Source organism: Hibiscus syriacus, unplaced genomic scaffold (genome assembly GCF_006381635.1).
Source record: "Hibiscus syriacus cultivar Baekdansim isolate YM2019G1 unplaced genomic scaffold, ASM638163v2 tig00116984_pilon, whole genome shotgun sequence".
Classification (NCBI taxonomy): domain Eukaryota; kingdom Viridiplantae; phylum Streptophyta; class Magnoliopsida; order Malvales; family Malvaceae; genus Hibiscus; species Hibiscus syriacus.
The window spans coordinates 2,645,149-2,717,237 of NW_024063507.1; the positions used below are offsets into that span (position 1 = coordinate 2,645,149).

Here is a 72,089-nt window from a genome sequence, read left to right on the forward strand (position 1 = left end):
ATTCTGCTGAATTTTCTTAATCTGAAACAAGGTGATCGAGCAATACATGAGTATGAGGCTGAGTATAACAACCTAAGTCGTTTTGCTACTGAATTAGTTCCAAATGATAAGGCTCTATGTGATTGGTTCATCGAGGGATTGAGGTCTAAGTTGAAATAGATGATGTTGGCTTTAAACTTGCCTACCCTGCAAGAAGTCATAAAACCTAGCTAAGGACATCGAAAGAGCTCAAGATGAGACTTTATCAGTAGAGCAGGGTATGCATATGAGAAAAAGAGTTGGAACGCCTTCAACTTCCTATCATGCTAAGAGAGGAAAGGGTTCGATTTCCCGATATAATACTAGAAATGGTTCCACTTCACTTCACAGAAGAATAAACAATCACAGTCTTTTGTTGCTAGCTCGGGTAGAGCATTCGGAGAACAAACTACTCCATGTCATACGTGTGGAAAATTTCACCGTGGAGTATGTAGATTGCTAAATGGCAGTTATTTCCAATGTGGTGAGACTGGTCACTATGCTCAAAATTGTCCTAAGAGATCCGGGGATAGATCAGTGCAAACTAACAGATTAGCAGCAGCAACTCATAGAGGAAGAGGTAGATCTGGAGGACAATCTGAGTCAATCCAGCCACCAGGGACGTGGGGAGTAACTAGAATTTATAATATTAAGACTAATGAGGATTGGGATGATCCAAACATTTTAACAGGTACATTCCATCTTTTTGATGAACCTGTTTTTCTTTTGGTTTACCCTGGTTCTATGCACTCTTATATTAGTACAAAATTGATTGGAGCTAGAGAAATTCCATTAGAACCAATATGTAGTGAGATGATAGCGGTAAACCCTATGGGTCATAGTGCAAGGGTAACTCGGAAATGTAGAAAATGCCCGATAAAGATTCAAGTGGTCATGTTCCCGGCAAACTTGATGGAATTACCTTTTGATGAGTTTGAAATTATTTTAGGCATGGATTGGTTGTCTCCACATCATGGATGGGTTGATTTTTCGTAAGAAGCGGTTATTTTTAAGGATGCAGAAGGCTCAGAAATCATGTAATCGGTGAAAAATCGAAAGCACCATCGAATGTGATATCAATAATGACTGCAAAGAAAATCATGTCGAAAGGGAGTATAGTTTTTCTGGCTAACGTGATAGACACTCAAATAACAGAAGCGAGATTAGATAATATTCCAACAGTTCGGGAGTTTCCATATGTTTTTCCGGAAGAATTACCGAGTTTAACTCCAAACCGTGAGGTGGAATTCAAGATTGATGTTTACTCGGGTATTGAACATGTTTTTATGGCTCCATATCGAATGGCCCCAACTTAGTTAAGAGAATTAAAGGCCCAATTACAGGAGTTGCTTGACAGGGGATTCATCAGACCCAGTATTTCACCTTGGGGAGCACATGTGCTTTTTGTGAAAAATAATGATGGGTCTATGCGATTATGCATAGATTATAGACAGTTAAATAAGGTAACAATAAAGAATAAGTATCATCTTCCAAGGATTGATGATCTATTTGAATAACTGAAAGGCGCAGTAGTGTTCTCTAAGATAGACCTTCGATTAGAATACAACCAATTAGAGATTAAAGAGGAGGATATTCCAAAGACATCTTTTTGAACTCGGTATGGACATTATGAATTTGTGGTGATGCCCTTCAGTTTGACTAATGCTCCTACAACATTTATAGATTTGATGAACCAAGTATTCCAAACATACATGGATCAGTTTGTGGTGGTATTTATTGATGATATTTTGGTGTATTCAAAGTCAAAAGAGGAGAATGATGCTCATCTTCGTATTGTCCTCAGACTCTTTGAGAGAAGAAGTTGTATGCCAAACTGTCCAAATGTGAATTCTGGTTAGCAGAGGTTGCTTTCCTTGGCCATATAGTCTCTGCCGAAGGCATAAGAGTATATCCCAAAAAGGTTCAAGCTATAGTGGATTGGAAACCTACAAAGAATGTTTATGAGGTTTGGAGTTTTTTGGGGACTTGCTGGCTATTATCAAAGGTTTGTGAAGATATTTTCGATGTTAGCTTCATCGCTAACCAAGTTGTTGAGAAAAGATGTACCTTTTTTTTGGACGGAAAAATGCCAAGAGAGTTTTGAAATACTAAAGAGGATTTTAACAGAGGCACCAGTGCTCGTACAACTTGAGTCGGGTAAAGATTATGTGGCTTTTAGTGATGTATCTCATAACTTGTTGGGATGTGTGTTTATGCAAGAAGAGAGAGTTGTGACCTATGCCTCGAGACAGCTAAAGAATCACGAGAGGAATTACCCGACACATGAGTTAGAATTAGTAGCGGTCGTGTTTGCTTTGAAGATTTGGCGTCATTATCTGTAGGGTGAGAGATGCTATATTTATATAGATTGTAAAAGTCTAAAGTATTTTTTGACTAAAAAAAATTGAACTTGAGGCAGAGAAGATGGATCAAACTTTTAAAAGATTATGATGTGATCATAGATTATTATCCAGGGAAGGCTAATGTGGTAGCTGATGCACTTAGTCGAGAGACGTTTGCAGTTTTACAAGCTTTGGATGTACGTTTATCATTAAAGGAAGATGGCGCCCTAATTGAGCTTAAGTTAAAGTCGATGTTGTTGGATCAGATAAAAGAGCTGGAAGGAAAAGATGGAAAATGTTTGGCAAGAATTGCACTGGTAGAAAAAAGCGAGACTAAAGACTTTGAAATCAGGAATGATGGATATTTATATTATCTTGGAAGACTTTGTATTCCAGATAATGAAGAACTGAAAAAAGATATTCTTTCCAAGGCATATTATAGTCCATTGACTATGCATCCAGGCGGAATAAGATGTATCAGGATATAAAGAGTCGTTGTTGGTGGTTTGGCATCAAAAGAGTTGTTATAGAGTTTGTTGCAAAAGGCCTGACATGTCAGCAAGTGAAAGCTAAGCATCAAGTGCCTTTCGGATTGCTACAACGATATTCATTCCTAACTGAAAGTGGGAACGAGTTACTATGGATTTGTTACAGGGCTACCTTTAACACCCAGAAAAAAGACTCAATATGGGTAATTGTGGACAGATTGACCAAGGTAGCTTATTTTATTCTAGTTCAGATAGATTGCTCAAAGGATAAATATGCAAAGTTGTATATAAAAGAAATAGCTTGGTTGCATGGAGCACGATATTCATTCCTAACTGAAAGTGGGAACGAGTTACTATGGATTTGTTACAGGGCTACCTTTAACACCCAGAAAAAAGGACTCAATATGGGTAATTGTGGACAGATTGACCAAGGTAGCTTATTTATTCTAGTTCAGATAGATTGCTCAAAGGATAAATATGCAAAGTTGTATATAAAGAAATAGCTTGGTTGCATGGAGCACCTATATCGACAATATCCGATCGAGAGCCAAGGTTTACTTCAAGATTATGAAATTATTTGCACAAGGCATTGGGTACTAGATTGAATTTCAGCACGACTTTTCATCCGCAGACAAATAGTCATTCAGAGCAAACTTTTCAGATATTAAAGGATATGGTAAGAGCATACGTGATTAAATTCAAAGGATCATGGGAAAGATATTTTCATTTTGTGGAATTTACCTACAATAATAGTTATCAATCGAGTATCAAGATGGATCCATATGAAGCCTTGTATGTGAAGAAGTGTCGAACACCATTAAATTGGTTTGAGCTAAAAGATCGAGATCTAGTTGGCCCTGATTTAATGAAAGAAATGGAAGATAAATTGATTGAGTATCAAGTAGGAGATAATCTAAAGAGAAAAGGGATAGAGTATCAAGTAGGAGATAAGGTATTTCTGAAAGTATCACCTTGGAAGAAAGTATTGCGGTTTGGGTGCAAAGGAAAGCTAAGTCCTAGATTTATTGGACAGATAGATTGCTCGAAGAAATAACTTATATGCAGAGAAATACCAGTTCGATGGTATTGCATGGATCCAAGCACCAGTTTACTTCAAGATTATGGTATCTGATCGAGATCCAAGGTTTACTTCAAGATTATGAAATTATTTGCACAAGGCATTGGGTACTAGATTGAATTTCAGCATGACTTTACATCCGCAGATAGATAGTCAGTCAGAGAAAACTTTTCATATATTGGAGGATATGCTAAGAGCATACATGATTAAATTCAAAGGATCATGGGAAAGATATTTTCCTTTAGCGGAATTTACTTACAATAATAGTTATCAATCGAGTATCAAGATGGATCCGTATGAAGCCTTGTGTGGGAGGAAGTGTCGAACACCATTAAATTGGTTTGAGCTAAAAGATCGAGATCTAGTTGGCCCTGATTTAATGAAAGAAATGGAAGATAAATTGATTGAGTATCAAGTAGGAGATAATCGAAAGAGAAAAGGGATATAGTATCAAGTAGGAGATAATGTATTTCTAAAAGTATCGCCTTGGAAGAAAGTATTGCGGTTTGGGTGCAAAGGAAAGCTAAGTCCGAGATTTATTGGACCTTATGAGATTTTAAAAAGAGTCATACCAGTAGCTTATCAATTAACTTTGCCACCCAAAATGGACAAGACCCATAATGTTTTTCACATGTCGATGCTCAAAAAGTACCGATAAGGTCCTTCGAATATTATCACACCATAGGAAATAGATATCCGACCATATTTAATTTAGGAAGAAGAACCAGTACGAATGCTCGAGAAATAAGAGAAATGCATAGCAAGACGATTCTTTTAGTTAAAGTGTTTTGGTAAAATCATAAAGTCGAGGACGCTACTTGGGAAAGAGAGGAGGACATGAGGAAGCAATATCCACACCTCTTCACACCAGGTACATCTTAAAATTCGAGGATAAATTTTCTTAAGGGGAGAATTGTAATACCCAAAACATCGGGTCAGTGACTAAAAATAAGGATTTAAAATTTTATGGTGTAATTTGAAAAAAAATGAAAAGTACAAGGACTGATTTTAGAAATTGTTATTAAGACTTATTAGTATGGATAGAAGAATAGAGGGGTATTATAGTCTTTTAGTAAGAAATAAATTTAATATTCATTTCTAAAGATATTATTAAGTGATGAATAGGGGAAAAAGGATAAGACTGGAACAACATTGGTTCTCTATTCTTCTTCCTCTCATCCGCGTAACTCCATTGCTAAGGTAAGGTATGTTTCAAGGTAGTTATTTCTTTCATTTTTTGGGTTGGTTTTTGAAGCCTTGAGTGATATAGAGGCTTAAGAAAAGTTTAGGGATGAATGAAACTAAGAGATTTGTGAATTGTTAGTGAATAAGTAAAATGGGTTTTTTAGTGATTTGATCAAATTTGGTCAGTAATTGGATTTTAAAAGCATATTTGACTTGTCAAATATGTATTTAAGAAATTTGGAGCCTTAGATGTGATTGAAAACATGTTTGAATATTTGGTGTGATTTTTATTTTTAAGTGTTCTTTGGAGAATTTGGATGTTATAAGGAGATTTATGAATGTAAGTTAGTTGGGATAAGTGATAATGAGTTTGATGCCATGGTTGTAGATAAGAGTAAGAGATTTAAGTGAAATTTGGGTAAAAATTGAAGTGAAATAAGTAAAATATGGCTAAGGGTATCGGTACTGGAAGAACAATACCGATATTATAAGGTTAAAATTAAAGGAAAGAGTATGAATGCAATGAACAGTGTCAATACTGATTGAAATAGTATCGATACTGATTTCGAGGTATCGATACCAAGAGGAAAGTATCGATACTGTAATTGAAAATTGGATTTCCAGAATGCAAAAATGGTATCGATACTGAAGTGGTTATCGATACTATATGAGAGAAGTATCGATACAGTAGGAGGGGTACCGATACTATTCAATCTGAAATTGAAGTTATAATGTGAAATTAAGCCATTATGAATAAAAAGGAAAAATTAGGATGAATTTGAAAAGAATTTGAAAAGAATTCGAAAATAATAGTACTTTTGAGTATTATTATTTTGTATAAATGTTAGAAAATATACTAATATTGTATTTTATATTATATATCTGATTATGGATACTTGTATAGATTGTAATCAAATTCCTAAGACAAGCAAACAGAAAGGCAAGGATAAAGTTGCAGAATGGTCAGACTAATTAAGGCGTAATATTGAGGCATACCAGGTGAGTGCATTTATTATGTACTTATATGATATGAGGATGACTTGCGATGAGTCAACCTCGAATGTTTTTATAAAAGCATGTTTTATCTTATTTTGAAACATTTTCATAAAGTTTATGAAAATGATTTTACAACTAATTTTAGAGTATGAATGGCTCTAAAATAGATGGATGAACTTCTATATTGTTTTAATAGCTATCGATGTTTTTGAATAGGTGTTTAATATGAGAAATTGATTTAAAGGCCTATTGTATGTGCATTGAGAGTCGTAGGTGCATTTCGACATACTTTGTGTATGATGGTTATTGATCGATTTTTTTATTGTATATGTTGCATTTTCATATTAGTACTATGTGTACTTTCGAAACTATGTGTGCATCCATGGTATTCATAATGAGTTTGTGAATTACCATTTTGGCACTATGTGTGCACCCATGGTATTCATAATGAGTTTGTAAATTCCATTTTGTTACCTTAGTATAGTGTTGTTATCATCACAGAACCTATGCTTTCGTTTAGAACTTATGTGCAACTCATGCACCTTGCATTCTCATTCGACATACATTGGGAAAATAAATGGATAATTTGGAAAAATATTGGTTGATAGATATGTTGGGCATACTAAATATTGTTTCGCATGTTATGTGAAAATATTTTGGTTTACCAAGTCGATTTTATGTATTATTATTATTTATAAGATTAAAGTTGTATTTTGATATTTTATGATAAGCTTATGTTTTGGTTACGCCTCTTTTATATTATTATGCCTTACTAAGTGAAGACTTAGCATGTGATGGTTTCACACGTAGGTAAAAGCATACGAGTGGAGTAAGGAGTGTAGTTGACATCGTAAATCAAAGGTTGCCTCATCAGTAACTGTATGACATTTTAATCTATTTTTGGTATAACTAGATGGCATGTAATAGAATTATGATGATGCTCTGGAATGTATTTGACTTATGATGTGGTAGTATTTATTATGTTATAGCTTTAAAGTTATTTTACATAATATTAGTTAATGAACTTTTTTATTATTAATATATTAAAATATTTTATTTATAGAAACAAAAAATTTTACTCGTTTTCAAATACATAAAAGCTTTTAAAAGTCATGTTACATTTATTACTTGTGTACTTAGATGTATACGGTAAATGGGTGTTACGCCATGGACATCGTCTAGTTCTGCAAGAGTTTAAAAAAACTATGCCCAATAGTCTCCTTGAAGCAGCCCCACTTCATTCTCACATAAGTTACTTATATTTCTTGGCTCACCGAAGCAAACAATGGTCATTAAAAGCTTTGCTTAGCCTATACCACTTTGATCATTGTTTACATTATATGAATGGACTTTGGGATAAACAAATTACCACAGTGATCGTACACAGTTTATGTAATTAGGTTGTCCCTTTGAACCTAGATATTCGGATCTTCGGTCAACAAGGTAGAGTTTCCTTCACATAAAGCCTTTAAATTTCTTGGGATTTAGTCACATTTCTTTAGATGTTTTCATAACTTGATCTCGATTTAACCCTTTGATTAGTGGATCCACGATGTTATCCTTTGATCTTACAAAATCAACATAGATTTCTCAATTCGAGATCAGTTGTATATGGTATTATGTCGATGATGCATATGTCTCGAGTTACCATTATACTTGCTAGTCACAGTATAAACATATTGTGGGAACATGTTTAAGCCATTTAAGAATATCCTCCAATAATTTCCAAAGCAATTAAACTTATTCTCCAGACTTGTCTAGAGCTTCAAACTCAGATTTCACTATGAATCTGGTTATAACCGTTTTCTTATGAATTTCCATGTCACTTTTTCTTTCCAATGTGAAACATATTCACTTGAGACGTTGATACTTTAAATATCAAATTTCAACTAGCATTTTATCCTTCTAAGATAGTGTGATAGTAAAAGAAAATACAATCCATCGTTTAGGATTTTGTAATACCCCAAATATCATATCAGGAACTATATAGAAAAGATTTAAAAATTTAAGATTTATTTGAATAAGTGGTAAAAGATAAGAAAATGATTTGAAATATTGTTTAGACTAATTTGTATCAATAAATAAATTAAGAGGGAACACAGGTCATTTAAGGGGGGAGAATGAATTTAAAAATATATTCTTATTAGGGATTTTAAATAGGAGAAAAGAGGAAAGTAAGGCATTTTCTATGTTTATTCTTCTTCACGTGGATAGTTCTCTCCTCTATGGTATAAGATAAACTTCAAGTTGTTAGTTCTTACTTTAAATTATGGGTTGCTTTGGTAACATTAAGTGATATGTAAGCTTAACGAAGGATTAAAGAAGATTAAAACTAAGTGGTAGATGTTGTATATGAGATTTAAGGAAATGAGTTTTTGAATGATATGTTGATATATGTGTTTTTATTGAGGTTTATTAGTAGAATTGACTTGTCAAAGGATTGAATAAGAGATTAGAAACATGAGATATGTTTAAAAACATGTTTAGAAAAATGATATGATTCTTGAGTTTAAATGTTCCATGAAGATGTTAGATGTTAAAGGTGGCAAAATGAAGTAAAGTTAGTTGGGTTAAGTAAAGAAGGGTTTAATAGTATTGTTGGAGGTAAAAGTATAAGATTAGATGGAACAATTAAGTGAAAATCGAGCTGAAAAATGGTAAATCTGTGCAATGGTATCGGTACTGATAGAGCAATATCGATATTATAGGTGTCAATAGGTAGAAATTGGATGAACAGTATCAGTACCGATGCAAGTGGTATCAATACTGATGGGGTATCGATACTAACAAAGGGAAATATCGATACCATGGATCCAAAATGTTAAAATGGTATCGATATTGAAAGGGAATATCGATACCATAGTATAGTAGTATAGATACTGAGAAAATGGTATCGATACCATGCAACACAGAATATGGAAATGGTATCGATATTGAATGGGGGTATCAGTACCATAGTATAAAAGTATCGATACCATGTTAGTAGTACCGATACTAATGAACTTGAAATTTCAAGATAGGTTGAAATTGTTATAGAAATTGAAATAATGATATTTTTGAATCTTATTAGAGTATAATGTTAAGGAGTATACTAAGATTGGTATGTTATTTGTACTTAATGGATGCTTGTGTAGATCGTAACCAAGCTCCTAAATCTAGCAAGAAAAGGGGAATGATAAAGTTGCTGATTACCAGACATCTCTACATCCTGTTAGCAGGGATTACCAGGTGAGTACAATTATTGCAATTATTTAAGATAAAGAAGATTCATACTAATTCAAATTAGAATGTTTAAATTAATGTATGTTTTATAGTATTGACTATGTTATCATTAAGGCATGAAATAATGCTATAACCAAAATGCATGAATGGATGCATTAAGGCATGAAAGGATCCCATAACCAAAATGCATGAACGGATGCATTAAGGCATGAAAGGATGCCATAACTAGAATGCATGAACGGATGCATTAAGGCATGAAAGGATACCATAACTAAACTGCATGAACGGATGCATTAAGGCATGAAAGGATGCCATAACTAGAATGCATGAACGGATGCATTAAGGCATGAAAGAAAACCATAATTAGAATGTATGAACGGATGCATTAAGGCATGAACGGATGACATAACTAAAATGCATGAAATGATGCATTGAAAGGATGCCATAACCAAAATGCATGAACGGATGCATTAAGGCATGAAAGGATGCCACAACTAAAATGTACAAACGGGTGTATTAAGGATTGAAAAGAGGCCATAACTGAAACTAATGAATAATTACTAAAGAAAAATGAAAGAAAGAAAAGTATGTTGGACATACTAAAGATGTTTATGATGATAGTATGAAATAAGTTTGGTTTCAAAAAAAAAGGCCTTAGCTAATCCTTATGGATAATATGAATTAGTTTGAAATCAAATAACTTTGATATACTTATGTATACCATAATGTTCTTTAAAATACTATGTCTCACTAAGTAAATGCTTAACGTGTGTTGCTTTCACGAGTAGGTAAAGGCAGAGATTAACTGAGTAAAGAGAACAGTTGTAGCAGTGATCATCAATTCAGGTTGACTAATTAGTGACAAAGGCGCAATCTAGTTATTTTGTAAAACTTATTTGGCATGTAATTAAAGTATTAAAAGTGCTCTAAATTTTAATTAAGTAGAATTTTGTAACAATTACAATCAATGTTTTGCTTTATCTTAAAATGTTATGTTTTTAGAAATCGAAAAACAAAAATTTATGGGTTTTCAAATAAGAAATTATTTTAAAAGTGATAAAACATCTGTATCTCGTGTACGGAAAGGTATACGGGAGATAGATATTATATTTATTGGTATCAGAGCTATAGGTTTAACCAATTCTCTGCCAAAACTGGTTTTATTTTAAAAATAGAAAGTGGTTACATGCCATAAAGATTGTCAATGTTACTAGTATAGTGTCATTAGAGTGAAATTGATTACACAACTTACTAATTGTAATGTTATTATTATGTATGTCATAATAGATATTAGAATCTTTGAATTGAGAAGAGCTAGGGAACAATAGATGCAAGAAGGAACTGATAGTGGAAGTTATGAGGCTAATAGTGAACATCCTCTCCCTTCTGAAAATTCTAGTGCACCTGCACCTCAGGGGATTTTAGTGCCTGAGTTCAGAACTTTCATGCAAGCTCTTGACGCCATACTGACTCAATTTCAACCTCCCCCTGCTTCTCCAGCACTGAGAATGTTAATTCCAAAAGAGTTGAAGAGCTTGGGAGCTCCAAAGTTTCAGGAGAAGAGATGGAGGGTCCTATGGAGGCTGACTTATGGTTAAATGATGTTATAATAACACTCAAAAGTCTTCAATGCTCGGATCCGAAAAAGTTGGGAGGAGTTGTATCTTTACTTAGAGCATCAGCTCGGGTATGGTGGTTAAATACTATAATGTATGCACCACTGGAGCAAGTGCCCTAGCAATTCTTCCTGGAATAATTCAAGAAAAAGTATTTAGGGGAACAGTTCAGATGAGCAATGCTATTATAGTTCCTTAATCTGAAGTAAGGTGATCGAGCCGTACATAAGTTTGAGGCTAAGTATAACAAGTTGAGTCGTTTTGCTACTGAAGTCATTTCAAATGATAAGGTAAGATGTGATTGGTTCATAGAGGGTTTGAGGCCAAAGTTAAAAGAGATGATGTTGGCTTTGAACTTGCCAAGTTTACAAGAAGTCACAAACCGAGCCAAAACTATTGAACAAGCTCAGGAGGTGACTTTAACGGTGGAACCGAGTTTACAGATGGGAAAAGAGTGGGAATGCCTTCCACTCCCCATCATGTTAAAAGAGACAAGGGCTCGAGTTCCAGATATACTGCAAGAAATAGTTCTGTACCAACTTCACAGAAATATAGAAAATCCCAGTCTTTTGCTGCTAGCTCAGGTAGAGCATCTGGGGAGATAATTGCATGTCAAACATGTGGCAAATTGCACAGTGGAGCATGCAGACTTCTCAGTGGAGCTTGTTTTCAACATGGCGAGACTGGTCACTTTGCTCGAAATTATCCTAAGAAATATGGGGACAATTTAGTGCAATTTGAAAGATCAGTGACAACTCAAATAGAACAGAGGAATGGATAGATCCAGGGGATAATCGGATTCAATGCAGAGACAATAGAATTATAGAGTTGCTAGAATTTACAATATTAAGACTAATGAAGATCGGGATGACCCTGAAATCATAATAGGTATTTTCCATCTTTTTGATGAACATGTATTTGTTTTAGTTGAACCTGGTTCTACACACTTATACATCAGTACAAAATTAGTTAGAATTAGAGGAATTCCTTTAGAACCAATTGTGAGTGAGATGATAGCGGTAAACCCCATGGGTCATAGTGCGAGAGTAATTAGAATATTTAGAAAATGCCCTACAAAGATCCAAGAGATGGTGTTTCCAGAAAACGTGATGGAGTTGCCCTTCGATGAATTTGAAATCATTTTAGGCATGGATTAGTTCTCTTCACATTATTGATGGGTCAATTGTCGTAAGAAACGCTTGTTTCTAAAGGATACCGATATCAACCATGACTGCAAGGAAAATGTTGTCGAAAGGATGTATAGCTTTTCTAGCCAATGTGATAGATACTTGAATTCCGGAGGTTAGAGTAAATGATATTACCACGGTTAGAGAATTTTCAGACGTTTTTCCTGATGAGTTACTGGGATTGCCTCCAGATCGTGAGGTAGATTCAGGATTAAGATTTACCCTAATACCGAACCTGTTTCTATGGCTATATAGAATGACTCCAACTGAATTGAGAGAATTAAAAGCCTAATTGTAAGAGTTACTTGATAAGGGGTTTGTAAGACCCAATGTTTTTCCTTGGGGAGCACCTGTGCTGTTTGTGATAAAGAAGGACGGATCTATGGGATTATGTATTGATTATCGCCAGTTAAATAAAGTAACAATAAAGAACAAGTATCCACTTCTGAGGATTTGTGATATGTTTGATCAATTGAAAGGACAAGCGGTGTTCTCTAAGATAGATCTAAGGTTGGAGTATCATAAGCTAAAGATCAAAGAGGATGATATTTCAAAGACAGTTGTTCGGACTCGTTATAGGCACTATGAATTTGTAGTGATGCTTTTTGGTTTGACTAATGCACCTACAACATTCATGGACTTGATGAACTGAGTTTTTCAACCTTACTTGGATCAATTTGTAGTGGTATTTATAGATGATATTTTGGTATATTCCAAGTCAAGAGAGGAACATGATGCTCATCTTTGAGTAGTACTTCAGACACTTCGTGAGAAGAAGTTGTATGCCAAATTATAAAAGTGTGAGTTTTTGTTAGCTGAAATTACTTTCCTTGGTCACATAGTCTCCACAGAAGGCATAAGAGTATATCCAAGAAAGATCCAAGCTATAGTGGACTAGTAACCCCCAAAGAATGCTTATGAAGTTCAGAGTTTCTTGGGACTTACTGGTTATTATAGATAGATTATGAAGGACTTCTCAATGTTAGCGTTGATGCTAACTAAGTTGTTACGAAAGGATATGCCATTTGTCGGACGGAGAAATGTCAAGAAAGTTTTGAAAGGCTTAAGAGAATAGTAATAGAGGCCTCTGTGCTAGTACAACCTGAGTCAGGTGAAGAATATGTTGTTTTCAGTGATGCATACAATAATGGACTGGGGTGTGTACTGATGCAAGAGGAAAATGCGTTGCTTATGCCTCGAGACAGTTGAAGAATAATGATAAAAATTATCCGATGCATGATTTAGAAATGACAGCACTGGTGTTTGCATTGAAAATCTGGCGTCATTATCTGTATGGTGAGCGGTGCCATATTTATACGACTCATAAGAGTCTAAAGTACTTGTTGATTCAGAAAGAACTGAACTTGAGGCAAAGAAGATGGATTGAACTTTTAAAGGATTATGATCTAATTATCGATTATAATCCAAAAAAGTGAATGTAGTAGTGGATGCACTGAGCCAAAAGGTTTTTGCCTCTCTGTGGGCTTTGGATGCACATATGTCATTAAAGGAAGATGGTGCCTTAATTGTTGGGCTTAAGTTAAAGCCGATGTTTTTGGATCAGGTAAAAGAGCTGCAAGATCAAGATGAGAAATGCTTGTCGTAATGGCACAAGTCGAAAAGAAAGAGACCAAAGACTTTGAGATAAGAGACGATGGATGTTTATATTATCGGGGAAGACTTTGTATTCCCGATAATGATGAATTGAAGAAAGATATTCTTTATGAGGCATATTATAGCCCTTTTATGATGCATACAGGCGGGAATAAGTTGTATCAAGATTTAAAAAGTCGTTATTGGTGGCTTGGCATGAAAAGAGTTATATCGGAATTTATGACAAAATGTTTGACATGTCAGTAAGTGAAAGTTGAGCATCAAGTACCCTATGGATTTATTAAACCAATATCCATTCCTGAGTGGAAGTGGGAGCGAGTTATCATGGATTTTGTTTCAGGGCTACCTTTATCACCAGGTAAAAAGGACTCCATTTGGGTAATTGTAAATTGATTTACCAAGACAGCTCATTTTATTCCATTTCGAGTAGATTACTCGATCGATAAGTATGCGGAGTTATATGTAAAAGAAATAGTCAGACTGCATGGAGTGCCTATATCAATAGTGTTTGATCGAGACCCAAGGTTTACTTCAAGATTTTGGAATTCATTGCATGAGGCATCGGGTACTCGAATAAACTTTAGCACAACCTTTCATCCACACACAGATTGGCAGTCAAAACGAGCTATCCAGATACTCGAGGATATACTAAGGGCATGTGTGTTGAATTTAAAGGATCATGGGAAATCTATTTGCCTTTAGCGAATTTTTATAATAACAATTATCAATCGAGCATTAAGATTGCCCCGTATGAAGCTCTGTATGAGAGAAAGTGTCAAACACCATTAAATTGATTTAAATTAAAAGACCGAGACCTAGTTGGGTCAGAATTAATTAAAGAAATGGAGGAGAAAGTAAAGATTATTTAGGGTAATTTAAAGATAGCCTCCGATCATCATAAATCTTATGCTGATTTGAAAAGAAAAGAAATCAAATTTCAAGTAGGAGATAAAGTATTCCTGAAGGTGTCGCCTTGGAAGAAAGTTTTAAGATTTGGGCGCAAAGGAAAGTTGAGTCCGAGATTTATTGGACCTTATTAGATCTTGAAAAGGGTCAGACCAGTAGCATACCAATTAGCTTTTCCTCCGAATATGGATAAGATCCATAATGTTTTTCATGTATCAATGCTCAGAATGTACCGATCAGATCCGTCCCACATTATCACACCAGAGAAGATAGAGATCCGATCAGATTTAACTTATGAAGAAGAACCAATGTGGATCTTGGTTAGAGAAATCAAGGAATTGCGCAACAAAAAGATTCCTTTAGTTAAAGTATTATGGAATAATCATAAGGTTGAAGAAGCTACTTGGGAAAGAGAGGAGGACATGAGAATACAGTTTCCATACCTCTTTATTCTAGGTATTTATTTAAATTTGAAGACGAATTTTCTTAAGGGGGAGAATTATAATACCTCAAATATCAGATCATGGACTATATTGAAAAGATTTGAAAATTTAAGATTTATTTGAATAAGTGGTAAAAGATGAGAAAATGATTTGAAATAAGGTATAGACTAATTTATATCAATAGATAAATTAAGAGGGCACTTTGGTCTTTTAAGGGGGAGAATGAATTTAAAAATATATTATTATTAGGGATTTTAAATAGGAAAAAAAGGAAATTAAGGAATTTTCTATTCTTCTTCTTCTTCTTCACGTGGGTAGTGCTCTCCTTCATAGTAAAAGTAAACTTCAAGTTGTTAGTTCTTCCTTTAAATTATGGGTTGCTTTGGTAACATTAAGTGATATGTAAGCTTAAGGAATGATTAAAGAAGATTAAAACTAAGTGGTGGATGTTGTATATGAGATTTAAAAAAATGGGTTTTTGAATGATATGTTGATATATGTGTTTTTTATTGAGGTTTATTAGTAGAATTGACTTGTCAAATGATTGAATAAGAGATTAGAAGCACGAGATATGTTTAAAAACATGTTTAGAAAAATGATATGATTCTTGAGTTGAGATGTTCCATGAAGATGTTAGATGTTAAAGGTGGAAAAATGAAGTAAAGTTAGTTTGGTTAAGTAAAGAGGAGTTTTATAGTATTGTTGGAGGTAAAAGTATAAGATTAGAGGGGAAAATTAAGTGAAATTCGAGCTGAAAAATGATAAATATGGGCAATGGTATCGGTACTGATAGAACAAAATCAATACTATAGGTGTAAATAGGTAGAAATTGGACGAACAGTATCGGTACCGATGTAAGTGGTATCGATATTGATGGGGCATCGATACTAACAAAGGGAAGTATTGATACCATGGATCCAAAATATTAAAATGGTATTGATACTAAAGGGAGTATCGGTACCATAGTATAGTAGTATTGATATTGATAGAAGGGTATCGATACCATGCAACACATAATATGGAAATGGTATAGATTTTTGTAAGGGGGCATCGGTACCATAGTATAGAAGTATCGATACCATGGTAGTAATACCGATACTAATGAACTTGGAATTTCAAGATAGGCTAAAATTGTTATAGAAATTGAAATAATAATATTTTTGAATCTTATTATAGTATAATGTTAAGGAGTATACCAACATTGGTATGTTATGAGTACTTAATGGATGCTTGAGTAGATCGTAACCAAGCTCCTGAATCTAGCAAGAAAAGGTGGAAAGATAAAGTTGTTTATTACACACACATCTCTATCTTGTTAACGGGGATTACCAGGTGAGTACAATTATTGCAATTATTTGAGATAAAGAAGATTCATACTGATTCAAATTAGAATGTTTAAATTAATGTATGTTTTATAGTTTTAACTATGTTATCATTAAGGAATGAAAGGATGACATAACCAAAATGTATGAACGGATGCATTAAGGCATGAAAGGATGCCATAACAAAAATACATGAATAGATTCATTAAGGCATAAAAGGATGCCCAAACTAGAATGCATGAATGGATACATTAAGGAATGAAAGGATGCCATAACTAAAATGCATGAACGGATGTATTAAGTCATGAAAGGATGCCATAACTAGAATGCATGAACGGATGCATTAAGGCATGAAAGGATGCCATAACTAGAATGCATGAATAGATGCTTAAGGCATGAAAGGATGTCATAACTAAAATGCATGAACGTATGCATTAAGGCATGAAAGGATGCCATAACCAAAATGCATGAATGGATGCATTAAGGCATGAAAGGATGCCATAACTAAAATCTATGAACGGATGCATTAAGGCATGAAAAGATGTCATAACTGAAATTAATGAATAATTACAAAAGAAAAATGAAAGAAAGAAAAGTATGTTGGACATACTAAAAATGTTCATGATGATAGTATGAAAAATGTTTGGTTTTATAAAAAGGGACTTAGCTAATCCTTACGGATAATACCAATTAGTTTAAAATTAAATAACTATGATATACTTATGTATACCATAATGTTCTTTACAATATTATGTCTCACTAAGTAAATGCTTAACGTGTGTTTCTTCCACGCGCAGGTAAAGACAGATATTAACTGAGTAAGGAGTGCAGCTGTAGCAGCCGTGATCATCAATTCAGGTTGACTCGTCAATGACAAAGGGGCAATCTAGTTATTTTGTAAAAGCTTATTTGGCATGTAATTAAAGTATTAAAAGTGCTCTAAATTTTAATTAAGTAGAATTTTGTAACATATTACAATCAATGTTTTGCCTTATCATAAAATGTTATGTTTTCAGAAATCGAAAAACAAAATTTTATGGGTTTTCAAATAAGGAATTGTTTTAAAAGTGATGTAACATCTGTATCTCATGTACGGAAAGGTATACGGGAGATGGGTGTTACATATTTATTTCCATTTATTTTGGTAATATGACATTTACCTTCTCAAGATCCCCCACATTTTCAAGTGTTTGTATGACACATGTTTTCACATTTTCATAACTCACGTGGTGTCTTGTGCTTTTTCCTTTCCTGGGGACTTTATTTTAAAGGTAATTAGTTGACAGAACAACTTCTCTCCCCCCCCCCATGTTCTGTGACAACTCAGAACATCTTAGCATTGCGTTTATTGTTCAATTGTTCCGCTTTACTACTCCATTTATTTAGAAGAATATAGTGATGCCACTTCATGATTAATATCATGTTTGTGCACAATCACTTCTTAACATCTTAATCTTTTAAGTTGGTTTTAAACTTCATATTTATAGAAAATAATTTTCTCTATAAATTCACTTTTTCTCTTTTTGCAAATACACATAGAAATACTTTTGCTATCATTAATAGAGGTAATAAAATATTTATTCTTATCGTCTGTGCCATTATTAGGAATTTTAAGAACTTGACCACTAAAACTTCCTTAGTGTCAGCATCTTCCATTTTGTATTTATGGTCTAAAGTCATCCATAATTACTTTATCCATCTTATGGATACAATACACTTTATATTGTGTATCCGATAATCCATTTAGGATATATTTTCAATGGAGGAAGTTAGAATACTCCCAAGCTTTAACATCAATAAATATGGTAATAATGTTTAACCTCATCCTCTCTAATAATAGAAGGATCATCCGATATTTGGTCTAATTTACCAAATAAAATAACATCTTATGTTATCATATATTAAAATTCTATTCATAGAATTTTACAAGTTTCTCATTGTGGCTCATGACCACCGACAATCATGATTTTGTTTAGCACACGAAATTAGAATTAATAATAATTCCAACAATAAACCGAAAGTAAATTATGATTTATTGTTCCAACAAAATTTAGTTACAAACTAAATGAGTAACAAACTTGTTACTTTCAAATGATTTCTATTATAAATAGTAATCAAATAATTCTGTTAGACAGCAAAATTAAAACCTCAATTGATTTCCAACATGAAATCAAAGATTCTAATAAATAGAAAAGTAATTATCGTTTATTTTCTATTTTGTTATTGTACAGAATCAATGTTCTGAAACAAAATCAGTAACCAACATTATTTTCACGATAATTTCTGTTAAACAGATTTGTCCACCTGAGATTTTTGCAAACTCGTTAAAACGGCAGGATAAATCCTAAAACAAATTTATTTGCTATCTTATTTTCACCACGATATCTGAACCATTTCATATTAAATAAAGGTATAAGAAAGAGTTTTGAATCGCCTCAGATTATAGGGAAATATTAAAATTTCACATACCTGGTTAATTTTATCATTATCAATAAAAACTTGGAACTATCAAAACTCAATGTGTGCCCCCACAAAGTGCTTAACCACAAAGACCTTGCAAAGATTTTGAAACTTAATTATTTGAATTCCAACACAATAATTGGTGGAAACATGTCCCACAAAATAATTAAACACAAAATCTTTACACAAAATATTTTAGAATTCAGAATTTAAGGAAACTTATCATTTGCGCAAATTCCTCTTAATTTTGGCTCAATATTTGTTCTGTCGAATTTTTGGTAATTCCCTTGTATACAACAAGGATTAAACTAAAAAGAATCTATATCATCTCGGAAAAAATAAGAATAGAATTTGTCTTAAAATTGTTGGACAAAAGTCGTTAATCCGAGAATGATATAGAAAATAATATAATGATAATAATTATAAAATATCACTATACATAATTAATGATAAAGAATGAGTTTACTTGTCTTAGGATTGTAAGAATTATAGCAATCCTAGACCATAATCACACCTGAGAAGATAAAACGAACCAGATTAAACTTTTTAATAAATAAATAAATAAAAACTTGAAAGAAAAATACTCTTTTCTTGATTGATCTTTTGATCGGAAATAGTTGAGGCCTGTCGCTGCACAGTTTCCTTAAGACATATTTTCGGTCACTCCTTTGGTGCTTAAGATCATTGGTCGTCTGTCTCCCAGGATACACAACTATATGATCTTCAAACAGTAGCACAACTTTCAAGATCACGAACTACTTCTTGACTTTGTTTATCGCTAGAAATAAGGAGAGAAAAATATTTTTTTAAAGATTTATGAAGTTCTTGAATTCTGAGATGTGTAATATTTTGAGATATGTAAAACCTGGAAGATTACTCTCTATTTATAGGGGATTTTCAGGAGAGATTTACTCCAACTAAATATCTTTTAATATTCAAATTTAAACAGATAATATTATCTTTTAATTTGAAATATCCAAAAGATTTAAACTCCTTTTATTATTCAAATTTAAATAGATATTATTTTAATTTGAAGTATTCAAAGTACATAATTATCTTTTAATATTCAAAGATAAATAGATAATAAATACCTATTAATTTAACATATTTAAAATAATAATTATCCTACTAATATTCAAATAAAATAATATCTCTTAATTTGTAATATTTAAAAGGAATACGAATTTAATTTAAATATTAAATCCTTCAATAAATTTAATCATTTTCCAACAGACACAACGCAGGCAAAGGAAGATGCAAGAATGAAACCATCTTTGCCTCCATTTTTTGCAACTATTTCCACTACACAGTGAATCAAAACTCATCCACTAATCCTCCTGGGGTGGCAAGAACTGGAAAGCCAAATGCGGTGGCTCGGCCTCATTGAAAAGCATCTCCACAATCTCTTTCATAGTAGGTCGCTTGCTTGGTGATCTTTGGAGACAAAGCAATGCAATGGTGATGCAAAGCAATGCTTGATCCTTGTCCAGTGAATGAATACATGGATCGACAAGTTCTAAAAGCCTCTCATTGCAACCCACTTGCCTTGCCCAAGATATCAAATTCCTTCTCTCCAATTCACACATCGTCGAGCCCGTTACTTGGAGAAGTCTCCGGCGGGATATAATAACTAAAACCAATACCCCAAAGCTATATACGTCGCATTTCTCGAAAATTAAACTACCATCGCCATATTCCGGTGCGATATAACAAACTATTCCTCTCATACTCGGCGTATTACTCATGCCACAGCTCTTAGGTCCTCTGAATTCACCACTAAATCCATCAACCACCAATCAATGATGCCTCTTCTATATTTTTTCCTTTTCTTTTCTACTGTTTCTTCATCTCTTTCCCACCATAATTCTCCTCCATTGTTACTTGAACTAGACCCTCCGTAGTGTTTAATTCTCACTGATTCAGACCCTTCTCCATTATCTTGGTTCCACCACCATTCTCTTCCCGAAATACCTTTTTATCAAACCCTTCAGATAAAACACTCCATTTTTTTGGGTGACAATCCAGGCGACGCCCCGGTGATCTATCAGTGACCATCGAACTCGCCTCTTCTTCGAAACCAGTCAAAATACAATGTTTCTTCTAAAATCAATCCATTATCATCTTTTTTCCCTCAAAATGTCATCTTCTTCAAGCCCTTCAATCACAACCTCAGTTTTCAATCTAGCAAGCCCGAAATCACCAATCTTTGCTTTGAATTCTAAACCCAAGAGGATATTGCTTGGCTTAATATCACCATGAATGACCGGTGGATTACAAAAATGGTGAAAATATTCAAGCCCTTTAGCTACAAAACATAAAACACGAAATCTTCTACTCCAGCTCATTAGTTCTTCACATTTTTTATCCAATAGTGCATCTTGGACACTGCCATTTTCCATTAACTCGTAAACCAAAATGAACTCCCTTTCTCGAATCTGAAGAGAAACCAATGAGAGGAATAATGTAGGAAGAACCAAGGCGCGTGAGAGAGAGAATTCGTTGTGGAACTGGCGCTCTCCTTGCAATGCATTCATCGAGTCCATGACTTTGATTGCGAGTTGTTCAGGAAAAAAAGGAAAACTTCCTTTGTAAACAGAGCCAAACCCACCATGTCCTAAGCGATTAGAAGTGGAGAATGAGGAAGTGGTGCAACGGATAAGGGAGTACGAAAAGTTGTGGCATTGATGGTGGCTTGGAGAGTCTGATGGAGCAGTACGATTGTGAGAGAGCTCCCAATAGATAAAGATGGTTAATACTGTTAAAAGTGTAGTGGAATTCGGGTTAATTTCCACCAATAATAACAAATTCACCTTGAAAACTATTATCTAGGTGACTAGTGTGAAAACGATTGTACTAAAAATCACACCAAGGTAGATTCCCAGGAAAGAGGAAGGGTCACAATGGTCCCTCTTAAAACCCACTTTCCTTAGAAAAAACTACCAAGACAAGTAATTTTAATAGGACAATAATTAACAACAACTATATCCGACAATAGCTATTAAATAGACATAAAGAAAACACCAAAATTTAACGAGGTTAGGCCAAAATTTGCCTACCTCCTCGAACACTACTAAAATAATATTTTACTAGTAGAGGAAATATTACAAAGAGAGGAAAGAGTACAAATAGCCTTTAATAGTGAAGAAGGCTTATATTTGTGGGATGATAAACTAAGGAGGAGGAGGGCTCTATTTATAACAAAAGAATTTCCCCTCCTCCTTATACAAAACCAATGTGGGATATTTGCCAAAAACCAACAAATCTCCACCTTGGCAAATTCCACACACGTCTCTCAAAAAAATCCAATCTTCAGTAGTGTCTGCAAATTCATCTTTCAATTTATAACAATATTGACCAAGTCTAAACAATGTTTAAACTTGACCACAGTTACCACTTTTGTCAACATATCAACAGGATTCTCAGTGGTCCGAATCTTCTAAATTATGACTCCACCTTCTTCTAGAATCTTTCGTACAAAGTGATATCGAACATCGATGTGCTTCATCCTTGCATGGTAAACTTGGTTCTTTGATAAATGAATAGCACTCTGACTGTCACAGTGCACTTTGATGTGCTTTTGTTCTATTCCCAATTCACCAAACAACCCTTGAAGCCAAATTACCTCCTTCACAGCCTCTGTAACTACCATATACTCTACCTCTGTAGTAGACAAAGCCACTGTTGACTGTAAGGTGGACTTCCAACTGACTGGTGCTTTTGCAAATGTAAACACATAACCAGTAGTTGATCGACGCTTGTCCAAATCACCTGCATAGTCTGAATCACAATACCCAACTACACACTGACCATCTTGTTTATCCTGTTGAAAGACCAAACCAACATCTACGGTGTTCAGAATATACCGTAGAATCCATTTCACAGCTTCCCAATGCTCCTTTCCAGGATCATGCATATACCTGCTCACAACCCTAACTGCCTGTGAAATATCGGGTCTCGTACACACCATTGCATACATTAAGCTACCAACAGCACTTGCATACGGAACCTTTGACATGTATTCCCGTTCTGCATCATCCTTAGGTGACATGGATGCACCGAGCTTGAAATGAGGAGCAAGAGGTGTACTAACTGGTTTTGACTTCTCATTCATGCCAAAACGTTTTAGTACCTTCCTCAGATATTCTTTATGAGACAAACAAAGCCTCCCCAATTTCTTATCCCTTGATATCTCCATGCCTAGAATCTTCTTTGCTTCACCAAGATCCTTCATCTCAAACTCCTTGTTCAATTGAGTCTTTAGTTTCGCAATTTCTGTCTGACTCCTGGAAGCTATCAACATATCATCAACATAAAGAAGAATATATATATAGGATCCATCTTGTAGCTTGCGTAAATACACACAATGATCATATTTGCTTCTTGTGTACTTCTGCCCTATCATAAACTTGTCAAAATGCTTGTACCACTGCCTTAGAGATTGCTTCAATCCGTATAGCAATTTTTCTAATTTGCACACCATCTCTTCTTTTTCAGCAACTTTGAATCCATCTAGCTGAGTCATGTAGATTTCCTCATCCAAGTCTCCATGTAAAAATGCAGTTTTTACATCTATCTGAACTAGTTCCAAATCCAACTGTGCTACCAAAGCCAACAAAATTCTGATGGAGGAATGTTTTATAACTGGAGAAAATACTTCATTATAATCAACTCCCTCCGTTTGAGCGTAGCCTTTAGCCACCAATCTTGCTTTGTAGCGGATGTTATTCTTTTCAGGAAATCCATCTTTCTTTGCATATACCCACTTGGACCCAATTGCCTTCTTTCCCTTCGGAAGACTAGCTAGTTTCCACGTCTGATTCTTTTAAAAGGATTGCATTTCTTCATTCATGGCGATCCTCCACTTTTTATGTTCTGAACTTTGGACTGCTTCATCAAAAGTGGCAGGAATGTCATCAATTACAATTGGTGATGCAAAAGAGACCATATCAACATAACGAGCAGTTTGTCTAATGGTCGTCTTTCCCTTTCTGAGTACAATTGATTCATGTTGTTGTGGAGGTTCTTGGGTCTAAACATCTTCTTCATTTGACTCTTCTTCTACCATAGGAGAGTCAACATCAGTTTATTTACTGACTGGGTCAATTCTGCTTCCTTCAAACTCCACCTGTTTGGGAGTTCTATCTGTCTGCTCCAATTTTTCTGAAGTCACCTTTCTCAACATGGTAGATTCATCAAAGGTAACATCCATGTTGAAGATTATTTTCTTTGTTTCTGGACACCAAAGACGATAGCCTTTCACATCAGAGGTGATCCCCATAAAGATCGCCTTCTTTGCTCTTGGATCCAGATTTGACTCCTTAACATGGTAGTATGCAGTGGAACCAAACACATGTAAGGAATCATAATCAATAGCAGGTTCTCCAAACCATTTCTCTAATGGTGTTTTACCACCAATAGCAGCCGATGGTAAGCGGTTGACAAGGTGACAAGCATAGACCAAAGCCTCAGCCCAAAATTCTTTGCCTAACCCAGCATTAGACAACATACATCGAACCTTCTCCACTAATGTCCAGTTCATATGCTCTGCCACCCCATTATGTTGTGGTGTAGATCTGACAGTGAAATGCCTGACAATACCTTCTTCTTCACAGACTTTTAGAAATAGATCATTTTTGTACTCTCCACCATTGTATGTACGGAGACGTTTGATTTTTCTACCTGTTTGAGTCTCCACCATCTTTTTCCATTTAAGGAAAAAACCTAGCACCTCATTCTTTGTCTTCATTGTATACACCCAAACTCTCCGGGAAAAATCATCAACAAATGTGACATAATAGTGTGTTCCTCCCAATGAAGTTGTATTGGAAGGCCCCCATACATCTGAATGAACATAATCCAAAATACCTTTAGTATTATGGATTACTGTTCCAAATTTCACCCTCGTCTTCTTCATTTTGATGAAATGCTCACAAAAAGCTAATTTGCAAGCCCGAGCACCCTTCAATAATCCTTGATCTATCAGTAATTTCAAGGATTTTTCACCAACATGCCCCAAGCGCATATGCCATAACCTGGTTGCTTCTGACTCCTGTTCATCAGTAGAAGCTGCCACTGTTGTTGTCCCAACAATTGTACTACCCATAAAATAATACACATTGTTTCTTTTCCGGATTCCCTTCATTATCACCAGTGCACCAGAGATAATCCTCATAATCCCATCTTTTGCCCTCACTTCTAAACCTTTTGACTCTAAGGTTCCCACAGAGATGAGATTTCTCATTAAATCTGGTACATAATGGACACCTGTTAAGGTTTTGATTGATCCATCCTGATTCCTCAAGCAAATTGAACCAATCCCAAGTGTGTCAATAGGGGAATTATTTGTTGTGTAGACAATTTCACCTTTTAGTTCTTTAAAATCAAAGAACCATTCTCTATTGGGGGTCATATGGTGGCTACAAGTTGAATCTAACATCCATGAACTGGAATAGCTGGTTGATGGCATAGCAGTGAATGCGAAATCTGAATCTGTATCATCATACTCGACCACATTTGATTCTGAGACAGCCTTTCCCCCTTTCAGGTTTGCCTTTGTTCTTTAGCCTGGGACAATCTTTCTTCCAGTGCCCTTTTTCTCGACAAAAGGCACATTCATATTTGCTCAATCTGGACTTTGACTTCGATCTCCCTCTCTTTCCTTTATTCTGACTCTTCGAACGGCCTCTAACAACAAGAGCTTCTTCTTCGACACTTATGTTTTCTTGTTTGTCTTTCTTTCTCAATTCATAACTATACAAGGCAGCAGTTACTTCACTGAGAGACACATCAACTTTCCCATGAAGTAGAGTAGTTTCAAGATACTCAAACTCATCAGGAAGTGATCCCATCAACATCAGAGCCAGATCTTCGTCTTCAAAAGTCACGTCCATATTCATTAGATCAGTTACCAGCTGATTAAAGCTAGTAATGTGATCATTCATAGTGGTACCTGGTACATAGTTGAAGCGGAACAATCTCTTTTTCATGTAGAGCTTGTTCTGACCGCTTTTCTTCAAAAATTTCTCCTCCAGTGCCTTCCACAATTTACTTGCAGAAGTTTCCTTAGAAAATGCATACTTCTGCTCTCTAGAAAGACACGATCGAATAGTACCACTTGCCAATCTATTGATCATCTTCCATTCTTTCTCCTCAACATCATCTGGTTTCTCTCCTTCAATAGCAATGTCTAGACCATGCTGAAATAGGGCATCTAGAACCTCACTTTGCCACATGCCGAAATGACCGGTGCCATCAAAAATCTCTACTACAAATCTAACATTTGTCACAGCTGTTGACGATGATGTGGATGTTTTTGTTGCGTCTGTCATTTCTGCTACAAATTCTATTTAATAGCTGTCAATGCGGAATGCCAATTATCCCAAGGAAATTTTTTCTGATGTGGAAGATCAGCCTAAGCCGCAACCACAGAGCATACTAAAATAAACCAAGAGTTGTGATACCAATTGTTGTGGAATTCAGGTTAATTTCCACCAATAATAACAAATTCACCTTGAAAACTATTATCTATGTGACTAGTGTGAAAACGATTGTACTAAAAATCACACCAAGGTAGATTCCCAAGAAAGAGGAGGGGTCACAATGGTCCCTCTTAAAACCCACTTTTCTTAGACAGAACTACCAAGACAAGTAATTTTAATAGGACAATAATTAACAATAACTATACCCGACAATAGCTATTAAATAGACATAAAGAGAACACCAAAATTTAACGAGGTTAGGCCAAAATTATGCCTACCTCCTCGAACACTACTAAAATAATATTTTACTAGTAGAAGAAATATTACAAAGAGAGAAAGAGTACAAATAGCCTTTAATAGTGAAGAATGCTTATATTTGTGGGATGGTAAACTAAGGAGGAGGAGGGCTCTATTTATAACAAAAGAATTTCCCCTCTTCCTTATACAAAACCAATGTGGGATATTTGCCAAAAACCAACAAAAAGGATAATGGTTATAGTTATGGTTCCAGCAAGTAATGGGGGAAGGAGGTGGTAGGAGTTTATGTGGCAGTGGCACTTCAACGACGTATCATTCCCAATCTCCGGTGGTGAAAACCGTGACGACATGATTCTGAATAAAGAGATCAGAGCAGAAGTTTGAATTTCATTTGCTTCCCATACTATATTTCGAATTTTACGTTTATAAAGAGTTTGAGTTTCTTTTATGGAAAAGGTTTGAGTTTTGTGTGACCGGGAGAGAGTCATTTTATGATGCAGATGGTAAATGTTGACGTGTACAAGTGTTGTTGGAGTGTCACGAAGTTAATTGTGACAGTTGAGTTCGATTTTATTTTATTTGTAGTGACGAACCGATGAGCTGGTTAAAGAATTTGAGCAACACGCGTTATTGTCTTGAAGATGAACATGGGACGACTGAGGTTTCACGTGAGATTGAGATCAACATTAACTATAAAACTAGTTCTTTGTCTTCTTTTGTTGTGTAAGCATTGATGGCTGCTAGTGGCCGCAAGAGAAACACGCTTTGTCAGTCGCGTGAGTTGAATGGAGTCTTGTGCCTTGTTTGTCTTGCTCGTATTTGTTTATTTTTCCTCTGATTTTAACTTCTATTTTTTAAATCATCATCCAAATCTGAATGATTCCCAAGGCTTATATAGTATTAGATTAAGGTTGCCCTGTTGGTTATATATACAGTGACGGTATTGTACTTGTGTATGTTACAAATATATTACCTTAAGGGTACAGTTTGTTAATTTCTAATTCTCTATTTTTAAAATATATATTTTTAATATTCAGTTATGATCATTCAATTCAAGAATTGAATATCAATAATTATATATAAAAAAATTAATCAACTCATACGATTGAAAATTCAAATTCAAAATATAAAAAACTAACGATTATCATATTATCATAGAACAGAGATAATATAGTACATTGTCTTTTATAGACTTTTACCAGTGAAAATTTGTAAAAAGAAGTGAGAGAATAAAAAGCAAAGTGAAATAGTTGGAACTAGGAGGGGACTGAGGTCATGTGAGTCCCATTCCCACTTGCCAAACGCCATTGTTCTATTTATTTTATATCTGATCAAGTGAAATAGTTTGAACACAATTTTCTCTCATATCTCTTGAAGTATCTCTGATCAAGTGAAGCCCAAAGCCTCAGATTAAACTCCTTTAGTTTCTCTGGTTCCAGCTCAGTCAAACGAACTCTTGCAATTCCTAATCTCCCGTCTTGCCCGAGATCCTCGTCGAGAACCTGTTTGAAGACATGACAAACATTGCACGAATTAACAAAAAGAAATTCTCACTTTTGAAAAGTTAGTACAGAGATGTATCCTACACAAGTATGTCCAATTCATTTAAAAATCATATTGGATACATTCAATGGAGTTTTTCAGGGTATTTAGGTACCCATAGAGGATCGTACTTCAATATCTATATCCGAGGATGCATTGGTCAGAGATACTTCAAGAGATATAAGAGAAAATTGTGTTCAAGCCTCAAGGTTAAATCTCATTCTGTCAAGAATATCCATAAATTTAGAAATTTCCAACGTTGATATTCAATGTAAAAGGAGGAATAGAAACAGTAGTTGAGAACCTCTAGAATGAGTGACTGTCTCTCTCTGTCTTCTGCAATCAACTCAAATGTCTAGTTTAAGCTCTAATTCACAGCATGACAAAAATAAAAAATTATAAAGATTGATGTTTCTTTTCTTTTGAAATTTGCACTAAAAGCTTCAGGATTACTTTGTATCAACTTCTGTACTACCCATTGGAACAACAATTCTTTGCAACCACTGAAGCGTGTCTTAGACAATTGTCTCCACAGTATCTTACAAAACATGATAGTGGAACAATCAGCAACATTATTAATGAGTATAAATTAATGGAAGAATATTAATATATTTTATTTTCTTTGAATAGATATTAACATATTATATCTAAAATTTTAAAGAAGTAAAAACCAGCACCAAAAAACTTACATCAATTATATCTAAAATTCCATGAAGTCCAGTTAAGCTTCCACCAACTATCTCCAGAGTGTAATCAATTCTAGGTTTGGCTGATAAAGTTTAGAAAAAGAATCAGCCACTTCCACAAAAACTATAAGCTGAGTGAAAAAAAAAATTGAGGGAGCAAGAAAAAAGGAAACCCACAAAACATGCATAGGAATCATCTATATACTTACTGCTTTAAATAATCACTTCTCTTTCAGAAATTTATGAAATTGTTCTCCGGATTCTAGACAATCTTAAAACAAAGCAAGCTGCATGCATCGTCTATTGTGCAATTAAATGTTTTTATGGAACATCCTAGAAATTACTGCACAAATACAAGACATCTCCTCAGTAGGTTGGAAAATGACTCGAACAACGAAGAAAACTTGAAAATTTTTCAACTGCATCATAAAGCATAACACTAATAATAGTAAGCCAAAAAAAGATCATCTCATAAAATTTCCAAACTATGAAGATAAAAAAAATAACATGGTATGTAACAATGTTCAAAATAATAGAATATCATGTGTATGACAAGTTTGAAAGGTTGTTAATGCCCTAACCTGAATTGGTATTGCAGCAACAGGTGTATCAAAATTTATGACTATATTTGGATCCCAACCCACCGAAGATCAATATCCATCTTGACATGAGCTTTCTTAAGACTCTAAACACTAATGCATGCATTTTCGTTAGTAACCATGCTAGTAGAAATGCTGAAAAGATGGGCATATATAGATATTTGGTATACATTTACATAACATGTATAAACCAATCCTTAGGGTTTAAGAACACAAAACACACCACTAGCTGAAAGAAGGTCATAACAATTGTAAATGGATCACTTTGCTAAATGACAAAGGTACACCACTAAAACAAATTGTTGATTTATACCTTCAATTTTTGGAGCCACTGTTCCAAGAGACAATTTTCCCAACTTGAGTAGATTAACTCTCCCAGGTCGGTAATCTTCTGAGATTGGTTTAAAACATTCTTTGAGCGCAGCTGATGCGGCCTGAAAATAAACAAGTTAAAAAATATTTGGTTCAAAACTCATATTGGAAGCATTATCAAAGGTTTTTAACTCTCCCATTCGTCTTCCCAGAAAAGAAAATGACAATAAATAGGAAAGCCCAATTCCAGCTCTATTGTTGCAGATTTAATTAAATTATTAAGAGATAACACTAAACAAAAAACTATTTTTCGAGGAACGTGACATGACATGTTTTTTTTTCTGTATGCCACATTCTGAGACTTTTAATATTTAGGGTAAAATATAGTAATGGTCACTGAATTTTTTTAAAGTTTGCATTTAAGTCCCCCAACTTTTGAAACTTATAATACAGTCCTCTAACATTTAGTCTGTTTGTAATATGGTCCCCGATGTAACCGACCGTTTGATGCCGTTACACTGCCGTTAGTACGTTTGCAATATGGTCACTAAACGTTTTAGGCAGTTGCATTTAGGTCCCCAACTTTTAAAACTTGCAACATAGTTCTCAATTTCATTCTAAACCCTAAATTCTTTTTCGATCTCGAATTTTCTTTTTCGCTTCTCTCTTCTCATTTCCAGCGTAACTTTTCAGTCGGGGATGCATGAGAAATTCTAATCTAACTTTGAATTATGTGGAGGTGTTGACTTGAATAAGGGTCCATTGAGAGAAGACCCGACCAATAGGTTATCGGGACCATCAACGATTCAAGGTGTAATGTTAGATACATGTCCTCTCAGGTGAAGCATAGATGTTCGATGAAATGCTTGTGAGAAAAAAATAGGGTTAGAAATGTAGAGCTGACAAATACTACTAAGATGAACTAAGTATCATTGTTGAAAGTCACCAACAAAACTAGAATTATTTTGATAAATGACATATAATAATTTCTTTGTTTAATCCTTGCGGTTAAAGATTTTCCAACAGATGATCAAATATAATGAAATCCCAAACAACGTCTTCACCTCTCAGTCTCTTTCGCTCACATGCACTCTCGTTTCGTTTTTGTTCTTCAGTTTTCTGCCATGTAAAATTGTAAACCCAAGCAGTGCTATGTCTTTCAGCTTTTTATTTACAAAGAAAAAATGGAGGAAGAATTGCTGAAACGTAACACCGATTGCGTTTGTTTCTTAGTCTCTCCCCTCACTTGCAAGAAGGTATTTATTTTCTCTTTTTGGGCTATCCGGAAGTAAGCTTTTCCTCTTTCACATTTTCCCATTTTCAGCTCGCGTTGTGTGTTTTTTTGTTGAAATTTTTATGTTTTTGGAACTGCATATCAAGGATTTGGATATTCAGTGTTAGTTTTGAACCAAAACCATCTAATTTTCTCTCTTTCTTCTTAATCAAAACTTTTAGCACTCCTTATTAAAGAAATTCAATCCATCAGAATATAAGTGAAAAAGGGTCCTATGCTATTTTTTTATCTTCTTGTTTGGTTTTTCTTTAAATAAGGGAATTGGTTGTAAGTATCGACATAGTGAAATCGACAGGCTAAATCCGAGAGACTGTTGGTACTAGTTTACTGGGAATTGTATTGATCCGACCTATGGTTTTCGGCATCCCGTGAGATCGTATTCTTTTTAATAAGTTCATGTTGATTATGAGACTGATATATCGTGAACGAATTGGATTTTTTTTACATGTTTTGGAAAATTTACAGTTGAATCTGTATTGAATTACATCTTTGAAAGACAATTCTATATGCAAGCAACTCGAAAGGCATCATGACAGGGTAGTATATTTGGAGCAACTACTTGATATGTTGCCCGATCATTTTACATTCGCACCTTCATTTATGGCATATATATGTTTGTTGCAGTGCCCTCTATGTTTTACAATGTCTTTTATTGCTGACATCCCATGAATTTACAAGAATTATGGGGTCCTATTATTTTAGTTCTGCTATCTGCTTTAGATTCTCATCATGTTTGGCTATTGAGGAACATTAAACATGGAGCATTAGAAGTAATTATATGTTAAAAGGGTAGTCCATTAATGCATTTGCAACTGGTAATGTTGTATTTGGAATCTAATGTCTATCTTAAACAACCCATTTGACGCCTTAGCTTTTGGAGTGACAATAATCGAACCTCTTTCCCTTTATTTATTAAGTCTTATTTTTGAATGAGTTATTAATTGATATTATTGGTTTATTTTAGTTATTGCTTGGTTGTATGTTGTAGTCCTATAAACTAAAACTCTTTACTATTTTCGTAGTCGTTGGATGTGCATGCTCAAGTTCCATCCAAACCTATTGGAATGTCATACCAAAGTGTGGCAGCTACGCAACACTTCAAAATTTATTGATAGGTGCACTTTTCATGTTCAAAGTGCGACAGCTGTTGGATGTGCATGCAACAAACCTTAAATTTATATTGAAGTAAAAACTGTCAAATAGCCAATTCATGTTCAAAATTCCAAAACACTTCAATTACATTCTAAACCCTAAATTCCAAAATACTTCAATTACATTCTAAACCATAAATTAAAGTATTTTATGATTTGGGGTTTAAAATATAATTGAAGTGTTTTGGAATTTAAGGTTTAGAATGAAATTAAGGACTATGTTGTAAGTTTTAAAAGTTGGGAGACCTAAATGCAAGCGCCTATAAAGTTTAGTGATCATATTTCAAACAGACTAAATGTTGGAGGACTGCCACATCATCTTCTTCTAACGGCAGTGTAATGACGTCAAACGGCCGGTTACATCGGGGACCATAATGTAAACAGACTAAATGTTGGAGGACTGTATTGCAAGTTTTAAAAGTTTGGGACCTAAATGCAAGATTTAGAAAAGTTCAATGACCATTACTATATTTTACCCTAATATTTATTGGTTTTAAAATTAGTAACATTTAAAAGTATAATTTTTTTGGGTACATTAAAGGAAAAACAGAATACGAAACGATTGCACTTAGCTATCTACCATCTCAGTATTGCTTCACCATCTCTATCTGCCTGCAACAGAAGTAAGAGCTCCTTTGGCGGTTCTGTCTAGATGTGTGTCCCTCATTCTCTTTCAAACGCCAAATTGGCCAGCCAATCAGCATATCTGTTTTTTTCCTCAAGGTATGTAGAATTTCCGATATCCAGCCTTCTTTTATCATTTCTTCACAATCTTTAAACGTTACCACATTCTAAATGTCATCGTTTTGTTCCTTGTTTATCGTATCCATTACCCATTTCGTATCGGCTTTGATGATTAAATTCCTCGTTGCCAACAATTTCGCGATTCGCAAACTTATCTTATACCCCAAATTTCCGCAGTGGTTGATTTACCAATGTTTATCAGAAACCGTTGAATCCATTCTCCATACTCGTTTCTTATTAATCCACTCACCGTGGCGTTTGTGGTGTTCGTTTTGCATGCCCCGTCAGAGTTTATAATCCAACAATCTTCAGGTGATCTTCTCCATTTAACCTATCTTGGTTCTCTTGTAATTTTGATTTTTGAATTTATGAAAGTTGCTTGTATATTTCTTACTAAATTCATGTTGTATTGGATCACTTGATTTGTGTTTCTGTTGTTATTCTGAAAAATTGTTTCATTTTTTTCTTCCAAATATCCTATAAGGTTGTTGAGAATAGCGTTCCCCGGCTAATTCCTTCTTCTCTGGTCTTCTTAGAACGACAATTTGTAGTTAACCAACTAATGAAGTTCTTGCTATTAAACTGGTCATCGGGTTGAGTCGCATTGATCCCGTCCCATACAAATTTTGTCGTTGTGCAGTACCTTAGGGCATGCGCAAGGGTTTCCATAATTCCCTGACAGTTCCTGCGTTCCCCTTCTTGGATCATCTTCTTCTTGAGTTTGACTTCGTTAGTATTTCATTTGTTGAGGTAGCTTAGCCAGATAAACATTCTAATTTGTTCTGTGGTTTATAGCTTCCAAATCCAAGCGGATTTATTCGTGAAGCTGTCATCCTTCGATAAGCCCTAGATTATCATGTCTTGTGTCTGAGAATTTGTTGCCCAAGGAATTGAAATGCTCCTAATTTGATTATCTGTTTCGTTGACACAATGTTCTAAAGCTCTTGTATGTCCCATTGTCTTTCCTCTGATATGAATTTATCCACTCTCTCGTTGACATAGGAATCTCTTTTCGGATAATCCTTTTACTAGTATTGTTTTTCCCACCCACCAATCATGCTAGACTCTAGTTTAGCCTCCGGTAAAAATTTGATGTTTGCACCCGTTTTAACAATATCACAAGTGCTCAAAATTCCCTTCCAAGTGGACAAGTTTTTGGATCCATTTCCCACATTCATAAAGTTTGTATTTTTGAGATATTTCTCTTTGAAGATTTCAGTACCAAAGTGTGTCTTGTTCTCGAATAATTTTTCCAACCGTTCTTCGTCATAAGAGCCATATTCACTAAACTTGCTTTACATAATCCGACCCCCCCCTCCCGCAATTTTGGTTTTACAAACCACGTCCTAGCTGACCAAATGATTATGAGTATAGTTTGTACCTCCTCCCCAAAGAAAATTACGGTTTAGGTTATCTAATATATTGGTCGTCGCGACTGGGAATAAGGCAGTCTGCATCGTGTGTACAAGAATCTCATATAAAACTGATTGGATCAAAGTTCGACGGCCTGTTAAGGAGTGGACCTTCTCCTTCTAGCTCGCTAATTCCTTCTAGCCAGTGTACTAAAAGGTCTGCTGCATCCCATTCCTTCCCCTGAACACTACGAGGGGCTCACTAAGGAAGTCTCCATTGAAGAAATTAAAGAGGCAATTTTTAATCAAGGTATTGGCAAAGCTCCAAGTCCAGACGGTTATACTCCTCTTTTCTTTAAGAAATCCTGGACTGTGATTGGAAGAGATGTGACTGAAGCTATAAATTATTTCTTTCAAGAAACTTTCATCTATCCTGCATTCAATGCTACTACTATAGTTTTAGTACCCAAAATCCCCAACCCTTGCAAAGTCTCGGATTTCCGCCCCATACCTTGTTGTTCTGTTATCTACAAGTCCATTACTAAAATCATTGTCAAGAGGATCTCTCATTTACTGCATATGATTATTTCCCTAATCAAACCGCTTTTGTCAAAGGGAGGAGTATTGTTGATAACACCCTCCTTGCTCAAGAAATTGTGAAAGGTTATGGGAGGAAGAATATTTCTCCTAGGTGTGCTCTTAAAATTGACCTTCAAAAAGCTTTTGACTCCATTCACTGGGGCTTCATTCCTATCATTCTCAAGGCTTTAGAGCTTCCATGGAAACTCATTGACTGGATTTTTGTCTGCTACTCTAATGCCTCCTACTCCATTGCCTTTAATGGAAGCTTGGTTAGTTGTTTCAAAGGAGCCAAGGGTCTTAGACAAGGTGACCCTTGATCCCCTTTATTGTTTGTTCTTGTCATGAATGTTTTATCCAAACTCCTAAATAATTCTGCTGACAAAGGAATATTTAGCTTCCATCCAAAGTGCAAGAAAATAGGCCTGACTCACCTTACATTTGCTGATGATCTGTTAATATTCTGCAAAGGTAACCTTGAATCTGTCATGGGAGTTGTTTCTGTTCTTGATTATTTCTATGAGCTATCTGGCTTAAACTTAATGCTCTCAAGTGTGAGATCTTCACAGCTGGCATCTCTGTTCTCTCTACTGAAAATATCATTAACTTTTCTGGTTTCCAACATGGACTTCTGCCTGTCAGATACTTGGGAATCCCCTTGGTCACCAGAGAACTCTCTATAAAAGACTGTCAGCCTCTCATTGATAAGATTCAATCCAAACTTCACAAATGGTCTAGGATGAAATTGAGTTATGCGGGCAGGCTTGTTAAAACCGTCCTCTTCAGCGTTGCCAATTACTGGTGCAGGCAGCTTCTACTGCCTCAATTCATCATCAACAAGATTGAGCAAGTCTGTTCTAGATATTTCTGGAAAGGGTCGGATATTCCAACTACAGGAGCTCGTGTTAGCTGGGACACAATATGCACTCCTAAGTCTGAAGGAGGTTTAGGTCTTAAAGACATTAAAACCTGGAATAAAGTGTGCATGATCCACCTTATAAAAATTATTCTTGCCGAGGATGGCTCATTATGGGTCGCATGGATACATTGTTACTTAATCAAGCATTCTAACTTCTGGTTCATGGACGAACCTTCATCTTGTAGCTGGAGTTTCAGGAAAATTATGAAGCTTTGAAGTGTCGCTCATCCTCTTCTTACTTCAGGAGTCACTAGCACTAAAGATATTTGGGAGCAGGTTCGTTTACAAAGCAACAAAGTTCACTGGCAGAAACTCATCTGGTTTCCCCTTCACATACCGAAGCACAACATTATTTCTTGGATGGTAGTTCTGGATCGTCTTCCCACCAAAGAAAGGCTGCAAAGGTTCGGTTTAGTTACTAACGATCACAGCATATTCTGCTGAAGGTAGCGAAATTAAAATCCATCTTTTTGCAGAATGCAAATTGTCTTCTTCAATCTGGAATTCCATTCTACTTCTTTTAGGCATCAGAAAACCTTCTTTCACTTGGTCGAATTTAATGGTTTGGGCAACAGCGAAATGGAAAGGTAAATTTCTTATTACTGTCATTCTCGAACTTTCTTGGTGTGCATTCAACTACACCATTTGGGAGGAAAGGAATCGAAGGATTTTCAGAGGCATTAGCAGATCAGAGGACGATATTATTCTCTCAATTAAGCAGACTATAGGTTTTCATTTAAGCAATAAAAATATCAATAGATTAGATTGCACTAATTTAGATATTTGTAATCATTGGGGTATAGTTTGATTTTTGTTGTACATAGGTTCCCCTTGTTTTATTCCTTTGACTGGACTGATTTTTTGTAGCAGCTACCTGCTTCCTTTTGGATAATAAAAACTTGCTTATCCAAAAAAAATAAAAATTGGGGCATAGATGTCAGTATCTTCTCTATTATGGATGATTGGAACCCCTAAGTAAACTTCAAATTATTTGTTCGAGGAATGCTACTTAGTTGACTTCAATAGTTGGCTGTCTCACTATTTAAGTTAGGGGATATGAAGATATTGAATTTTTGTAGATTGACTTCAAGTCCGAAAGCTTGACTGAAATTCCTTAGGCATTATTTGACTCGTATAATATGCTCTTCTTTTGATTTACAGAATAATAAAAGATCGTATGCAAAGAATAATCGACTACTGTTAGTACTTCATCTCGATAAGTTTAAAGTCCTCCTCTATCCATTTTCCAGCTTTTCTAAAATCATGTTGGATAGTCTTTCTATAACTAGAATAAAAAGGAAAGGTGATAAACAATCTCCCTGTCGCAAGCCTTGTTAGGGGGTAAAACTTTCTATTTTTCCCCATTCCAGAGGGGTTTAATTGTGTTGTTCCTAATGTAGTACATGATGATATCAATGGTATCCTCAGGAAAAGTTGAATTCTTTTAACGTATTTTGTAGAAAACTCCAATTTACTTTGTTGTATGCCTTTTAGAGATCAAGTTTCATGATTGCAACCCATTTTCACCCATGCAAGTTCATGAGGGTGTGTACAGCCTCTTGAACTACCAAAATGTTGTCTGTAGCGCTTCTTCCAACAAGGAAAATGTTTTGGTATGGTCCTATCACCTTCTGCAGCATCGGTCTGAGACGTTGAACCAACGTTTTAGCAAGAATTTTATAGGAAGCGTTAAAAAGACTTATGGGATGAAATAACGGTAGTCTTTCCACTACATTAGTTTTGGGAATAAGAACAAGAAACACTTTTAAGACCCGGTTGTCCATTTCTCCTAGAGCAAACACCGAATTTACAAAATCCAGCAAGTTCTATTTAACCGTGTCCCAGTTTTTATTAAAGTTGTAATCCGTTAGGCCCTGAGGCTTTTAGTCCTTTTATAGAAAATATCGTTGTCCTGATTTCTTCTAATGAGGCATCTTTGGTTAAAATAGCCCTTTCTTCGTTGTTCATCATTGGTTTAAATTTCTCACAAGGTTCATCTAAAACTGATACCTCTTTTTGTGCAAAAAGACCCTTGTAGTAGTCAACAACGTGAGTGATCTCGGCTTGTTTGTCAGTAATCCAATTTTCGTTAATAAACAGTCTAGGAATTTTGTTCCGCTTTCGTTTGATTTTGGTCCTAAGATGGAAGAGTTTAGTGTTTATTTCCTCTTTTAGCGTCCATTCCAATCTTAACTTTTGAAGCCATAAAATCTCTTCTTGATTGAAAATAGTCTGATACTCGTTTAAACTTTTTTTGAGCTCTTGAAGGCGGTTGAAATGAAAGTAGCGTGGGTAGCGTGGGGATCATTGTATACCATTTAGGCGATTCCTAAGAATGTGTTTCTATCTGAAAATATACTCAAAAGTCGTTTCTTTCCGAACTTTAACTTCTTTTTCAGTTTCAACAATTGCTTCTACAATTAAATCCTTTTTTCTGTCCCATGATCCTTTGAAGATATTGATGAAATTTGGGTGCTTGAGGCAGATTGATTCAAATATGAACGATATATTATTTTTATCAATCACATGTGCCAAGCGGTTATCTACAGAACAGGGTGATGGTCGTAGTAATGCCTAGCCAAAATCGTAACGTAGGTTGGGGAATAAATCAAGAGTTTCAAAGTTAATGAGGGAACGATCAAGCCTTTCCTGAATAACGACCTTACCCTGCACTTTCCTGACCCAGATAAATCTATTTCCAGTCCCTCTAACATCCATAAGATTGCATTTATTCAATCTCTCATGAAACTGAATGATGCGAACTAGACAATCTGAATTGTTTCCTTCTCTTTCCTCGATCGATGCAATGTGTAACACCTCATACTCGGTCTAGAAGAAAGACCTGGATACATGAGTGTACATTAGGTTATGATCATGTCGGACAAACAAAATCTTAAATATGCATACTTTACGAAAGCATTTAAAATTTTCAAACATATACCATGCAACGAACAACGGCGAATAAACAATAGTAAGCTAATAATAATCAAACACAAAAACATTACAAGATATACGTCATTAACCAAATAGGGGTAAAATAGTCATTTCAAACAACCATGTAATTCAAAGACAAAACATCAAATTAAGATTTCCATTATTATTTGTTAATCATTAATTACTGACATGCAAATTTTTAAGTTAATCGAACACCAAACAGGGACCGAATTAAACATACATTTCTTGGGACTAAAACGTAAACAATTCAAAAGTCACATACTATCGACAATCATGCAATTGAAACTTCTAGTATGAAATTAGGTTTATTCATAGGTTATAAAGCAAGTCCCAACAAATTCCAAGTTAGGGTCTAATAATAATTAGCTTGCAAATTGCTTGACCATTTTGAACCCATACAAACATCATGTGGTCAAATTAAATCTTAAGGATACTTGGAACCTTTAATGAATGCAATTTAACCACTTTTCATCGGGTTTCGCAGTGAAGCAATCGATCCTTTTTGGAAGGAATCGATCTTTTTTCACGGGGGATCGATCCTATACAACATAGTGAGTTTGGGATCGATCATTCAAGTCAAGGGATTGATCCTTTTTTAAAAGGGAACGAGCCTTTCCCCTAATGGATTGATCCTTTTTCTGGAAAAGTGTAGAATTCTCAAGAATATGCATAAACAAGTTACCAAACTTCCACATGATCACACCTAGGGACTAGATACAAGCTTGGACACCTTCATACCACATCATACATGTCAGAATAAATTTGTAACATGCTTTATAACACAAGTCACATCATCATATAAAGATTTAGCATCAAAAGTAAAACATTGTATTCATTTTTAGCTCAAGTCACCTAGTTCAATTATGCATTTTTGGTCATCTCATGCTTCATATGAGTCTAATTGGTTTAGTACACTTATTGTCACTTGTTTAAGCACATCAAACAAATCCTTAAGACATCAATCAACATTTGGCTATTTTCATTATCCATTCTACCCATATTATACTTTCAATACTTCAAATGATCAAATCAAACCAATTAACAATCTCCAACACAAAACCAATAGTCCACATCTCAAGCCACACTTATTACAACATTATGATATCAAAATATCTAAGTCCCCATGGATTCCACATTATCGTTTTATGAAAACAACCACATACACTTTATTTATTTATACCTTGTTGATCACACCGAGTGCCCGCTCCTCGCCTTCAACACAGCTTTAATCCTATGAAAATATGTTAAACAATGAGTGTAAGCTGAAAAGCCTAGTGAACAACTAACATTCTAAGCAATGCACAATTCAAAGCTAAATTAAAGTCCTATGTGCATTCTCTCCTCACTTGTTTTTACCTCAAAATTCATACCATCATGTCATGCCTCTATGCAACATAAATGAAAACAAAATCCAGAATATGCATATTCCATTCATAATCATATATCCAACAACAAACACATACATTCATGCACAATTACCTTTTTGGAGTGTCACGCACAATGCACACATTATTTCAGTTTAAGATCAATGATCTTTTGTTTGAAACACAACTCACTAATTGGATAAATGGACTCCATACAACTCTCATTTTAATTGTGTACTCACTTAGGTCCAAAAAGATGAATTTTGGAGCAAAGCTCAATGTACCAACCATATCATGTGTTCTTCTCGGAGCATAGCTCAACGCACCAACCTTACCCCGTATAACCCGATATCATACACATATAGAAAACATACAATACTCTTTCCTACGCATGCCTTTCATATCCAAAGGTCTAATTAAGAACAAATAGTCAATTAATCCAAGTTAATGAAAAGTAGTTGTCAATGATGCATAGTTTTTCACATATACACTTCCAAACACATTTTGAAATACAATCAGAGATGGTTTTCATGATCAACCTTATATGGACAGTGAGAAGGTTAACTCGTGCATACACACATTCACATATATATACACTTTGAAATACAGTTTGAAAATCTCTATGCATCATTTGCAGCACAATACAATTCACACTTCATATTGTTTTTCATTTCAATTAAATGCATCAAAAAGGATTCATCAAAACCAAAATCTAAGATAAGGAAACACCTATACTACAACTTCTTTTACCTTGGAAGATGTTAATTCACAAAGAATAGAAGTCACTCACTTTTGCTGTCCACTAAACTAAACGACCTCTAAACACTTAGAAAAATGCCACCAAAATACAATGCACCATTCTTCCTCAACACTCAACTCGTAAAACACCTTGGAAAGAAAAATAAACATCAAGAACACATCCAAAACAAGGTAGACTTTTTTGTTTCCAAAACAGAGTGAAATTACCGAAAACATTACCAAACTGACTATCTGAACTCCCGATTCGATCAATACCACTTCCCCTTGCTAAGAACTGATCAAGAACAACTAATATCAACAGCTAAACTCAACTAAAGCCTCAAAATTAACCTTAACAAATCTTAATTCTCAATTTTTCAGGAAAAAAAAACCGAAATCAAGCTTGTTTTAATGAAATAGATATCCAAATCAAATGAGATTGAAAACTGATTTAATATGATAATAACATTATCAAAAACATCTAAATCAACAAAAAAATTAGATCATTCAATACCATCAAGAAAATTTTAAAAAACATCTTATTTTTTTAAAAAAAGGAACTTGAAAAGTCATCAAGAAAATTAACTCATTAAATACCTTCGAAAATCACTTTCAATTCACAAAATCATCTTTAAAGCGTTTCTCAATTAAAATCATTAATCACATGAGATCATTAATCATTGAAGCACAAAAAGAACCAAAGAAAAGAGAATTACCTTGCTGGAAAAGAATGAAGAAAAGAGGAAGAAGATCAACAATTGCAACACCAAGTGATCAATGAGAAAACAAGAAGAAGAAGAAAGAAGAAATAATCTTGATTGAAGAGAGAAAATAAAGATAAAAGAGATGAGATTCAACAATCATTTGAAAAGAAAACGAAAGAGAAAGGTTCATCCATTAGAGGGAAATTGAGAGAATTTGGGAAAAGATACAAAGCATTTGGAAAAGAGAAAATGAGAGATACAGTTAATGAAAATTAAGAAATGAAAATGAGAATAGATTTAGAGAATGAATCTAGATGGAAAGTTGGCAAAAATGAGATATTAAGATGCGGTTAACTTCGAGGGAACACACTAAATACAAGCCTTGGTAAAATAATCTTCATAGATTTTAGATTTCTGATATTTACAATTTAGTCATTAAAACACAAATTTAAAATCATTCAATTTAGTCACTTATAAAAATCAATTTAGAAATTCCTAAAAATGGAAATTCATAATTCAAAATCATTTAAAGTAATTTAATAATTATTTATCAAATAAAAAACCGAAATAAATATTTTTATCGAAAATCGACCCGACTATCAACACGAAACTACTGACTGTGATTTTGAAATGTTGTACAATGTCGTTAAAATCACCTACTACTATCCAAGCTTTGTCTATGGCATCTGATCAGCTACCAAGATAATTCCAAAATTCATCTTTTTTTTTATTAGTATGAGGTTGGACGTAGACGAAGCTAATAACCCAAATCTTGTTATTTTCTTTTAACTCGCAATGGATCACTTAGTCAGTGTTGTAATGAATGTTAATTGCAACTTGGCTAGAATTCCATAGAATAATCAAACCTCCTTACCTCTTCTAAGTGGGGCTTTCAAAATACTCTTCGAACTTCAATATGTTCTTTAGGTAACCCCCTGTACATGTAGCATCTTTAGTTTTTAAAAGAGCCATAATGCTCGGCTTTTCGTTTTGAATTATTTCCTTGCAATTCGTGATGAATTCGTTATTTTCCACACCCCTACAATTCCACAATATCAACTTCATCATAATTCTTTATTTTTGGAGGGTTCCTGGCAGTAAGGAATTATTCCATTTTTGAACTCGGGGTTGGTGAGGACCATCCCAAAACCTTAAACTATTTATTCCACCATTGTATTTTGGATCTCTTTTTGAACATGATATTTGGGGGTCTTGTTGATCTATGACCATGGCTTCTGTCCGTATATTATTCTTCTGCTTATCATTCTCATTAGTAGTTTCATTTGTCAATTCTCTAACCATTGCTTCCCTTTTTTAGGGCATTTTCATGTTTCCATTTTTATTACTACTTGGTTGTTTGCTCCTCTCGACAACATTGTAACACCCTATACCCGGTTACGCAGAATTACCTAAATATCTGAGTGTACATTAGAATCCAAAAGCGTTGGACAAAATGAAAACCCTAAACATGTGTACTATGCAAAAAATCAAAATTTAAATCACGTTTCATGCCACACGTGGCAATAGATGAATGGTTAACAATATAGCAACAAAAGAATAATCAGTGCAAAGCAAGTTAAACGATATTAACCAAGCGGAGATATATTGGTAATTTCACTTCAAAAAATAATTCAAAATTGTATTACTATATTAAGTCCACCATTATTCTTTATTAATCCTTAATTAGTGAAACACAAATTTCTAGGTTAATCAGACATCAAATAAGGACTTAATTGAATATGCTTACTTAGAGACTAAAACATAAACAATTCAAAAGTCACATACAGCTAGCAAACAAGCATTTGACACCTTCATATGTAATTAAATTTATTTATGGGTGGCACGTCAAGTCTCATCAAATTCCAAGTTAAGCTTTATTACTAATTAGCAAATCAATTTCTGGACCATTTTAAACCTGTGTAAATATCCAAGGGTCAAGCTAAGTCTTAGGGAAACTTAAGACTTTTAATGATTGCAATTTTACCATTTTTCATCGAGCACACAACATAGGGATTGATCTTTTTCATGGGGGATCGATCCTTTGCAAAACAATGAGGTTGGGATCGATCCATCAAAGCAAAGGACTGATCCTTTTTGGGAACGGATCAATTATTTCCTCCAAAGGATTGATCCTTTATTATGAAAAATCCAGATTTCACGAGTTCATGCATATTTAAGCTACCAAACTTTCACTTAATCAATACTAAGAACTAGATACATTCTTGGACACCCTCATACAACATCATATATGTCAGAATACACTTGTAGCATGCTTTATAACACAAGTCACAACTTCATGTAAGAATCTAGCATTAAAAGTCAAACATTGCATAAAAAGTTCACTTTTAACACAAGTCACCTAGTCCAATTATGCATTTTGGATCATTTCGTGCATCCTATGAGTCTAACATATTTAATACCCTTAGTGTCACTTTTCTAAGCTCACCAAACATGTTGTTAAGTCATGATTCATCATTTGACCAATCATACAAGCATATAAATTCAATATCTTCGACAATAACAACAAATCATCATCATACTTCAATACAAATCCAAGTCCAATTAACATGCCACATTTATTACAAGTTCAATTGTCCAAAGTTCATCTAAATTTCCCATGGTTCTCACATTGCCGATTTATAAAAACAAACCACATGCGCTTTATTTTTCAAATGCCTTTGTAATCACACTGGATGCTTGCTCCTTGCCCCAACTCAGCCTCTAATCCTCTAAAAAGTGTTAGACAATGAGTGTGAGCTAAATTCCCATTGAATAACCAACTTTCAAAGTGATGCTCACATCCAAAGCTAAAGAAAGTCTTACATGCATTCACTCATCACTTGTTTTTACCTCGTTAATCATGCCATCATGTCATGATTTTGTACTCATCTAACGCACCACAATGAACACAAAATCCATAACATACACATACGTCTATTCATCATATAAGTTGCAGCAAACCACATGCACACATGCATAATTACCTATTTAGCTATGTCACACATATTCATACAAAATTTCCATTTAAGATCAATGGCCTTCATTCAAAACACTACTCACTCATTGGATAAACGAACTCCATGCAACTCTGTTTATTTGTGGACTCACTTAGGTCTAAAGCAACGTATTTCAGAGCAAAGCTCAACACACCAACCTTACCCTGTATAATCCCTTGTTCACACATATAGAAAACCATAAAGTACACTTTTCGAGACATGCCTTTCATATCCAAATGTCCCATTAAGAACATAAGCCATTTAATCTAAGTACACAAGAGTAGTTAACAAGTGATGCATAGTTACACACATATACGCTTTAAATTTCATTTTGAAACACTTATCGAAATTGGTTGTTATGAGTAACCACATTTAATCTGAAACCATTAGCAAACAGATCAGTACAATTATTTATTGGTTAATCAAATTATGAACAAACAATATCAAAACCAAATAGGGGATCAAAAACCAAATTAGAACAAACTTATAACTTTCAATTGCAAAGACAATCAATTAATCGACTATAGGCCTGACTCTCTAAAAAAGGTCCCCAGCAGAGTCGCCAAGCTGTCAAAACGATTTTTTTCCTTACAAGTGAGATTTTGAAAACCATGCATTCTAATTATTCTCTTTATGATTGATTTTTAATTAAAAACAATGCGATTTAAAAAACCTCTTGTTTCGAAAAATTTGGGATTCTGTTAAAATAAAAATATGTATGGTTCGAGGAGTCGCCACCAATCTTTGATTAGGGTGTGTGATTGGGCACCCAAAAATGTTGTCATTTTAAATAAAAAGTCAATTTTAATTAAAACGACACATTTAGGTATGCGTTACCAAAATTCGAGTTCGAGAGTCGGTTACGCGTGGGGAAGGATTAGCACCCCCATAACACCATAAATCGGTACCTAGTCGATTAATTAATGTCTTTGCTACGAAATTTACAAATTCGAGTTTGATTTGGTTTTATGATCCCCGAAAAAACAACACATGAATTTTACAATATTCAAAAGCACCAAAATAGATTAAATTAAAATTACTCATCCTTTAGAAAGATAAAGAATATTCGATTATTTAAAAATATTGAGACTAGATCTTAAATGAGTTATAATAACATTTTCTCGATAAACTTAAATAGCTGAATATTTGTTTTTCTTCCATTCCCAAATTTTAAAGTGATGAATTAATTTTTAGGTGTAACTAATGAGATACACTTCTAATTTAAAATCGTCAAAAGCGGGTGTGTATCTAATAAGTTAAGACAACTCACTTAAAACAATTTTAAATTAAAAGGGTATTACCCTTAATCCAATTATGTAATAATGTCGAGTTATGCACATGAGGATAACATACATTTCATATAAAATGATGCCATGCAAAAATTCTTCATACAAACAAATATATTTAAATCAACCTTTTCATACACAATAAATCTTTAACTAAGAAATTTAAGACATCAATATGCCATTAATATGTATACAGATTACATTATTGTGAAAACAATAAGCATAAAGCATATAAGATATACATTATAAAGTACACATGTATGATATTAAATGGGTTTAAAAAAAATTAGCTGACCCTATTCTCATGTGTAATGGGGTAAGGGGGAGGTAGGATAGTAGGTTGTCCCTAACGCCATGTTGAGAACAACTTCCGTGGGAGACATCCGGCAGTCAGAATTATGAATTGTCCACTGTGAAACTCGATCCCACAAGATAATAGGTTTACACATCTATAAACATATAGCACGCATATATATAAGATGAATGTGAATACATAATTTGTACTCATATTTGCATAATATTAGACAACATACACGTGCAAAATAAATGCCCAGAATGATCAAGACCCATAAAATTTTCATAACGCGGATAAATTGCCTTTTCTAAAAGAATCAAAACTTAGTGGCCTCAAATCAGCCGTGCTTAAAGTTACAACATCAATAACCTCACATTGAAAGCGTGTCATCATATGATTGACAATTAAAATACAACACTTCAGAGAAAGAAATATGATTAACTCATATGGATTAGTCTCCAACATTCATTTACCTCCTTACAGTTTCTGGAAGATTGAAGAGCCAACCTTTCTCTCCAATCAACTGGGTTCGATATGTTGATAACGCCACGCGCACGGTCACTTTAAAGCGGTACAGCCACACTCTTCAACGTCACCGACTCACAGGTAATCAAAGCCTAGTGTTTAGTAAGGCGGTGGCGAATGGTACAAGTCTTGTTCGGACAAACCTTTATCCTCCCTTCTATTTTTTCTTTTTTGATCCCCCTCCTCTCACTGCCGAGACTCCAACGCTAAGCTCTCCTTATCTCGTTAATTGCAGATAGCTTCCCCCCTTCTCTCCTATTTAGAAACTAAAACCCCCTTCTCTTTTATATTGCTTGCAGGTGGTCTTCTTGGCCGATGAGCGCGAAATCCGGCGGTGATCGTGATCAATTCTGGTGTCGTCATTAGTGTAGAGTGCTCAGCGGTTCAGTCGTTGAGCGTGTTTAGTGCCGGGCAGCCACGTGGGTGTGCAGCAGAGGGGGCAGCTTTTTCTATATTTTTTTTTTTATTTTTGATATTTTTTTCTTTTTTTTTGATAATAAATAATAATAATAATTATGATAATAATAATAATAATATTTTTAAAACCCAGATAAAACGAGCATCTACAATATGATTATAATATCATCATAATCATCTAAATCAAAACAAGAAAATCTTAAAAAATGCTCAAGAAAAATACCACATTAAATACTTCCGAAAATCAAGTTTAATTCAGACACCCAATTATCAAATCATTGAACCATTAATCATTAAAGCAAAAAAAAAAAAAAACAAGGAAAAGAGAAATACGTTGCTGGAAAAGAAGATGAAAGGATGAAGATATCATCAATGGCAATACCAAAGATATCAAGGAAGAAACGACAAAAGAAGTAAGAAGAAGAAACAAACTTGATTGAAGAGAGAAAATCAAGAAAAAAAGGAATAAGAATCAACAACAATTGAATAGAAAATTAAGAATAAAAGTTTCAGCCATTGAAGAGCTTTGAGAGAGTTTTTGGAGAAAAAATACGATAGTGTTTGGGTGAAAAGAGATGAAGAGAACGGTTAATGAAAATTAAGAATGAAAATAAGAAAGGATTAAGAGAATGAATCTAGAAGGAGAATTGAAAAAAAGTAGATTAAAATACAGTTAAACTTGCAGGGAAGAACACTAAACACAAGCCTTGGTGAAATAAGCTTTACAGATTTTGGTTTATGATTCTTTCACTATTTAGTCACTAAAATCACAATTTAGAATTCATTCAATTTAGCCACTTTGTGAAAATCAATTATAAATTCCCCAAAATAGAATTTAATAAATTCAAAACTATTCAAATCATTTTAGAAAATATTTATCAATTAAAAAAAATTATATGAATAATTTTACCGAAAATCCAGATTACCAACTTGGACTTTGAGACGTTACAAACATTATTATGGAATGGAGCCGATAATTTTGGGTCTTCAAAGCTAAAACCTTGTTTGTTGGAATTTGGGTAGATCGTCATTGTTTTTTTCTTCCTTTGTCTATCTCTTCAGGCCTAATATTAGCTTGTTGGTTATTACATGTACCAACCTTTTCATGCATGTGAAGATGATCCTTCTCCATGTCCAGGTTTTTCCCAGTTGACTTTCTATTCAGGTTGTTTTCTTTAGGCAAATCCTCCCTAAGCACATGGAAATGATTACCACTTGTATTATCTTGTGGAGTGTTGCTTTGATTTTTATTTGTTCCTTGTCCTCCTCTTTGCTTCGTTTGGACTAACATCCAAGGTCCATACTTTTTTGCTTTATTGATTTTTTATTCAGAATTATCTTCTTGTTCTTGAGAGTTTGAATTCTGAACTTCTTACTTTTCTATATCTTTCTACGCATTTTCAATGATTCTAGTGGGGCAGTGATCCGTTTTATGTCCCACCATTTGTAGTGGAAGCAAATCTGAGGGAGACCTTCGTATTCGATATTCAGTGTCAAGTTTCCTATTCTTATCTTTGACAGCAAAGGTTTGTTTAACTCAACTTCAACGCAGATTCTTGTAAATCTTCCTCTTGTTGACCACGCTGTATGGTAGTCAACTTTCAATGGGATGCCGACAAGTTTCCCAATATTCACTAGTATTCGTTCATCGAAATATTCTATTGGCAGGCCTGGGATATGGATCAACATCGATTTGAGGATATGTGTGCCTTTTTAGCGACAAAGTGCAGCTTCCACTTTTGAACGATAAGGTAATGGTCCATTATTTTCCAAGGTCCTTCCGCAGGACCTTAATCCTATCGTCATACTTTGAAATTTTATGGCATCAAATCTATTACCTAGATCAATGCAATTGAAGTCGCTTTCCAGTCTCTACATGGTAGTCATTCTGTTAATCAGGATTTTGTAGCCAATATTTTACCCAACAATTTGATGATTAGGCCCTTTCGCCAAGTTTTTCTTTTTCTTTCCTTTACCTCCGCATTTTGTCTTAATTATCGGAATGCCATCATCCTTATTCTCCATGTCTTCCTCTGATTCATAATCGTCTTCTTCAATTCTTGTCGAGCTATTGAATATTCCGGTAAAGATTGGGGAATATGCTATCGTATCTTTCTAGGATTTGGTCCATGTTCTTTTTTCTGTTAACTCTTCCCTTTCTGAATTGCGCATACGTTTATTTCTCTTGCCTGTTGTTTCGGTTGTTCTCCCCATTTGGGTCACCTCAGTGACCGACGGGTTCGCTCCTTGCATGAGCGTCCAGACGATAACAAAATAAGAAAGTTAATTACAGCATAAAAAAATCGAAAAACAATGATTTCTAAAAGAATGCTAAATTGTATAATTTAATCACAAAGATTGAATGTGAAATATAATTTATCCTTATATTTTCATTGTGTAGCCATAAAAGAACAAATAGAAGTTTCATTTATCTTTTCCTTAAAAAGTCAACATAATAGGTGTATTTTAATAAAATGTACAATAAAAAAAATATTTTTTATTAATATTTTTCATAATATTATAATAACTACATGAATTTAGTGGTCCAAGTGTTATAAAAATATCAAATATGATACTATTTCAGCTCGGAAGTTTGGTTTATAATTGCAAGACTTTACCTTTGTTATGTACTTGGGCCTTTTGATTTAGCTCAAATCTTGAAGTAAAATTAAATTCAATGTTATTTTTTTCTTGGAATTAGTATTTGATGTATAAATATTTGGTTGATATTAGTGTAGACACCCTTTTTTGTCTGGGACTTTTTTATTTTATTTTAATTATTATTATTATTATTATTTTCTTATTTACATATTACATTTTTTTTGTATAGCCCAATACTAGAGCCCAAACCACCGAAGCCCAGCAATACAAAACCTAACCCAAGAGGCTCCAATAACCTGACCCAGTACAAGACCCAACAAAACTGTGACCCATCAGACTCAGCCCAATTGCAACCCGGAGCCCAGATCTGACTTGACCTGAAACCTTAAATATATTAGGGTTTTAGGTGGATTTCTAGCACCGCTCAACTGCAACCCTTGGATCTGGACCCATCTAATGGTCTAGATCACTCAATTTAGGGTTTTAACCCTAGTGCATTTGTTGCCACCGTCGTTGTTTTTGCTTCTGCCACAAACCGCCTCTGATGTCACCATGCAACCTATGGAGACAAAGAATCATGTCAACAATGAAAAGAGACAATAAATCAGAGAAAAAACAGAAAACAAATCTATAGATATCTCGAGGATATCTACAATATCATAGGCTAGAACAGGGCACTCATACCCTAGGTTTTGGGAACCACAAGCAAATGATATCCTACATCTAAGAGGGAGAGGGCTTTCAAAAACGGAGACATAGAGATTACAAAGAAACAAGGAGTCAAATACAGGGAACCAATCCAGAAAAAAGAGAAAAGAAAACAAGAAATAAAAAAAAGAAAGGAGAGAAAGAGAAACAAACCTTACCTTGTAGATCTGATCGTTGAGACTTCATCGGAGCCAAACTCGTCCCTCACCGAGGGTAAAGACTATCTCTTTTCCAGGGCTTGTTAGGTTAGAGGATATTTGGTTTTCTTTGGGGTTTAGAATAGCAAAAAGGGGGCATCTTTAAGGGTAAATAGGGTCTTAGGGTTGAAAGTGTTTTTTATGGGGTGTATGTAACTCCCCATGGGCACCGATCTACGGTGGCTGGGAAGTTAGGGGTTGTCATCCTCGGTAGAGGACGGAGAGGTAGAGACAGAGGATAAGAGAGAGGGGAGAGTGTTTGGGGTTCTCTAATTTTTAGAAAGAGGGAGAGTAATGAAGAAATGAAAAACATAACGAGTTGAGGCCTTTGGTTTGGCCTTATATGTAAGGTCCAAACGGTAGCGTTTTGAAGAGGGATCAAGATGTAATTTTAGTGGTTGGTCAAATTATGTTCGGGGATCTCCGTGTTTTGTAAAGTATGGTTATGGGCACTTGTTGTATTTTATTTATGTTGTATTTCATGCCCTGCATTTGTAAAGTTTTCATCTTGGTCACTGGGCTCTTTATTGTTACTAATTTTGTAACTTTATACATTGTAACTTGTATTTATAAAACTTTTATTTTGGGCACTACTATGTATTTTGGTTTGAATCCTGAATTATGAGTGTATATTTTACTTTCATTGTATTTTAGTCCTTATTTTTAGTTATGGGTTTATTTCATTTTTAGTACCTGTATTATTTGACATTTGTGATATAGGTTCTGGTTTATTTTTAGTTATTGTTTAGCCCCTCTAGTTTGGTTAAATATCATTTTGGTCCCTAAAATCATCATATGTGTTTATTTTGTTTGTATTTTGGGTTACAATGTTTACTTATTTTTATTTTAATCATTTATGTATGAATATTTAACATATTATGTAGTTATTTGTAAACACATGCACACATATATATATTATTGGTTTATTCGTGTTTGTTTCCATGGTTTTTATCTATTTAAATATTACTTGAATGTTTTTCAAGAACACCGATCTGTAGAATGAGCGTGGAAAGCACTGCTTGGTCGAAGTAGTGCGATCCGATACGACATTTGAACGAAATGTGAACTTGAAATAAATAGACATTTTAAGTTGGATAATGCAATACTTGTTTTTCTAAGTAGCAATTTATTTTACTTTGCACAAATGTCGATCTTCTATTTATATTCGATTTGCGTTTTTAAAATCGATGAGGAGGGAATATTCTTTTACTGATAAAAAATAGGTGAGATAGTTTTCCCAATAGAGGATATCTAATTTCGATATTTCTTTTCAAGTTAAATAATTTTCCTTGATAATAAATAATTCGAAGCAAATTAATTAATTTTGATAAATATATCATATTTTAATTTTCGACACGAATTCATTATTTCCACCATTACGTCAGCGTGTAAGCGATTCAATACCAATTTTTGGGTGTTGTGGGGGTGCTTACCCTTGCCCGCACGTAACTGACTCCCGAACTCGTTTAAATGAATCTTTGGTAAACGCAGACCAATTTTCGTCTTAAAAAACAATTTTCCTTAAAATTGTTTTAAATTACGTTTTAGGTATTCGACCCACCTAACCCAAAAGTCGATGGTGTCTCCTTTCAGTTTAATTCAAATTAATCCAAAATCATCAATTTATCTAAATAAAAGTCATAATTGTTTTTTAAAATAGTATTTAATGTTTTTTTTTCAAAAAATGGTTATGACAGCTTGGTAACTCTGCTGAGGACATTTTTTAGAGAGTCAGGCTGTAGGTCGCTTACACATTATCGTTTGGTGGAAACTATGAGTTCGTGTCTTTATTTAACTTATGATCGTTTATTGAAGTTTTTAATTGCTTCATTTTTTAAATTGTTATACTAACATTTGAATTTTAGCTTTCAACTATGTCTAAGTTTTTGTCTAGTTTTTTTCTTTTCCGTGTTTTAGTCAAATATATGTACGTTCCTCCTCACACACATCAAGTGCATTTGCATAACATAAGCTATAGACAGGAGCTTCGATCCAAATAAGTCGGGGTGAATGTTGTACACTCGTAAGAATTTATTCTTCGTATGAGTTTTAGCAAATAACCCATGGGATACATACCATATACCTTCGTAGGGATTTATTCCTCGTATGGGTATAAGGCAGTGAATCCCCTTGAATTGAACTCTTTCCGTTTGAAACCTGTAATGGACGAGGATCGAGGGTTTGGTAGCCTAAGGGGCACTAACATCAAGGACAATTAGAGTACCCTTTTCCTGTTAGAGCCGAAACCATGCATATAAGGAACCGTAGAATGGTCACCCTAGGTATAGCTATATTGAACCTCTGTCCGTTAGAAGGTACGCAAAATAGGTGTACACAAAGGAGGAGCATTTCTGAGCCTTTCCTTTTTTCTTTGAATTCTGTTGAATTACAACATGTGAACTATATACCACGCAATTAGGATTAATTGATTGAAAATCATTTTGGATAGATAGCATGTCTAGGTATGAATGTTATTTAATTAAAGCATGTTCGGGAAGATATAATGACAGGGTAGGTGTTATATTCTTCTTTGAATAACATTTTTATCTGTATCAATTGTCTCATATGTACTAACTAATTTTTTTTCTTTTCTTTATGTACACTAATTTATTTCTTTTCTTTTTTTTAATATCATTTTTCATCATTTTTACATTGCATTGTCATAACATAATGCAATAGTGTTGATCCGTAAGGGGATATTCGAGAGAAAAGTTTTACAAGAAGAGTTAAAAGTTTTCAATCAATCAGTCGCGTACAGAGACATGCACTGAGGGCTTAAAGAAGTTCAAAGAGTCCAAGAATGAGACTTGCTCGAAGTCGTGCAACATTTGAGACTGAAATGATGATCCTATTTCCGAGGAGTAATCCAACAGTAGATTCTTATATACGATCGTTTCATCACTAACCACCAAAGAGTGATGCACTGACATCAGCATCGTCGGGGCAGTAACAGAATTAGGTTACAAAATACTTGGGGGTAACTTCAAGGATGAAGATCGAGATGAAGTAGTGATCCACCTCAGATTTAACACCTAAACGAAGGCATGTCTGTAAAGTGGACTGTCTTGTAATGTGAAAGCTTTTATCTCTGGTGAATATTGTTCTAAAATACTCATCGTTGGGATCAACATTTTTGCATTTGCATTTGCATCATTGTATTGTGCATGACATTTATTTAAGCATTTTTTCATGCATTAATCATATCTTGTGGGGAACTATGAGGAAGTGTTTCTAACTGTGCAACTGTATTCGTACAGTACTGAGAGTGGAAGCCAAATTTGAGAAGCTGAAGAAAGAACTGGAGAGAGTTTGCAAAAGATGCAAGCAGAGTGGGAGATTAAAATGGAGTAGGCACAAAAGGCCACTATGGATCGTACATTGCAAAAACCAAAACAACCTAGTTGATCAAATTATAGCCAAATTGATTGGGCTCAACCAAGACAGAGGGAAAGAGAAGATTTCCTCGACCAGAGGAACCTTTGAATGTGTGATGGCCCATACTAATCAACCGATACTTATTTCACCCCACAAGTTTCCAAGTCACCAAGTAGGCTTCTCTCCACTAAAACTCGTACAACTATGACAAATACTCGAGATAATTCTACTGATTGCAATAGATCGGATCATAATGAGATGAAAAGAGCCAACAATAAGATTTCAAAGAATTTGAAACAGAGCGCAGGGAGACATTCCAAGGAATGAGAGGACAGAACTCTCATAATGAAATGGATGCAATAGAACTCGTCTTAGTTCCTGACTTGGTGCTTCCGCCCAAATTTAAGATGCCCAACTTTGAGAAGTACAATGAAACCAGTTGCCCTAATGCCCATCTCATGATGTATGTTCGAAGGATGGTTGGATACACCAACAACGATTAGATGTTGATCCACTACTTGCAAGACATTTTGTTGGGACTCGCTTTTAAGTGCTATAATCAATTGAGTCGTACTCAAATCCGCTCTTGGAAGGATTTGGCTAGTGCCTTTCTGGGCCAATACAAACACATGACTGATATGGCTCCTGATCGAACAACGCTACAAAATATGGAGATAAGAAATGATGAGAACTTTTGATAATATGCTCAACGATGGATGGATGTTGCATCTCGTGTACATCCACCAATGACTGAAAGAGAGTTCATCATTCTATTCATCGATACATTGAAGTCTCCATATATCAACCATAAGATAGGGGCTGCCATTTAGAGTTTCTCTAACATTGTCATGTGTGGAGAAATGATAGAAAGAGCTGTCAAGAATGGCCAGATAAGTGGCATTAGTAGTACTGACATTGAGAAAGAGTTGAGATTAATATTGTGGGATCTTATCTAGCTAGTCTGGAGACCAGGCCTCATAATGTATTCCGTGATAAGACTCGCAAATCCAATCCCAATGAAATATGAGGAATTGCTCCCAACACTAGTTGAGAAGAACCTAGTGACTCCAGTTCAATCCAAACTAAGAGAGGCCCCATATTCTGAAGGTCATGATATTAATGCCATATGCAGCTATCATATTGGGAGCTCAGGGCATACTACTGAGAATTGTGGGGCATTGAAGCGCAAGGTCCAAGATCTGATTGATTCAGAGGCATTGACATTCAATGTGTGATGGGGCATTCTGATCAGGAGTCGACTAGGGCATCCATCAGGATTTTGTTGCATTCTCATGCATGCCATATTGTTTGAACTTATTTTTCTATCTATTTTTAAATGTTTGTAAGTCACTTGATGTTTGAACATTTTCAATAAAATACTTCCTTTTTAGGAAATGAACAATGAGCAAATTTCAATCTTGAAATTCTTTGAATATCATTTTAATCAAAAGCTTTTTAATAAATGAGGTTGTAAATCTTTGACAAATAATAAGATTGACCCCTTGATCCTAATCTAAAAATACATTAGAGTGCATACCCTTCCCTTGAATGAACCAAGATAGTTCTCTCCTCGCATGTAACATCAATCATATTGACATTCAGGTATGAGTTAGGAGCAGACAAAATAGGGCAACTAGCACATAAAATTGAAAAACTAATTGGTTTCTACTTCTGTTGACGACATTCAATGATGATCATGATGTTCTCAGATGGAATGGTCAAGTAGGTGAATCTAGGTTAGGTCAGTTGCTTGGGAATTGAATTCTAACGATGATATTTTCTGACTTTCAGCAAACACGTGGACTATAACAGGTTTTCCTCAGCAAGCTTAAGAAATAGAATCCGTATACCCTGAATATATATAATATATATGTATACAATAAAGCTGATTTATTCCACTAAAGAAATTGGTTATAGAGGAAACTCGAAAGCCCTGCTTTATGAATAGGTTACATTCAAACCATGACATTGATCAGGTACTTGGCAATTCGGTGTTTGCTCCATTGTGGTTGTCAAGTCGAAGACTTTGTGATGACATGAATCCTTCATCTAGCTAAAAAAGGTAATTATAATATATATAAACAAAAAAGTTGAATTCAGCTAGCCAAACAATGGAAAATTTAAATCAAATTTACTAAATAAGGAGTTTGGTGAATATGGAATAAACGAGTTGAGGAACACCTGTTATAGACAAACTCACACGAGCACTTAGAAATCTCATTTTTAGACCAATATTTCTGCACTACCTTTACTAGATGAGTCTACGAACCTTAAACAAATGGAAGATTTCATAGAACTGAAACAAAAGTGTTCTAAAAAGTCTAGCAATTGACCATGCTAGTTACGAAATTTTCTCCACCTCCGATTAAAATGCCAAACCAAGAAAGAGATGCATGCCATGATATTCAAGATGATTGAATCGATGAAACAAACCTTAGAATTTAGGTAGCCAACCTCAAAACCAACCTTTCGATCTTGATATTTGTCAAAGATTTGCTGCTATCAAAGATTAAAAGAGCAGTTGATTTTTTATATTAAATGAATTCATGTGTTTGTGATTTGCTCCAATTATGTGGCCGAAGAAAGTTTATTTGACAATGAAAATTCACATATTCTTTCTTCATCAAGTTGTTTTCAAAAGAAAAATCATTTTCAAACAAGATAATCTCTCTAGAGGCATATCTTGGAATTCAACGAATATCTCTCTGAAGCTCAAGATCAAAACTGGGGCAAAGGAAGCCAATTTTTGGGGCAAAATTTTGATCGGACAAGGAAAATAAATGGTTCAGGTCAAAGTTTGCAAGAGTACACCCTGGTGGAAATGAAGACAAACCGAATCAATGAAAGAGTGAAGACTGCTATCGTAACCATTCTCCTTCCAGATCGAGAAAACATACATCAATACAAACATACATCAACACATACATACATGATACATGAAATGTGCATCTTTGCATCAAAAATTCATCATCATGTGCATCAAAGATATTTTTCTCCTCTCTTGAGGACAAACTCAATAATCCATCAAACTAAACACTTCAAATAAATTTCAGCTTGGCATCCATCATAACGTTCAAGATAGTCAGTAAAAAATGCATCGTTCTGATCTTTCAGGAAATCAATGTTCGAAAATGACTAGATATTTCTAACTTGAAGAAACAATGATTTGACTTCCTGAAGTCAACAATCAGATCTTCTAAAGATATTTCCTCAACATGAAGGAGCAAGCAGACTGTCTATCACCTTTGATGATGTTTTTCTAAAAAAAAAAATTTCTCGCTGGAGAATAATTTTTCTCAAAACAAATTTTGTCTCCCTTGAGACATTTTTCCCTCAGAATAGAAATTTCAAAGTTGTTTTACTTGCAACAAAGTTAATATCACTTGAGATTTTCAACATCCATTTGTCTCACTTGAAATAATTTCCCCCTAAAAATAAATTCTGAAATTATTTAACTAGAAACAAAATGTATAATCCTTAAGTTTGTTTCTCTTGAAACAAATCTTATTTTCCTTGAGACTGTTTCTCATGAAACACCCACCTTTGAGATTGTTTCCCTTGAAACAAGTTTTGTCTCCTTGAGACAGTTTCTCTTGAAATACCCATCTTTGAGATCATTTTCCTTGAAATGAATTTTGTCTCTCTTGAGATAGCTTCTCTTGAAGTATCATCTGTGATTCGAATTCTCTTGAAACCAAAATCCCTAAAGATGACTTATCATCCTCATCACGTAGGAACCATGCCATTCTCTGACCAGACCTCCTCATCACGTAGGAGCCGTGTCAACCTTAGATAACATGCCGTCCTCGTCACATAGGAACCGTGTTATCATCCCTAAAGATGGCTTGACGTCCTCGTCATGTAGGAACCGTGTCATCCACCAACCAGGCCTTCTCATCACGTAGGAGCCGTGTCACCCCTAGATAACCAGCCGTCCTCATCGCGTAGGAACCGTGTTATCACCCTTCTTAAATATGGCCAACCATCCTCATCACATAGGAATCGTGTCATCACAGACCAGATATCCTCATCACGTAGGAGTCGTGTCACCCTTAGACGACCATAACTCTTCATCACATATGACTAGTGTCGTCCTTGACACAAACATATCAAATTTTGAAAATAAAAAAAAGAACCAGACAAAAATTGGTTGTTTTTTTCCCTATTTTTGTTAACACAAGAATGTACAAAGAAGGGCAGTTGTAGACACATGTTTTTGTCAGGGTCTTTTTTATTTTATTTTAATTAATTACTATTATTAATATTATTATTATTATTTTCTTATTTACATATTACATTTTTTTGTGTAGCCCAATACTAGAGCCCAAACCACCGAAGCCCAACAGTACAAGACCTGACCTAAGAGGGTTCGATAACCCAACCCAGTACAGGACCCAACAAAACAGTGACCCATCAGACTCATCCCGGTTGTAACTCGGAGCCCATATCTGAGCCAACCTAAAACCTTAAACATATTAGGGTTTCAGGTGGATTTCCAATGCCGCTCATCTGCAACTCTTGGATCTAGACCCATCCAACGGTTTATATCACTTAGGGAGTTTAGGGTTTTAACCTCAGTGTATCTGTTACTTGCCGTCGTTATTTTTGCTTCTGCCACATACCACCTCTAATGTCACCGTACAACCTATGGAGACAAAAAATCATGTCAACAGTGAAAAAAGATAGCAAATCAGAGAAAAAACAGAAAACAAATCTATAGATATCCCGAAGATATCTACCATATCACATGCTAGAACAGGGCACTCATACCCTAGGTTTCGGGAACCACAAGCAAATGATATCCTACATCTAAGAGGGAGAGGGGTTTTTAAAAAAGGATACAGAGAGATTACAAAGAAACATGGAGTCAAATACAGGGAACCAACCTAGGATAAAAAGGAGAGAAAATAAAACAAGAGCTAAAAAAAGAAAGGTGAGAAAGAGAAATGAACCTTACCTTGTATATCCAACCGGAAAGACTTCATCAGAGCCAAACCCGTCCCTCACCGAAGGTAAAGACTGTCTCCTTTCTGGGGCTTGTTAGGTTCGAGGTTATTTGGTTTTCTCTAGGGTTTAGATTAGCAAAAGAGGGGCATCTTTAAGGGTAAATGGAGTCTTAGGGTTGGAAGTGTGGTTTATGAGGGGTGTGTAACTCCCCGTAGCCATTGATGTACGGTGGCCGGGGAATTGGGGGCTGTCATCCTCGATGGAAGATGGAGGGGTAAAGATAGAGGATAAGAGAGAGTGGAGAGTGTTTAGGGTTCTCTAATTTTTAGAAAAAGGGAGAGAGATGAAGAAATGGGAAACATAACAAGCTGAGGCCTTTGTTTTGACCTTATATGTAAGGTCCAAACGACAACGTTTTGAAGAGGGATCAGGATGTAATTTCAGTGGTTGGTCAAATTACGCTCGGGGGGTCTCCGTGTTTTGTAAAGTTTGGTTATGGGCACTTGTTGTATTTTATTTATATTGTATTTCATGCCCTTCATTTGTAAAGTTGCATCTTGGTCACTGGGCTATTTATTGTTACTATTTTTGTAACTTTATACATTGTACCATGTATTTATAAAACTTTTATTTTGGTCACTACTATGTATTTTGGTTTGAATCCTGAATTATGCATGTATAATTTACTTTCATTGTATTTTAGTCCTTATTGTTAGTTATGGGTTTATTTCATTTCTAGTATATGTATTATTTGACATTTGTGATATGGGTTCTGGTTTATTTTTTAGTTTTTGTTTAGCCCCTCAAGTTTGGTTAAATATCATTTAGTCCTTGAAATCATCCTATGTGTTTATTTTGTTTGTATTTTGGGTTATAATGTTTACTTATTTTTATTTTAATCATTTATGTATGAATATTTTACATATTATGTAGTTATTTGTAAATATATATATATATATATTATTGGTTCTATTCGTGTTTGTTTCCATGGTTTTTCTTTATTTAAATATTACTCGAATGTTTTTCAAGAATACCAATTTGTAGAATGTGCATGGAAAGCACTGCTTGGTCGAAGTACTGTGATCCGATATGACATTTGAATGAAATGTGAACTTGAAATAAATCGATTTTATTTTACTAATTAATTCATTTTTATTTTAAGTTGGATAATGCAATCCTTGTTTTTCTAAGTAGCAATTTATTTTATTTTTCACAAATGTTGATTTTCTATTTATATTCGATCGCGTTTTTAAAATCTATGAGGAGGGAATATTCTTTTACTGATAAGAAATAGGCGAGATAACTTTCCCGATGGAGGATTGCTAATTTCGATATTTCTTTTCAAGTTAAAGAATTTTTCCTAATAATAAATAATTCGAAGCAAATTAATAAATTTCGATAAATGGATCATATTTTAATTGTCGATGTGAATTCATTATTTCCACTATTACAACAGCGTGTAAGTGATTCAGTACTAGTTTTTGGGCGTTGTGGGGGTGCTTACCCTTCCCTACACGTAATTGACTCCCGAACTTGTTTAAATGAATCTTTGGTAAACGCAGACCAGGTTTCGTCTTAAAAAACGATTTTTCCTTAAAATTGTTTTAAAGGACGTTTTAGGTATTCAACATACCTAACCTAAATGTCAATGACGACTCCTTTCAATTTAATTCAAATTAATCCAAAATGACCAATTTTTCCAAATAAAAGTCATAATCGTTTTTAAAATAATATTTAATTGTTTTTTTTCAAAAAAATAGTTATGACAATTAGTATTGTTTGATAAATTAAAAAGAAATCAGATATATATTTGGTTATTAAATAATGTCTAAATATTTTTTTAATTATTAAAAGAGTTAACTATAATTTGATCACTTTTGTTGAATTTTATAAACGTATGGTTATTGGATACAAAATGATAATTTATAATCACTTCCATTTTATTTTAATTAAGAGACTATCAATGAAATGTTGACTTATGTTAATTTGATGACGTAATATTTTAATAAAAAATTTAACTTTTTATTTTAACTCTTAAACTTTAGATAAAATATTAATTAAAAAGTGACCCTCATAAACCTAAACCCACGTCATCGGCCATCGTTCATTAGTTGTCACTATTCCGAACTTCATTGTCTGCAAACGCAGAAGTCCAAACAACTGTTAATCGGATACGAAGAAGTCCGAACACCTCTTAAGTTTTTTTCTTCAATGGGAGAGCAGTAAGAAAGAAACAGAAAGCTCAAAATCATTGAACAATCCAGCTTTTCCATCTAGAAAAAAAAATGCAAAGGCTAAGAGAGACGAATAATCAACAAGCCTAGATTCATCAAAAAAATGGAATTATGCAGAACGTCTTAATAATTTGCTCTAAATAACAAAAGGCACAAGCCTCTAGTAGCTCAGCAGACATCAAATTTTATCAATCTCCCCATATTTGTAAATATGAGAACCAAGAATTTCTCTAGAGAAAAAAAAAGAGAGAAAAAGCTTGATTTTTGTACTAATTACTCGATAAAGTATATAAAAGAGACCCAAAACCTATCAACTTTCAGCCTTAATCCTTCAAATACCAAAAATTCAACAAGCAAAACTTGAGATAAAATGAGAAATGAAGGAAAGTCAAGCAGTGAAAGAAGATAAAGGAATTTACTTGGTTCTTCGGATAGATAATGTGAGAGTTTCGATAGAAAGAAAACAATGCTTTGAGTTTAAACCGTGGATTAATTTTTTTTCTTCTTTGAGTTTCTTCGTGAACATTAAGAACATAAGATTGCCTTAGCTTGTGGAACAGATTCAAAGTTTGATAACTATGATTGATTGGAGAAAAAAATGAAGAGGCGTTTGGACTTTTTCGTGTACAATTGAGAGTGGTTTGGACTTCTTCGTTCGTTGAAGGTGGCGTTTGGAGTAGTGATCACTGATGAACGGTGGCCGGCGGCGTGGGTTTAGGTCTACAAGGGTCACGGCTGTAGAGGAGAGGAAGGTGTGCGGAGCAAGAAGATGGGATTGGGAAGAAAACACATAAAAATGGGTAAATGAGAACTTTATCCCTAAATTACTTTGAATTTATAAAATGATCTAATTAGCATTTTATCTGAAGTTCAAGGGTTCAAGTAAAAACTAAACCCTTTTACTAACGTGCCATATTATCAAACTAATATAAGTCAACGTTTCAGTGATCACATCTTAATTAAAACAAAACAAAAGTGACTACGAATTATGTTTTTAAATCTAGTGGCCATACATTTATAAAACTGAAACAAAAATGATCAACTATATAGTTTACCCATGTTAAAATTTAAAAAGTATTTATTAAATTTTCAAATGATTGTACAATAATAAAAAAAATTATTAAATGACTTGAAAAAATATATTTATTAATTTTAAAAAATATTCTTTAAACTTACCAAAATTTATTAATATTTTAACACGTACGTTAAAAATATTTAATCCTAAAAATGATAAATTTCCCTTTAATCCTTTGAGAAATCATTCAATTGCAAATTAATCCAACGAAAAATTGGACTCAATTTTAAAATTCATTTTAACTCCTCTTAAAAACAGTATCAGGGATTAAACTATTCCGATCTAACTTTATTCAATAGCATCTAAGGGTCCGTTTGTTTCACGTAAAACATTTTCCAGAAAACGTTTTCCTCACTTTTCAATATTTGATTGGAGGAAAATAGATTGGTTAATGTAAAACATTTTCCTGGTCAACATAATTTCCTTTGCATTTTCTAGAAAATAACTTACGGTTTAATTTTCCGTAAGTCATTTTCCAAACTTTTTACTTCAAAGCATAAATATTTTAAAATAATATTATTTTATAAATTTAATATTAATATGATATTTTAGTATCATTTTATAAAATATTAATTATTAAAATATTTAAAATATATTTATTAATATTTTTAATAATATAATATAATAATATTATTACAATAATAAACTTAATTATATTATAATAATGTATGATACTATTATATTCTTATTTTAATAATATATAATAAATTATTAATAAAAATTATATTATTTATTAATTTATTAAAAATAATATTATTGAATTATTAATAGTGAATACTTTTATTTATGTATTTAATATTAATATAATTGTCTAATAATATTATAAAAATTCCTTAAAATATATTTATTAATAATTTAAAATATATATAATATTTTTTTTTATAGATATTCAATATAATTTATCATATTTTTATTCTAATAGAATATACCAGAGTTAATATTTTTATTTATAAAATTATAGAAATAACATTTTAATAATAATATTGACATAAATAGTATTAAATAAATTATTTTAATATTTTAAAAATAATAATATTAAGTTTTATAATAAATAATATTATTTATTATATTTTATATTTGCAATAAATAATTTCTAAAAAATTTATTAAGAATGGTTTACACAACATTTTCCAAACACCATAAAACATTTTCCAGAGAATGTTTTCCATAATATGTAATTCATTTTACGGAAAACATTTTCTAAAAATGTTTTCAGTGAAACAAACGGACCCTAAATGTTGCTTAAAGAATCTTTTAATAACAAAAACATTTAAAATCTCTTAATAATATCGAATACAACAATCGAAAATATATTTTAAATTTTCAGATTCAATTGATTGAATACTCAATATAGTTTATCGATCAAATAAACTTTAAATGTTGCTTAAAGAATTGTGGTCACACTAAAATCAACTTTTAATATTAACCAAGTATTAAGAATCCTATAAGTGGGTTTTCTGGTCAAGACGGATGGAAATCTGCACTTTTAGCAAAGCCTTTACAAAGGAATCACAAATTGAGGTACCTACGATCATCAATTCCAAACCCATATATGCATTACCGTTCTTTCTTCCATTTCTTTCACTAAAGAAGACTTTAAAAAAATGAATGAAATTATGTCTTCTATATTAGCTTCCTAATTATGATACAGAACTTGGTAAAGCTCCATCTTATGCTTAAATCACAGCCTACTCCGGCATCGACTCTTCCTGGTGTAGTCGATCAAGTCTCTTCTTGGTGCGAATGCCTATAAAAATGGTAGCCCCCACCGATGCACAGAAGCCTACGACGTTGAATATTATCTGTTTGGAGTAAGACTCCTTCTGTCTTGTGTGGCCTCTGCAAATGATCGTATCAAAATCCCACTGCAAAACAAAGAGAAAAAGAATGAAACAGTAGTTGGTTTACACAAAACTGGATCTGATTTAATAAATGATGTGGGAACCTGTAGAGTGCAATAAAAACTTCAGGCAATCATCCCCACCCATGTCCCCATCAGGTAAGGAGTGTAACGGACATTGGTAGCCCAAGCGGCGTAGTTAAATATAATGTAGGGCAATGGACTGATCCTAATCAACGTAACAGTCCGGAACTGATGAAACCAGCCCCCTTCTCCCGCCAGTCTCAATATTGAAGCTTCCTTTGGATATTTCTCTAACAACCGCTACGTTATACCAGCCCAAAACCAAAACAAATAAAAATGTTAAATACTCCCACTACTGATTATTGTTGTTGGAACCATGAAATGAAGCTAGCTAGGGTTTCAAAACTCACTTGAATCTCGGCGTGAAACACAGAACCAACAAAGTATGGTAACGATACACCTACTGAAACCCCCGCCATGACCAGTAGCATTCCTTTTACATATCCGTATGCCATTCCAGCCATCCACATTGATGGTGTAGATGGCAAACATATGGTTGGAAATACAGCTAATGTAGCTAAGATTACACTTATTCTCTCGCTCGTGTTGAACGCATGTGCCTCCCATTGTAAAGCCGGGACAACCACCTGTCGTCATACTACCATATATATAAATCCTCCCTACCCTACTAATCTTACTTTGCTTCATACAGTTGTTTTGTCAAAATATCAACAAATACAGCTTTCAAGCATAGCAGGATTGACTATCAAAGGCCTAGCACCATAAATGAACAATCAAAGTTGGATTCTAAGAGCTAGTTACTATCCATAATATAATGAGCATTTTGGAGAACAAACTTGGATTCTCTTTAGTTCATGTCCGTCTTGCAAGACCCTAAAACTATCAAAGTAGGTCTCATCATCTTAAAAGATCATTCTCCAGGCAAATAACATCAACAGCAATAAATATTTATCTGGGTTCAAATCATAGCTTCTACTATCCATTTTAAATAATTAAATATGCCATGATTCATGAACATTAAACAAAAAAATATGTTCTGAGATTGCTGGTTACCTTTTTCAACACAAATGGTCCAATCCATTTAATTGCAACTATAACCACAATGACCGAAGAGACGCCAACTGCGATTAGCTTGAGTAGCCGATTCCACGATTTCTCATTGGTAGGGATTTGAGGTAAGGGTTCTTCCTGCAAAGGCAACTCAACTTGGGAATTGCAAGAATTTTCTTCTTCACCTTGTTCTTGTTTGAGTTCCTCTTCTGCTCCTGTTTCTTCTTCTTTTATTCTCACATACGCCACGTTATTAATTTCCATTGAATGTCAAGATTCATGACAATAAGAAATTGTTGCAAACAATTTTGATCCCTTTATCACCTATCGAAGAACAAGAGCAGAAAACGGCTTTGATCCTTTGTGTATTATATATGAAATGAAAACGGTTTTCTACGAGATATTCGGCCATGAATTCTCTGGAATCTATCAAGTTTTGTGGTCTGTTGAAACTGGCTTCGGCTGCCAAAATTAACCTTTAAGATGTTCATTAATTAGGAAGTTCAAATGCAACGCAATTCCGGTACGACACAAGCTGATGAATTTAATACAAAATTAAGACATAACTACTTCCATATACGACAATAAAAAGATGAACAAACATATAAAATATAAATTAATACTCCCTAGTCAAAGTCTTTTTAAAAAATAAGATGATTGTTCACGTTCGATGAGCGGCGATGAGCACTAATAAATTATTGTATAAAACAATAAAATTATAAGCTACTCATCGTGTAATTATATTTTAGTTGAAAATGTAATTGTAATTTTAAATAAATCACAATATTAATTACATTATTTTAATCTTTTTTATTATAATTAGATCAAATAGTAACCCCAAATTAGAAAGACTTTATTTTTTAAAGCTTTGATTTTTATCATCGCCGCCCTCGCTACCGCCATTTTCATCTTATTCCGTCGATTGAATCTTTGTCGTTCATCTCGCTCGACGTGGACACCGTTCACCGCAGTTCACGCAACCAACTCATTAAGGTAAGCTAGATTAATTTTATTTTCTTTCGAACTTGGTCTTTTGTCCAAGCAGTCACCAGCGGATGGTGGCTCACCGGCTGTTAGTGCCTTCATGGATAGTGGTCGTGGTTCCCAGTGTGGGACTACCCTCTCATCATTTTCTCCCAATCCCTTGTTTCCTAAACCTTGACCCTAATTTTGTAATTATTCCAATTGTATAACCTGAATTCCCTAATTGATTTCCACAATTCCCTATTTAGAATCCCAGTTAGAACTATTAGACCTTAATTCATACGTTTAAACAGGAATTTTTCAACCCATTTTTGATTCTTGATTTCAAATCAAGAAGGACGTACAGGTACGTTGGCCCGTGTGTATCGATACTTGGGCGTGCCTGTATCGATACTTAAGTGTACCGCTACCATAATTGTACCGCTACCATAATTATACTCTGATTTTTTAATTCCATTTAGTATACCGATACACTAATGTAGGGTATCGATACGATATGCTTGGTTTGTATATTTTCATGTTTAGTACGCAGGTATGATGTCATTACCATTTTAATAATGTTGGTTTTATTTATGTTTGTGCAGATAATGATTTTTAGAGAGGAATGATAATAAAGATACCAAAATTTATGATGATGTTAATCAGGATGAAAATAGTCATAATTAGGAAAAAGATGGATATATCTGTGAATCAGATTGTGAAAATTATATTGAAGAAGAACAAACTGATTATCCAATTGATGATGACAAACATATAGATGGTGAGAAGACAATGGACAAATTCATTGATGAAAGCATATGAGATAAGATTGGAAAGGAATTAAAAGATTACAATGATAATAATATGAATTTGTTATCGTCCACATCCGTCTAATTTTAACTCCATTTTTGAGAGCCTAGAACATATCCTGATGAGTCGAATATTTCCACTCCATGTGGTTTGTTTCTATCTCAAGTGCAACACATCTCAAACATCATAACACAATTTTATATGAAAAATGCTAAGACAGTTTCAACACCAATGTCTTCTAGTTTTAACTTTATTATCCTTTTATAATCTTAATATAAATATTATCGAGCCTCCTTCCTCATGCCTTTTTTGTTGGTTCTATGGTCAAGTTGTCTGTGATGTTTATTTTGAAGTAAACATTGTGTCTAGAAGGTTGTTTTGTTATTGCACTCCACCTGTTTGTGTTTGTGTTTATGAGAAGTTCTTCAAAAAACAAGAAAGATGAACGTTTCACCAGTAACTCTGTTTGTTCAAAACTTACCACCTAGATATCATTGGACTGGGTTAAGACAATTATTCGGTAGGCATGGAGAAGTGATTAGCTCTTACATAACGCGCGGAAGAATGATAGAATAAGAAAACGATTCAGTTTTGTTAGATTTTCTAACAGAGAAGATTCAGAGAGAGCAACTCAAAGATTAAATGGATTATGGATATTTGGCTATCGATTATCAGTCAAAGAGAATCAAAACTGGAAAGTGGATAAACCTTCAACTTTAATCGCAACAACCAGGGAAATACAGAGTAAAAGTGTGAATGGAGAAAGTTCGGAGGAACAAGTAAGAAGGATGACCAGGATAATAAAGGGGGTGATGGATGAGGAAGTTGTGAGAAAGCTTCAGAAGTGCCAAGTAGGAACGATGGCGACAATTTGTTCTTCATCTCGGGTGGAAGATAGACTACGATCAGCAGGTCTTGGTGTAATTAAGATCAAGTTTCTGGGAGGAAGAGATTTCTTATTACAAGTTGATGACGATGAGCTATTCAGAATCATGAAGGAGCATAACTGGTCATATTTAACTGAAATTTTTCTGGAAGTGCAACCTTGGTCAGAGTCATACAGAGCATCGGAAAGAGTTACATGGATTAAGCTATTTGGAGTGCCGTTGCACTGTTGGAATCATGGAACGTTTAAGAGGATAGCTGAGCAATGGGAAGAATGTTTAGAAATGGGAGAAAACACATTTCAAGCTATGGGCTGTGAGGAGATGACTATCCTTATAGCAACTAGTAGGAAGGAATCAATTGACGAAGTCGTAGATTTGGAAGTAGGTAGAGATATTTTTAAAATTAGAGTAGTAGAATAACCCACAAGCAGAAGTGATAATGCTGGTCTAAAGCAAGAAGAAAAAAGAAGCTACGGCTATGGTTGATTCTGAGTAATTGACAGGAAGAAGTTCGGACTCATCGGACGAAAAGAAATCAGAGAGGTGGCAGGAGAAAGATGACAATCAATTGTGTTGTATGGGGAATATACCTAGAGGTGGTGACTTGTCGGACGAGGATGATAGGAATATAGGAGAGGAAGCAATTGTGGGACTAAGGAAAAATGAGGATGGATGGGAGAAAGAACAGAAGCAAATTGAAGAGGTTATTGAACTCAAAGAGAGAGATGTAGAAGACGTCAGTCAGATTTTACTGAAGAATTCAGGCTTTAACGAGGAAATGAAGAATAACTTAAATGATTTGTCTTCATGTGAACGTCTATTAGAGTCTAAGGCAGTGGAGGACATGGTTCACATGGGATTTACAAATGATATTTCTAATATAATTTCCAACGGTGATGAAGCCCAACATGATGGGATTTTGTTTGATGGGGACGTAGGTAAGTCGAATCAGGGGATATATTGGGAGGATAGAGACCAAAGGCTTGGTTTGTCAGCACAAACGAAGGAGCATTTTGTTATGCTCAATTCCAGTCATAACCGAAGATCAAAGGTGGGGAAAAATAAAAAATATTGCTCTATGAAAAGATTTCAAGAGAAGTATGCAGTCACCCAAAGAAAGAATAGAAAATGCAGAATCAAGAAAAATCAGAAGAATGTGCTAAACGAGGAAGAAGTGACTGAGCTAGAAGGTAGACCTTTATCTGATTCTGACCTACAAGCAAGGTGGCAGAGACAAAAGAGGAAAACGAAGGAAACATTACAGATTAGCAGAGAACTGGGTATACAGTTTATAGGTTCAGAGGAGGTTCTGCTGCGGGAAATTATAGCTATGGAGGATTTGGAAGGTGAATCACAATCTAAGGAAGACGAATCACAATCTAAGGAAGACGATTTACAATCTCTATCTATTGAATTTTAGCCAAAATTAATGGAGAAAGTGCCGAAATCAGATGTTGTTGCATGAGTGTGAAATTATGAGACCTAGTGGTTTTTGTATTCTTTGATGTAATTTCGTTTTGGTTCATGAGATGCTACAGAGTAAGCTTTTTGAAGCGGGTGGTCTATAGGGGACTGTGGAACAAGTTTATGTTACTGTTCTAGTTTTGGGGTTGATGTTTGCCTTTTAAATTCAAATTAGCATGTAGGTGTTACTTTGGTTATTTTGGGTGTATTGGTTCAAGGAGTATGTGCAATCCTGGTTGGTCTGCTGCTTTGATGGGAGAGTGTGTATAGAAAAGATAGGTGGTGCTGCTATTTGCAAGAAGATTGGATTCTGCTGGTATGTCTCGAAATTTTGGTTTGTTGTATGTTTCACTTTTCTATGGATCGTCTCCTGTTTGATGAGGTACGGAGAACTAAAGAATCGACATAATCTTCTTCGATGTCTAACTGATGCACATTGGAGTAGTTAGGGAGATAATTTCGAGAGTTGGGGCTGGTATTAGGTATATTCTATGAAGAAATATATTTCGAATAAGTGAAATGAGACGTCAAGAGGAAGCATTTCGGATTGAAGCCAGAAGCTTGGTGGTAGCGGTGTTGTTGTTGTTGCAAGAAGTTTGGTTTTAGTTGGGCTTATAGTATTGCAGGAGGTTCAGTGCAGCAGCTGTTTGAATGTGTTTCTTTGATTTAAAAATAAAAGTCAACACTAGCTTCAAGTTTGGTTTGGACTCTTCTTTGGAGGTTTTAAAGATTTGGGTTCTTGTGAAGGCAGTCTGGTTTGGTTCTAAGTTTACGGTTACTGCTGCAATTTCCAGTTTAATATTGCGGTACCTGATTCTTCTTTGAGCTTCTTCTGTCTAGTTCCATAATATGATACTTTTGGCTATGTTTTTGTTGCCTATTCATGAGATGATAGTGTCGAGGAAGCCCTTTCGATTGGTTTTGCTTTATTGGATTTTAGGTTTTTTGTTTTGTTGGATGTATTGGTGTAATGTTCTGATGATGGATGTATTTGGGCAGCAGTGCTTGATTTGTTCTCTTATGTAGCACTCTTTTCCTTCAATTTTTTTAGGGAGGATTTTAATGAGGCTCATAAGGTAAACTTATCTTCTGCATTAATTTAATAAATTGAATTTTGCCGAGCAAAAAAAAGTATATGAATTTGTTGAAGTGAAAGACTTTAGATTATTGCATTGAATTTTTATAATACTTATGCAAAGGTGAAATATTTTGGAGTTTGAGTCGACCAGACAGTGAAAATTCAAAATGGTGGTCACATAATTGCAAAGAAAATAGTGTGTCGTAAGTAGAGATATAGAGAGGATAGGTAGACTAACTTTCGAAATAGAAAACAAATACAAAAACTGACCATCCGAGTTGGGTGTGGAGTATTTATTAGATTAAATTGGATGAGCGTTACCAATATTAAAAAGGTGCTAAATTTCACTCTGAACATAACCATTAAATGGTTCAGCAACACATGTTGCTTACATCAGGTATGTAATTCATCCAAACATTAATTGTTACATACTATATGCTATCTTATATATTTAATGCTCTTTAATGTCTTATTTTGTAGGTCATTCTGAAAAATTAGTGGGTTAAACCGAATTAAGATTAAGAGCATGCTTAACTCTGGAATCAGAGAAAGTAAGATGATGTGAAATTTCATGAATAAAGCTGATTCAATTGAGAATGTTGGATTTCTACCGAAGGATTTGTACAACTATCTATATAGAATAAAAAGATACGAAGTGCAAAATGGTGATGCAAAAACGGTGATGGGCTATTTATATGGAAAGCTCGAATTTTATCATTTCCTTTTTGTGAGGCATGCGAGGGATAAATTCAGAAACTTAGAGAAGTTATTCTAGGTCAATGTATATCACACGCAGACTATAAAGAATTCGTACATGTTCTTGCATTTGATATGACTTACAAGTGCAACGCATACAACAAGACAATTTTTGTTTTAGTTGGTATTAATCATCATCGAAACACAATGCCATTTGGATATGCATTGATGGTAAATGAGAAAGAAGATATGTATGTGTGAGTGTTACAACTATTGATTGAAGCGAGAGATGGCCACAAACCTCTTAATGTTATTATTAATAGAGATAAGGCCATGGCAAATGCCATTTTTGAAATACTACCCGCAGTAAAAAAATAGATTGTGTTTATGCATATCATGAGGAACGTGCACTCTTATGCTTATTATAGTTTTCTCGACGGTATTTTGAGATGCGCTGACAAGTGTAGAACTAAATCTTATTTTGAAATAGCTTGGAAGGAATTAATAGACAAACACAAAGTTTAAAGAAGGAAATAGGTTCAAGAATTGTATGAAAATAAAGAGAAATGTTCAAAAACATATTTGCAAGGATATTTTTAAGCATGTAAAATTATGTGCATTTGATTTGTAGTGATTATTATATTTTTTACTGTATTTAACAAATATATATTTTGGTATGCAACAATGAGGACAACTCAACGGTACGAGTCAATGAATAGAACATTGAGAACTTGGTTGGACATAAAGGTAATGTTATATCGATTTGTTGATGTTGAACCACTATAAATCACTGTGCAAAATTGCCTATCTTTTCTTTCTCCTTACTCCTTAAACACAATTGCCAATTTACCCACCTTGTACATTTTTCGATTGTTCAAATTTATCCTTTTCGATCCTAACAGTTGAGAATTATCATAAACAACTGCATGCTCTAAGATTGGAGGAAGGTCAACAAGACTACAAAACAAATAATCAACAACCGTGTTGTGACGGTGTGTTGTCAACTTTAAAACGTAATGCATCCTAGTATATACGAGAAATGATTTTG

At 34.3% G+C, this 72,089-nt stretch overlaps 1 protein-coding gene and 2 pseudogenes across 1 annotated transcript; 1 reads left to right on the plus strand and 2 right to left on the minus strand.

Moving 5' to 3' along the window:
* Positions 1–20,205: 20,205 nt before the first annotated feature.
* LOC120193005 lies at positions 20,206–27,004 on the minus strand (annotated as a pseudogene).
* A 6,588-nt stretch (positions 27,005–33,592) lies between these two features.
* Positions 33,593–35,192, plus strand: LOC120193006. The gene is made up of 2 exons (XM_039195643.1): positions 33,593–33,691; positions 34,854–35,192. The coding sequence occupies exons 1-2, from the start codon at positions 33,593–33,595 to the stop codon at positions 35,190–35,192; spliced, it is 438 nt and encodes a 145-aa protein (XP_039051574.1).
* Positions 35,193–63,896: 28,704 nt separating this feature from the next.
* On the minus strand, positions 63,897–65,407 carry LOC120193007 (annotated as a pseudogene).
* Between the last annotated feature and the right edge of the window lie 6,682 nt (positions 65,408–72,089).

Bases quoted from the DNA above. Each gene is read 5' to 3' on its own strand.
- LOC120193006 (XM_039195643.1), top strand. From the start codon at position 33,593: ATGCGCAAGGGTTTCCATAATTCCCTGACAGTTCCTGCGTTCCCCTTC. The intron at 33,692-34,853 runs GTAGCTTAGCCA...CATTGTCAAGAG, and splicing joins TTAGTATTTCATTTGTTGAG to GATCTCTCATTTACTGCATA.